The following is a 70,616-nucleotide window of genomic DNA, read 5'->3' as shown; positions in this document are numbered from 1 at the left end:
GCCTCCTCCGGGCTGCCTGCATCCATCCCCTCTTGGGAGACCTCTGGCGGCAACACCGCCTCAGTCTCCGCAGAGTGGACTTCGGCCTTGGTGGCTACATCCTCAGGTGCCTCCGCGGAGAACGGTCGCCTGCGGGGAGTTTCTACATGGACAACTTCCTCCTCTCGGGAGTACGAGGGGGAATTGTCGACAACTACCAGGGGAGACAGTGGTGGCACGCCCAGTGTCTCCCCTTCACCTAGGGTGGTTGGGGGAGAGTCCGAAGACTGCACCCTCCTCACCTTGACCGTTGTATCTTCTTCTGACGATCCGCTGGTCCTGTCCGTCTCCTCCTCCTTCCTCTCCGTTACTCGCCTCTTTCTTTGAGAAAGAGGCGCAGCCTCTGTTTCCATTGGGACTGGAGTTGACGTCCTCCCGGGTCCAAGTCCCTACAATGTAAGAGAGGAGTCCTCCTCATCCTGGTTCCCCTCCTGGGGTTCCGCCTGTTCCCTCGTTGTGGAGGCGGCTGGACTCGCCTCCTCCATTAATAAGGTACGGTCCTCAGGGTCCTCGGGAGGGGTTCGGGCCTCCCCTTCCTTAGTCCCCTCGACCACAGCTGGAAGTTTCTTCTCCGCCTCCCCTTGCTCGTTCTTCCTCACATGGCCATCCTTCTTTCTCCTAGAAGGGGGCTTGCAAGCAGGTCCTCCGATCTTATGATCCGAGGGCCTACCCGCCTCAGTGCAGACCGGACAGCGAGCCGCCCCTTGGCACTCTTCGGCGCGGTAGCTGGGGTTACCGCAGCGGTAACATAATCCGCTGCGGTCGACGGCGCTGGCACACCGCTTGCGCACATGTCCCGGTTCCAGGCACTGGAAACATAGCTTTGCGCGAGCGGGCAGCGCTGTCACCCCGGCACGGGTCCAATCTGGACCCGTTCCGCGGCGGCAACTTTCGCAGCTGCCGCCAGCGGACACCGCACTACTACCGACCTCGTCCCCCACCGGGAGGCAACCAACTCACCGGGGGAAACCTCCTTCGGTGAGTACCCCCCGGCGAGGGCCACAACGGTCGCCACCTGGTCGGCCCCGGTCGTCGCGTCCAGGCCGGAAAGTCGCAACGCGGCAAACTTTACCGGTCTTTGGACGCGAAAACCGGGGCCTTTTTCCGCTGCCAGCTTGCGGAGCGCGTCCGCAAGCCGGTCGGCGGCTGCCCCCGCTTGGCTGAGGCCAGGTACCTCAATCCGCATGGCCCCGTGCAGGGCCTGGCTGACCATCAAGGAACCATTTATTCTTAGGTCAGCCGGCTTGATCCGGCGCCTAGCCTCAGCCATAAACTCCCGGTACCTATCCGGGGGGCATGCAATGGTGACGGCCGCTGTTCTTGGCGACTTCGGCTTACACGGCCTCGCCCCCTTCATTACCCTCTTTATCCCCACCTGATTGGAAGGGGGAGGAGCAGGAGTCTTATTCTCCTCCTCCTCCACCTCCTCCTCTCCTTTCATCCTACCACTTGGTACCAAGTCTCCTGATTCTTCTCCTTGGTCTCAAGCGCCCACTCCAATGCAGCCGGTAACGATCCCAATCCCATGAGATTCTTGGCTGGGATACCCGCTGTCCTTCCTCTCTGGACCTCTTCTCCGGCCTTGTCGCCTCCTCCGTCGAGGTGAACGCTTCGCTGGTCACCTCAGCATAGGTCCTCCTCTTCCTGGGCAGCGGGAGGAAGGGGGCCGGGGTGGGAACAACCAAGGCCTTGTTGGCCTGGAACTCCTCCCGAAGCCTCCCATTTTCCACCCTCAGCCCCCTTATCTCCTCATGGAGTTCTTCCGCCTCCCTTCTTGTCTCCGGCATCTCTCCTCCTCTCTCATCCAACTCTGCCGTCCTCACGAGCAAGGTCGCCAGAGCTGCCTGAGAGGTGGCTACTGCCCGGTGCAATAAGCTTACGAACGTCCCTTTCAGGGTGTTCGACCGCTTCGCCACCTGATTAATAGCTCCTTGGGCTCGGCCCACCTCTGCCGCCAGCTCCGGCGACCTCGCTTCCCTGAGGAGGTTCAAGCAAGAGGCGTCTCGGAACACCTGCTTGGCAGGGTGCCTATCTTCCAAAATTTGGAAGAGCCCCCTGTCGAGGAGTCCCCAAGCCTCCTCCTCCAACCTCCTACTCTGCTCCTCTTTCCTCTCCAATCTCTCCCTTTCCCGCTTTTCCTTTAGGCCCACTCCCTTCTCGGTCGTGGCAGGCTTCCCCAGCTTCTTTTTTCCGGAATTAGGACCGGAACCTCTGCTGCATCCGCCGCCGACGATCCGCTGCTGGTGGGCACCCTAGCCCTCTTCGTCCCGGCGATGGTGTTATCGGCCCCCTTCCTCTCGCCACCGCTGACATTGGTGGCCTTTGCTTCCTGCATCGGCGCCGCCCCCTTGCTCCACGGACCTGTATCCTCGACCCTTGAGAGAGGAGGATGTCAGAACGGATGACCGGACCACCGGTCCTCTGCTCCGACATCCTCTCCCTCTTCCCAGTTCCCCCGTTTCCCTTCTCGGGTTGGCCCCAGGTGCCCCCGCGTTCTCATTGGGGGCAGACCCCCTCTGCTCCTTCTTAGAGCTGAGGGGACCGGGCTTGTTGGCCCCTGGTACCGGGGAAGCCCCGGACGCCAGGGACTTTTGTGTCCCGCGTTGGGTGGCCGCAGGTAGTCGCCAGTCCGACGGGCTCACCGTACCTTTAACCCCGCGGCCAGGGCGATACTCTCGGCTGCTGGCGACAGCAGCCGTTGAGGGGGATGGACTTCCCTCAAAGGATGACCCCTCGAAGGCTAGTCCTCCACCTGCACTCTCTCCCCGGGGGGTGGGGAGACGGCACTCGCCGGCTGATCTCCGTCCACCCTTACCTCTCTACTCTCTCTCTCTCTCTCTTGTAAAAAATCATCTGCCGAAGCAAGTGGTGAGTCCTTAGGCGGGTTGCTACATCCACCTGTACGGGACTCTGAGCCCGAAGACTCGGAGTTGTTTTTAAAAGAAGAAATAATAGGTGTGTGGGGGTCCCGACGGGACCCCCGCAACCCCCCTCCCCCGGTGAGGAACCGAGGGGGACCCTACAGCACCTGCCCCCCGGGGAACAGGTCTTCCCTCCCCGGAGCTCCCACCACCTCTGCATCATGATATCAGAGGTGGGGTCTCACCCCGGTTCGGGGCTATTCCCTCCTAACGCAGGTGGGGATGTTCCCTCGGAAGGGGCGGCCCACCTCTCCCGCTCCTGCCTGGCCCATGGGTCCCGGTGCGGGGGCCTCTAACACCCCGAGGCCACTACTGCACCGGCAGGTCCCATGGGCCTGGGGTGAGGGAGTGTGCAGGGAGAGCTCCTCGCTCTCTATTCCGCCCACCCCACCTTCGCTAGGAGGGAAACCGAGGCCTCGACCTCCATCGCTGCTACAGCCTCGAAGACCCCCTCCGACTTAATCGTCGGAGGAGGGTCCGGCTCTCGCGGAGCGGCCGTCGCTCCTGCTCCATCCGGCCCTTCATCTTTTTTGGGAGGGGAAGGAGGCTGGATAACCCCAGATTCCCCCCTCCCCATCCCTACCTCTTTGGTCCTTACTGGGACAGCCGCTGGGTCTGTTGTTCCTGGAATGACATTTTCGGCGACGCCGTGGGCGGGCCGAGGTTGCACGGGCACACTGCCCTGACCCGCATCCCCGGTCCCCCCACGCGCCGCCTTTTTCCTCCTCTGCCGTATCCGGCGAGGAGGAACCCCCTCTTGGTGCAGTCCGGGGGATTGCCTTACACTTCCGTCCACCCATACGGTGGGCGCAATCCCTACCCTCGTATTGGCAGAGGGTGCACCTCACTTCCGAAGTGCACCCTCTGGCCACGGGTTCGGCCCCTCCACAGCGGAAGCAGCGGCCCCCCAGTCCTATTTCGGACTGGCAGGCCGCTGCCATGTGTCCGTATCTGAGACATTTGAAGAATTGGAGGGGCCGTTCCTCCAATACCCTAATCCCCGCCATGGACCACCCCACTGGCAGTCCCCCGACCGCTACGAGCTTCTGGGCCGGTGCCAATGGGCACCGAACCCAGATCGCGCCCAGCCCTCCGGATGACCTCCTGACTTCTCCCGTCTGGAGGTCATCTGGAGGGCAACCCGTGTATTTTAAAATCGCGGCCCTCACCATAAGAAGGGTGACCGAGTCATCCAGGCCAACGAGGTGGAGCTCCGTCTGCCTCGTCGGCCTGGCGACCACGGCCATCCCACACAATGCATCTTGGAGGTCCCTCGCCAGGCGATCGGCTTTCACCTTGCCGTCCTGGCTAGGGACCTCCAAAATCACCCCTCCCATTCCTGGTTTAATTTTACTGGCCAGGCTGCAGGCTCTTGGAGGTCGACCTACTGCCTGGTCTGCGCCATAACGTCCTTCATCGAACCTCCTGGCAACGTGGTAACGGTAACCACTGGGTTGCGCGGGGTTCCGAACTTGTGGCCTTTTGAGTGGGGGGGTCCCTTCTTCGGGACCCTTCCTCCCTGGCCTTCCCACCTTTGGGGCGACCTTCTTTGCCGCACCGCCTCCCTTTTTAGGGTTAGGTTTAGGTTTCTGCCTCGCCCCTTTCCCTTTAACCTTACGGATGGACACGATTGTCCACCCGTCGCGCCCATCCCCGTCGGCCGTCGACTGCCGCGGAGGGGGACGAGGGAGGGAGGTTCCGCTGCCCGCAGCTGCGGGTACCGGAGAGGGGAGAACCCTCTCCAGTAACCGCCCTATGCGGGCGACTTCCGCCTTGGGGCCCCGGACCTGGACCTCCAGGGCCCCAAGGCGTCCGTCCGGACCTCCCTCCCTCGCCCTCACCCCGTAATTTTCGAGCGCCACTTCGATCTCCTCGAGGCAGCGCCCGGCCATGTCATTTAGACATGCGAAGGGCTTCCCCCTGTAGCCCCCCCGCAGTCTTCCTGCCTGGTGCGACCCGGAGCTCGCGGAGGTACCTCACCCCATCGATCGCTTCCGCGGCCCAGGTCTGTTCCAGCCGTGAGGGCCTTCTTACGGGCGCAAGCCCCCACTGCTGGTGTCTAGCCCTCCCCCTCGACTGCTTCCTCCTGCGCGTTATGGAGAGGAACCCCTCGGCTGTAGGGACGTCCTCGCCCTCGACCGGAGGGAACTTCTCCTCTGGGAACAGCCGATGCCACGTCTGCGTGACGGACTCAGTGTCCATATCACGCGCACAGGGAGCTGCACCCCCCCTCTCCTGAGAGACATCCCCGATAGAAGGGAAGTGCACCTCCCTGTCCCCCCATAATTAGGAAGCTGAGGCTTCCGCCATTCGCTTCCTCTTTTTGGCGCTCTTGGGACCGACGAAGGTCGAGGGTAAGTCCAACCGACCCACTCCCGGCCTCAGCCGATCCTCAAGAGCCTCCCTGCGGGCGGTAGCAGGTTCCGACGGCGCGCCCGCCTGGCACGCGCCGCCCAGCCCGTAGCTCGATGACGACGGGGGGGGGGGTGCCGGGACGATACGCCCCCACCCGCCGGTCCCCGGTTCCGAATACCGGGGCGTTATGCTCCTTATTTTCCATACTAAATAAATGCAGGGGTTTTACGTGCCCCTGCAACACGGGTGCAATTTCGGGGTTTTCCTTCCACTAGACCAGTTGCCTTCACCAGGCTAACGAGCCCGCTCTGCCCTCACTGTAAGGTCCTTTGGGCCTCACGAATGAGACCCTCCAGACCCTGGTTAAAACCTGGAGGCAGCTGCCCATCCAGGAGTATTATGGACGCTCTTAGTCTGGCCCCTCCGTACAGTCCACTCCGGCATAGTAGAACCTGCCAGGGGTCGAAACTCCCGCCGGCACAGCTCTGTACTTTATCGGTACTCGCAAGCTCCCCCACCACGGCAAGGTGGCGTCCACGAGGGAGAAAAAAGAGGACGCTTTTTTGTTCCCTTTCTCACCCGATGACCAGCAACCTGACACAATTAACGGCCATCCCTTCCGAAGGGGCCCCAGTGCTCGACGACTTTTGCCTGACGGATCAGGTCGCCCGCCACCTGCGTGTTCCCCGTTGCCGACTATCTCCAGCCGCCGAACACCAGAGTACTACCTCCCGGATGGACCGCCTCCGAGTGTGTGCTTCAGGCTTCCCGGACACCGGGTGTTGTACTGTTGATCGCATGGTGGATGGTGGTCCTCGTCCATTCCTCATGCAACCCCGGCAGCGTAAAAGCTGTGCCATTAGGTACGTACCAGCCGAACTCCTTCCGGGTGCGGTATCGTGTGTCCGAATACACCCTTTACAGGACCAGTCAAGGCGCAGGGATTTCCAGCTGTGGGAGTCTTCCAGTCCTGCAGTAGTGCATCCGTGAGGCCTCGTTACCGCCGCCGATACCAAGCTACCACACCCTTCGAGGCCGGCCAGGAAGGCGCCAGTCCGCTAAAACCGGGGAGGGTTAGCGGTCCGGCGCCCGCCCGGCAGCCCCTCAGGGCGGGCCGCCCAGCATCGATTCTCAACAGTGGCATGCCTCCACGACCAATACACCCTTAGCAGCCGGCTGGTGTCATACGTAGGGTGAAACTAGGACACCGATGAATGCAACCCCCAAGTTTCCTCAAGGAATGCCCATCCGGCACCCAGAAACTCCTCCTTTGGAGGCCACCTAAGCTGGTTCATTCGACGCACATATCCTCACCGGCCCTGGAGCGGGAACGGCTCCAGCCGCCACCGCCACAGCCCCATTCCTTCGAGGATCAGCGCCGTCGCCAGCCCCCTCCGGAACCCCTCCCCGCCACGCACACATTTATTCTGGATGGGAGTGCCATCCTACACCCTCGTGGAGCCCGTACCGTCCCCCGGCAGCACTCCTCCTCCCACCGTCGAGCGAACCCCCCGGATGTCGCAGGACCTCGGCCTGGCGAATCAGTGAGTACACTACAGCGTTCGCCCACCGTTGCCGACTATCCTCCGCCTCCCGGCATCCGAAGGTCCCCTCAGCAACCAAGAGCATTGGCCTAACGGATCAGGGGGTGCACGACAGCGCTCGCTCCCTGTTGCCGACTATCCGCCACCCCCAGAAACCAGAAGGCGTCCAACTCGACGACGGGACCAGGACCCACGGGGTCCGTGGCGCGCTCCACCGAGTGTTGCCTCTCAGCCAATCCCATGTGGAAGAATTAGACCACATGGGAACCGCTGAGAGGGCTCCATTCATCCATACCATGATCGGCTGCCTCACTATGCTAACGAGTCCGACCCCCCTGGTTTTTACTTTGGGTTTCCTCCCCTCGTTCGGGTGCCTGGCACCGCCAGACTAACAGGTCCGATCACCCGGGTTTTTCCATTGGGTTTTCCTTCCCCTCGTTCGGGTGTCTGGTACCACCAAACTAACGAGTCCGATCGCCCGGGTTTCATATTGGGGTTCTCCATCTCCTTCACTTCGGTCGCTTGCCCACAAAGTCAAGCTCTCGAGCCCTCGCCCGGGTTTGATAACAGAGTTTCCAATCTCCGGAATAGGTTGCTCAAGGCTAACGAGCCCACTAGCCCGGGTTCTTCCAGTGGGTGTCCTTCCCCTCGTCGGATTGTTTGGCAACCTCCCAATCTAACGAATCCGATAACCGGGTTTTAATGGGTTTACCGTCCTTTGGTTTTTCCATTAGGTTTTCCTTCCCCTCGTTCGGATGTCTGAGAAAAATGGACTCACATGCCCGATCGCCCGGATTTATTAGTGAGGGTTCTTCCTTCCCCCTAGTTCAGATGCCAGGACTGCCAGGCTCATGAGCCCAAACGCCCGGTTTGGTTCGGAGTTTTCTCTCCGTTTCAGATGTCTGGACCGCCAGATTCACAAGCCCGAATGCCCAGTTTGTGCGGAGTTTTCTCTCCGGTGCGGATGCTCTCAGGCTAACGGGCCGCACACCCGGGTTTGGTATTGGGGTTCTTCCTCCCCTAATAATAGGTTGCTTGCCCACGAAGTTAAGTTCCCGAGCCCTCACCCGGGTTTGATAACGGAGTTTCCAGTCTCCGGAATAGGTAACTCATGGCTAACGAGCCCACTAGCTCGGGATTTTACAGTGGATTTTCCTTCCCCACGTCGGATTGTCTGGCAACCTCCCAGACTAACGAGCCCGATTCCCGGGTTTTATATTGGGGTTCTTCCTCCCCTGTAAATAGGTTGCTGCCCCCGAAGTCAAGCTTTCGAGCCCCCGCCCGGGTTTGATAACGGAGTTGCCAATCTCCGGAATAGGTTGCTCAAGGCTGACGAGCCCACTAGCCCGGGTTTTTACAATAGGTTTTCCTTACCCTCGTCGGGTTGTCTGGCAACCTCCCAGGACTAACGAGTCCGATACCCGGGTTTTGCGTAGCGTTCTCCTTCCCCTCCCCCCCCAAAAAACCGAACCATACCAAAACCAAACCATACCAAACCAAACCTAACCTTTTTTTATCATCCAGGAGAAACCCCTAACGGGTACCCCGGCCCTGGGGGGAGCCGGGGTTATGTTGGACTTGCACCCACTAAAACTCCTGGAGGAAACACCGGCAGGACAAAAGGCGAAGGACGGGGAACCAGCTCCCCATTCCTTCCCATCCGTTGCCGTCTCACGCTATGAAAGCGTCGCTACTGTTCACCGCGCGCCGCGGACTTAGTGAAGGGGGTTGGTTAGGAGGGGGAAGGGAGAGCAGTCTCTACCTCTAGAGGCAAAAGCATATACTCAATCACCGTTCCCACACGAGCCCCGCCACCGTGTCCTTCACTCCGTACCGAAAGGGGGAGTACTACCACGCCCGTCCAAGGGAGCGAATCTCTCCCAAGGACGAGTTCCTCACCACCGTTCCGGCGTTGGAAGCGCCGTCCTTACTGCGACGCGCGGTGAGGCGGGACAGGTATTGTCCCGCCGCCGACCAGCACTGTTTGGCCGGAGAGGGAGGGAGGTCTCCAAACCTCCTCTCTCCACCCACTCCGGATGTTCGGAGTGAGGAGGGTGGAGAAATGGGCCCGGCCCCCACCGGGTTATCCCCACCTCTCCTGTTCCCCTCCGAGGCCCAAGGAGGGGGCAAACCCCCACCCCCAAGGGCGGCACGCACCAGGGGAGAGGAAAACCTCCACCTCCCAGCGCCACGGGAGAGAAGGCCGCTGCCGGGCTATGCGAATATACGCCACCTGGCCCGCAGCCAAAGACCATTACCCTACCGGGCTCGCAGTGCCCGGGGGCCGACCACCAGTCCACGCCCAGCCCAGCCTGCGCAAGCAGGGACAGGCCAAGACAATTCCCGGTCGAGTCGAATGAGAGGAGCAAGCCCCTCAAGCCCCCGGCGTTCGCCCATATCCGCGGACACTGATGCGTCCACCATTGCCGTCAACTGTGACAGCCTAATAATGATTATAGTTTCCCCCCCCTTTGATACGGACGCCAAGTGCGCCCGTCCCCACGGGTCCCACGTTGGGGGGAAGGCCGCGTGGACGCCTATTGCATCCGCCGCCCCCTTCCGTTGGGAGGCCAGCCAGCACGTAGGCCCTGCCATGCGTTGACTGGCCTCTCCTCCGGCATCACGACACACCGCACAGCACAGGGTGCCATCGCACTCTCGTGCGGTGTGTCCACCTCTACCACACCGGTAGCAAAGGCCACCGCGATCCACGGTGGCCGTACAGCCACTACGGGTGTGCCCGAGGCCCCAGCATTTAAAGCACTGGGCCGGCCTAGCCGCCAGCAATAATATGCTGACGGCCGACCAGCCCAGCGCAAAGCCACCCCCTCTTGGCGGCCGCTAAGGCCGCCGCTAGAGGGAGTCTGGCTCATGCGACCCCTTGGCCCCTGAGTCCCCACCTCAGCGGGCCGAGCTGGATGGCCTCCGGCGCGCACCCAGCGCAGCCGGCCAAGGTCATCTTAACCGCTTCTGGGGAGGCCGCCTCATTAAAGCCAATGAGGCGGACCTCCCCTCGCTGCACGGGCCGGTTTATCACCGCGTCCGGCAACACTGCCTTAAGGCGTTCTGCCAAGGGGTCGGCCTTCTTCCCCTCGGGGCCGGAGTCCCGGACGCGAACAAGGAGCACCCCGTCGGCGCTGCGACCCACGTCCACGCCCGGGATCCCCATCTCCCCAAGGGGGATCTCTTCCGCCCGTTTCAGGGCCTCGGCATATGAGGCCCCTCGAGCCAACTTGACTGTTACAGCCGCGGTTGCCGGAAGCCGCGGCCATCTCCTGCCTTGTCTGCGGGAGGTCAGCGGGGCCGGAGGCGGGGGCAGTGGGGTTAGCCGCACCCCATCCTGGCCCGCCTCTCTTTTCCCACTTCCACGTTCTCTTATTGTACGCAGGGGGGTCCTGGGGGAGGTTGTGTTCCTCGCCTCTCCACTCGCCCGCGATTGCTACTCCGAGGCTGGATGGGTCCAACCCGATCCATTCCTCTTTCCCGGTCCGTATCCTTTTTTCTCCTCTTTTTACGGTGCTCTGTGCACTCCCAACCTCCATCCCATTCCAAATCCCTGTCTGAGGGAGGAGGACGGGCGTTCCCACGGCGTCCGAGAAGCCGTGAAGCTGAATCTCCACTTCAGTAGGCGACCATTCGATCCAACGAGGAACTCGGATTGCGGAAACCTCCGCGAGCCCGGTGCTAAAGGCGTCCCACCGTCGCGATTGCGGGGAGGGGAGAGCCTCGTCCCAACCGAGCCCGGCCAACCACAAGTCCTGAAGGAGTATCTTCGCCACTACTACCATAGGCCCTAACCAGCCCAGGGGGTCGTATAACCGTGCAACGACTGACAAGATACCACGCTTCGAGATGGCCGACGGAGCCCCGGGGTTGACCGAAAAGTAGAAGGCATCCTTGACCGGAATCCAACCGACCCCCAGCACAGATGCCCCCACAGCCCCAGGGTCCGGCAGTGGTACCAAAGGCTCGCGGTCCCCCTCCGGGATACCGGACAAGAGTTCCGGATGAGAGGCCGCCCACTTCCTGAGTCGGAACCCGCCCGCCATGAGCAAGTTGCTCAGCTCATGCTGTTGACGGCGTGCCTTCTCAAGGTCATCTGCCCCCGCAAGAATATCGTCGACATAGGTTTGTTGACAGAGTAAGTCTGCTGCTCGGGGATAACGTTCCCGCTCATCCAGCGCCAGCTGGTGCAGCGTGCGGATGGCCAGATAAGGAGCGCAAGCCATGCCATAAGTGACCGTGGTCAACCGGTACACCGATATTGCCCTCGTCTAGCTGTCTCGCCAGAGAATCTGTTGGAGGTGTTGATCCTCCAGAGCCACCCGTACTTGTCGAAACATTTGCTCGATGTCCGCAGTGAAGGCCACTCGATGCATGCGCCAGGCAAGTAGGATCTCGCCCAGTTCTCGCTGCAAGCGCGGCCCCACGTGCACCAAGTCGTTCAACGACCGGCCATTGATGGACGCTTGCGAGGCGTTGAACACCACTCTTACCTTAAGCTCGAGGGCTTGTTTAATCACCGGGTGATGTGGAATAAAGTAAGAGGGCCGTGGTTGCTCGACATTGAGTGGCAGGCGGAACATATGCCCCTGTCGTTCATAGTCGTCAAGAAAGTCGCGATAGGCCTTGCCCAAAGAAGGCTGCCGAAGCAATCGCCGCTCCAAGCGATGCAACGAGGCAGTGGCAATCCGCCGGGTGTCACCGAGAGACAGCTCAGTCGGAAGACTCCTGAAAGGCAACCGCACCTGATAGCGGCCGTCAGCGTGACGCCGAAAGGACGCCGCGAAAAACCCTTCACAAGCCCGCTCCTCCTCAAAGAGCGGGGAAGCAACTGGAATCTCTTCCACTTCCCAGAAGCGCCAAGAGATCCGCCATGTTGTCCGACGCACACTGCACCACATGGCAATGAGAGCTGCCCGCTCCGGCGGCAGACGGAAGAGCCCCGAACAGCACCCACCCTAAGCGGGTACGCTGCGCGACGGGAGATCCCCGTGGCCCCCGGCGAAGCCCCGTAAACACGATCTCGGCGAATACCTCCGCTCCAAGTATCGCCTCGATGCGCTCGTCATCATCGTGATCATCCGCCAACCGGAGGTTTTTCAAATGCGACCACTTCCCCGTCAGCCGAGCCCTCTGCGGAGGGTGGTACGCCGTAAGCCGCGGTAGAATGAGGGTCTCCACCGTGGTGGAGAACGGGAGGCCAGCAGTTGCCTTGAGCCGCAATGACGTGCCGGCCCGCACCCGCTGAGGGGGTCCCTCCGAGATGCCCGACAGCCCAACATCCACTGATCGACGAGACGCGCGCAGCCGCTGCGCAAGCGCCTCGGACACCAGGCTCACCTCAGAGCCCTGGTCAATGAGCGTCCGAACCACAGAGGATCGCCCATTGGACGCCATCAGACAAACCCTGGCTGTGGCCAAGAGAACTCGCTGCGCGGGCATCCGTGTCGCAGCATGCGCCGTTACCGGCCCTTCCTCTGACGCCGGGGCCGGAGACTGCCGAGCGGAGTGCAGAAGTGAATGGTGCGGCTCTTCGCACTCCCGACATCGACCCTTAGACGGGCAAGCGGCCGCCTGGTGCGACGGACCGAGGCACAACCCGAAAGCGCGCACTCTTGCCCGTCGCGAAGAGACCGGCCGATCTTTAAAGGCCGAACTCTCTCTGAGTCCGTGCTCAGCACCGCACTCAGCGCAACGGGTCGGCTTGGGCCGATGAAGATGTAGCGATCGTCGACTAGTCCGCTCGGAAGCCGATGAGGCACGGGGGCCGTCCCCAATGGACGGAGCCGTGGCAACCGTCTCGAGCGCCACCCGACGCTCGTCCAGGAAGACCGCCAGTCTGTCCCAGCTCACTGGCTCGCGCCGGTCCGCGGTAGCCATCTCCCAGGCCCGCCGCGTTGCAGAGTCTAGCTTGGAACGGAGGATATTGACCAATATCACGTCCCAAGCATCCACTGGCTGGTCAAGAAGGCGCAAGGCGGCCCGCAGCTCACTGGCTCGATCTAACAGCCTCCGAGCCTCGGAGACGCTCTCCTAACGCATCGGGCCAACATCCCGGAAAGCGTCGAGATGCTGGTCCACAAGCAAACGACGGTTATCGTACCGTGCACATAGCGCTTCCCACGTTTGCTCAAACGAGCCAGTAGCGACGCCGTAGTGCCGGAGCAGACGTTCGGGCTCTCCCGACACGCTCTGTTTTAAATAATACATCCGGTGAACTGATGCTAACGACGGGTTATCGACTATTAAGGACTCAAAGAGATCCTTAAAATTGCGCCATTCGTCAAACTTCCCTTCGAACTTCGGAATGGGAATGCGAGGCAACGAAGCCTCGGGCATTACTGCCTGCGCGAGGACCGCGTGAGCAGCCGACTCAGCCTCCTGAACCTTCAACCCATCGAGCAGAGTTTGGATTTCTGCTCGCTGCGCAATGTAGACTTCCTGCACCGTGCCACAGGCATCCTGTCGCACGTAATCCGACTCTCGCACGGTCTTGAGGCGAGACGCTCGGATCGCGCGATGATCATCCTGGAACTGAGCCCAGTACGTGTCGAGAACCTGCAAACGAGACGTCAACCCGCCAACTGACTTCAGTTGACCGGACTTGCGTGCATTGTCCAGCAGCCGCTCCATGCGGTGCTGCCGGTCGTATTGCAGCTCGATGAGCCCAAGAATATCCTCTTCTGACGACATAACGGAACCCGAGCTAAGCAACTCGACCCAGGTCCGAGACTACCGCTCCCGATCCGGCTCGAAGGACCAAAATTATGTTCGGAACAAGACCGAACATATGATAGCTCCGGAGAGCTGGCTGGTAATAAGGGATTGCAGAGCAACGTCCGCCTGCGTCCAGGTTCGCTCGAGTCCGCTCGACGACCGACCGGTCGTCCTGATTGAAGGCCGGGGCCCCGTAAGGCGACCACGGACCCTGCCGAACACGCAACGTCGCGCGCCGACGCACCGCGCTCAGGGACGGCGGCGAAGCGATCGCGAGAGAGAGAGAAAGAGAGAGGACACGCACGCAAGGATGTAGAGACGCCGAAGTAAAACGCAACGAACGCAGTAGACGCAATAGAGTGTCGCGGAAGTAATGTAATAAAAGGCAAGTGGAACAACGCAGGAGAACGACGCAACTATGTACAAGCGAACAACGTCGCTTACGCAAGGTCCCGCAGGATACACGTCCGTGACGTCAACGGTGCGCGGCACCCGGAGCACGCCAAGGACGTGCAACGAAACGACCTCCGTCGTTTCGGATGGCCTGCCCTTCCGGACGTAACGGCCAATTGCCAGCCACGGTGCCGAGGACGCGTGGGAATGGAGCTCCGAGAGCTCCGGCTCGCAGGACGACCGAGTCGCTCCTGCGAGAAAGCTAAGTTCCCAACGGATACTTGAACGAAGGAGCGCGAACGCTCTAGGACTGCGACCGAGCCGATCCTAAATCGCCAAGGCCCCCTACGGACACTTGGGCAACAAGGGAGCTCGAAGCTCCGAGGAGACGGTCGAGTCGCTCCTAAGATCACAGCAACGCCGTGAGCCCGAGATCACAAAACGAGATTCGAACCATTAGCCTCAACCCAGCAGGATGTATCGGCGCCACCTTCAACTCAGCAGAGTATATAGAGCAGTGGTTCGAATCTGAACGGAAGACCGATCGCCCTAGGAAGCCTAGAAAACGCGTCGGTAATCCCCAGTATACGATGCACTAATGCGTAGCACTACTTGCTACCAAAACTGGCCAGGCAGAAGACAAGGCAAGGCAAAGACCAGGCACGGCGCGCCCGGTTATATATCCGGGCGGTCGAATCTTGCCTGCGGGCAGCGGAATCGCGAGCCGCGCCGTGTAGCGGCCGCGGTTGAACCTACCGGGAGTCCTACGCGCTCGCTCGCGAGAACCCGCGTCCCCCGCCGCTAGCGAGAACGCCCCGGGAACCAGGCCGCCCGCCCTGCAGCATCGATTCCGACACCGACTTTCCGTACGGCATCACGTGCCGTACGGAACACACTGGCTTCAGATATCTTGGGCCCAGCCCCCCACCACTCATCAATACGGTCGTCGTCCTTCTAGGTCGATACGTCCTTCCTTAGGTGTCTTTCGGACGCTTCGGTCGTCATCACACCTATCGACTTCCAGTCCGGTCTTCTCTTCGCATTATCCCTGGCTCTCTAGAGGTCTTCCCTACACCTGGCCAACTGGCTTTGTAATAGCCTCAACTCTTCCTTTGATGCTTTCAAGGCAGCCTCCGCCTCATCCTTCTCTTTAATAACCTTCTTGTGTTCAGAGGCCCTCACGTCCAGTTCCTCTGCCATGTCCCGTCTCATCTGTCTGCTGTAGTCAGACTCAGCTTTGGACTTGGTAAGATCCTCCTTGCACTTATTAAGATCGTGTCTAAGTGCCTTCAGTTCTACCCTGAGCTTGACTCCATCATCCTGACACATGCTACCTTTCTTTAGGAGGGCCCATACGAACTTTCTCGTGTACTTCTTGAACTCCCTCCATGTGTCATCCGCGTCAGCATACCAGCTATCGTCAAACTCCTCTCTGTCAATCATGGCAGTGACGAATTTCGACATGTTGTGCATGTCCTTGTCCCACTCTACCCCATTCTCCTCAGCGAAGTTGGAAGCTGGCATCAGCTCCATGTCATCTTCTGCAACGGCCGTAGAGGACATCGACACGTCCGTGTCCGGATTGGGCACCGACGGCGACCCCTCCACCGGTCCTTCCCCTCCCTTCCTCCTTCTCTTCCTCTCTTTTTGTTTTTTCGATGATTCTGCCATTTGGTTTTAAACCCACCACTACTGAGGGCTCGACCGGCCGGGCATGCCCGCACCACCGAAAACATGACCCGGTGGTGTCCCCGAGTTCCCCCGGGGAACCGGTCTATACCACTGGGTCGGGGAGGATCATCCGACCACTGGGTTCCAGCCCCTTACTCCCGCCCTGGCCCCATTGCTGGGACCAGGCCGGTTTCGGGGGCCCCCCGTCTTCGACCCCGGGGGTACCCTCAGTAGCGCCGCCACGCGGATGCCCCGTGGAAGGAGCTAAGTCACCGCCGTCGCACTCCGACGGGACCGCTCCCCCACGGCAGCCAGCCTGACTACGTCGCCCGGTGGATGGGTTTAGGGATGATGCGATCCCCATCCACCGGGCACACCGGGGGGCCTCGACCCCGACCTCGGAATAAGTCCGAGCGGCCCGGGGCCCTCCGCCACCCTGGATACCGTCAGGGGTCCCAAGCCCTCACGGTGTGCAACCCCAGGTGTGACTCGCTCCCTCGGGCTGCCAGAGCACCGGCGTGCAATGCCCTTAAGAGCGCACCCTACATTACACAAAAGGGGACCCCAATCTACTCCGCAGGCTGCCGGAGCACCGGCATGCAATGCCCTTGGGGTGGGAGTCCTCCCTCGCGAAAATGAGACCATGAGTCGGAGATTCCGACTCAAAGAGTCCCGAAACCATCCCTGGGATGCTCTTAGCGGGCGTACCTCCCCACCGAGCCCTCCCTTCGGTTAGACCGAAGGTACTGCTCCATGGATTACGGGAACGCCCGAGCCCCTTCACCATGACAAGGTGGCATCCCTCGGAGGGGAACCATACCATACTATACCAAACCTAACCTAACGTAACCTAGGTTACGTTTGGTTTTTGGGGAGGGGTGTGGGGGGGCGGAGCCCCTCCCCCGCGCAAATACGTGTACTATTTACTATATTTCTTTGTATATACTATGTGCAAAAATATACACATGAGTATATACACTCAAACGCAAAAAACCCGGTACACTAAAAATTTAGGAAAAAATTACAAAATTTCAAATGATCATAACTTGGTAAATAATGAAGATACAAATATGCGCAGAAATGCAAAATGAAGCTTGAAACGTCCTCTTTAAGAATATCTGAATGGCAATTATGCTCGGTCATTTTTTTCAAAATGGCGGATGATGAAGTGAGAGGATACAAAATTGATAATCAAAGGTCCGTGTTTGCGATGGTGCATGGTGTGCATCAGGTATCGCAGCGTAATGGGACCAAATGCACATGAAAGTATAGAGTGTTATCTTTAAAATGCTATTTTACCGAGCTCGATGTGATCATTTTTCACTGAGTTGTTCCAAATATTGCTAAAAATGCGGTTTTCTTGTTAAATTTGCATAATTCAGTGAATAAGTATCGCATCAAGCTCTATAACGAAGTATTTTAAAGAAAACATTCTATACTTTTAGGTACTTTTCGTCCCATTGAGCTGCGACACTTACTTTGCTCTATGCGCCGTCGCACGCTCGAACCTTTTTTTAGCAACTTTTCATGTTCTCCTTTTTATCACCCGCCATTTTGAAAAAATATCGTTGCGCACAATTTCGATAGATCTTTCGAAAAGTACGGTTTCAAAGCTTTCAAACCGTTTTTGAAATTTGCTGCTAGGATATTTAGGTGTCGAGATATTCAATTTCGAATTTGCAACAAATGTCGATTCAGCGAGGCTTAAGGGGCTAAGAGGCGGTTCGTGTGACTCTTTCATAATTTCAATAGCTGTGTTCAAGTTTCTCTATATAATAATTTACATAACCTGCACAATATATTCAATGATTTGCATTTATTATTTTGAAAGCCAGGGAAATGAAAGTAAAATTCGATTTAGGTTCTTCATTTTGCGTAATCGATATTACGTAATAAAGATGAATTGCGTTTTAAGATACCGCTGTCATTAGCTCAAATTATGGTTGTAAGTCTTCCCAATATAAACTGCATGGAGTTTTACTGGTAGGAAAAGTCCCATTGTATATAGTGTGTGTGTGTGTGTGTGTGTTTGTATACCACAAGGATAAGGACCCCGCGGTTCGTCAGCTCCACAGTATTTCAAGATTTCACACCCTCTTTGTAGTGTGTGTGTGCGTGTGTGTGTGTGTGTGTGTGTGTGTGTGTGTGTGTGTGTGTGTGTGTGGTGTTACAGCAGAGATAAGGACCCCGCAGTTCGTCACTCCTGCAGTAATTAATGACTCCAAACCCTCTCTGCTGTGTGTGTGGTGTGTGTGTACTAATAGTGGGTATGACTGCCTCATGCGCGTATTACGCATATCATTCATACGATCAGGCATATTCCTTATTAGTCTTTTAATTTCATCCTGCGTAATTGTATTCCATTCGTTTTCGAGAATTATTCGCAGTTCTCGCAGTGACTGAGGAGCAGGTACGTGATTTCGTACTTTCCTGCCGAGGTTGTCCCATAAGTGTTCGATTGGATTTAAATCTGGACTATTTGCTGGCCAATCGAGTCGATTTATGCCAACTTCATCGAAGAAATCAAACACTCTTCTCGCAGTGTGTGGTCGAGCATTGTCTTGCATAAACAAGAAGTTCTCTCCGATAAAGGGTGCGTACGGAACAACATACGGAATGAGTATGTCTTCTACGTATACATCTGCGTTCATATTCTTGTCAAAAAGTGCAAATCTGTATGAGCATTAGCTGGAATTCCTGCCCAAATCATTACAGAGCCTCCATTGTAGCTATGCTTCTCACTTACCGTACAGTCTGCAAATCGTTCAACACCGCGACGATAAACTCGTTCTCGTCCATCTGGAGAATAGACACAAAAACGAGATTCATCGTTAAAGAGTACTTTGCTCCAGTCTGCGTAAGTCCAGTCTCTATGCTCAACTGCAAAATTGAGTCGAGCTACGCGATGGTGACATTTAAGCATAGCTGCTGGCCTGCGCGAAAGCAGATTTTGTTCCTTTAATCTTCTCCGAACGGTGTTAACGGATACATTAATGTTGCGGACATCCCTTAAATTGTTTCTAATTTGAACAGATGTTCGATGTCTGTCTCTTAACGAATTTGAAACAATAAATCGGTCATCATTGTGATTGGTACATCGAGGACGTCCCGAACCAGGCATTCTATGGAAAGAATTGGTTTGTAAGTACCTGGCACGTTGCACAGTTGACACTGACAAATCAAGTGCCTGAGCAACGTACCTTCGATTTCTGCCATCTTCAATTAAAGCAATAACTTGAGCAGCCTTTTCAGGATTTATCGTCGCCATAATCGACGCAATAATTTCGATGCGAAACAATCAATTATGGTTTAAATTGATGAAGTTGCACGAAGCAACGTGCCTCGAAAGGAAAAGATCACGAAAAAAGAAAAGTCGCACGAGGCAGCGCTTATCGGAGTGAACACGTTCGGAAAAGGAAAATTGTTTGTCTTTGTTTATTGTCTTGGCACATACATTTAAGAAAAATCCAGTCAAGCCAGGCGTTAAAGCCCGGCGCACCGACAGAATCTCAGTCAAGCCAGAACGTAAACCCGGCGTACTGACAAACTCGCGAAGTCCAGCGTACAAGAGATAGTGCCACTATCGGCGGTGGACCGTACGAGGGCCAAAAGCTGTACGAAGGCAATCTCTGATCGTCTCTGCGGGCACTCTTATATGCCCTGGGCAGCTCGAACTCGCGTGCGAGCCGAGGGGCTCGCGCGTGCGACAACCCAGATCGCCGCGGCTCCGTGGACTAGGAGCGCCAGGGAATTTCGACGTTCAGGTGGCGTCCAGCGACTCGGCATCCCGCGCGCCGGGTCACCGCGAACTCAGGCGCGATCCTGAACAGCATATTCAAGCTGTGTACCATAATGGCCAATCGTACGGAGAAGGTAGAGAGCTAGGGACAGCTTCGCGAACTAAAGTGTTTACCACAGTGATCATGCGTAACTGAAGGGTAAAGAATGATAACTTTTGACAAAAATTAAATTTCCAATTCGCAAAATTGTGTAAATTATTGTATAGAGAATAATGAACGCGGCTGTTGAAATTATGAAAGAGCCAAACGAACCGCAAAGCCTCTTAGCCCCTTAAGCCTCGCTGAATCGACATTTGTTGCAAATTCGAAATTGAATATCTCGACACCTAAATATTCTAGCAGCAAATTTCAAAAACGGTTTGAAAGCTTTGAAACCGTACTTTTCGAAAGATCTATCGAAATTGTGCGCAACGACATTTTTTCAAAATGGCGGGTGATAAAAAGGAGAACATGAAAAGTTGCTAAAAAAAGGTTCGAGCGTGCGACGGCGCATGGAGCAAAGTAAGTGTCGCAGCTCAATGGGACGAAAAGTACTTAAAAGTATAGAATGTTTTCTTTAAAATACTTCGTTATAGAGCTTGATGCGATACTTATTCACTGAATTATGCAAATTTGACAAGAAAACCGCATTTTTAGCAAAATTTGGAACAACTCAGTGAAAAATGATCACATCGAGCTCGGTAAGGTAGCATTTTAAAGATAACACTCTATACTTTCATGTGCATGTGGTCCCATTAGGCTGCGATACCTGATGCACACCATGCACCATCGCAAACACGGACCTTTGATTATCAATTTTGCATCCTCTCACTTTATCATCCGCCATTTTGAAAAAAATGACCGAGCATAATTGCCATTCAGATATTCTTAAAGAGGACGTTTCAAGCTTCATTTTGCATTTCTGCGCATATTTGTATCTTCATTATTTACCAAGTTATGATCATTTGAAATTTTGTAATTTTTTCCCAAATTTTTAGTGTACCGGGTTTTTTGCGTTTGAGTGTATATATCAACATTGCATAATCACAAAAGGGCGGGAAAATCTATTCAATTTAAAATTGATTTCATAACTGCTTAAAATATTTGGATTATTCATTTGTACACCTAATACTATTCAAAAAGTTAGCACCGTGAAAATCAGAGCTATCACTGTGTCTGATATAGAAGTGAATATGTTATTAATATTAGGTGAATGTCCAAAAAATTATCGGCGTGCGGCAGTAATGTTTTTTGAACGTTATGGGATTAAAAAATCGCACATGTCATTTTTTAATGTATTAGGTGTACAAATGAATAATCCAAATTATTTTAAGCAGTTATGAAATCAATTTTAAATTGAATAGATTTTCCTGCTCTTTTGTGATCATGTAATGTTGACATATAGTTATTAAAAAGAACATGGTTTGGCGAAAGGCCCAACATAACCTTCAAAAGTATTCAGTTCAGTACAGTCGAAAATGACAACAGATAAGGTGCATATCCGACATTGCATTCTTTACGAATTCCAACAAGGAAAAAATGCTGCAAGAGGGTGCGAATCGATTTGTTCCTTTCTCGGCGAAGGTGTTGTATCGTGCGATGTGTGCGCATTTTGGTTTAAGCGGTATTAAAGCAGTAATTTCCGTCTAATCGATAAACAACGCCCTGGAGGCCCTCGGAAGTACGATAATGACGAGTTGGAACAACTCCTCGCAGAGAATTCGGCACAAACACAAAAAGAGCTTGCAGAACAGTTGGGAGTAACGCAGCAAACGATTTCCAAACGCCTAGATGAGATGGGAAAGATCCATAAAGAAGGAAAATGGGTTCCGCATGAACTCACTGAAACCAACAAAAATCAACGAGTGGCAGCGTGTCTTTCTCTTCTCAATAAGCAGCATCGAAAGTCTTTCTTGTGGAAAATCGTTACGGGCGATGAGAAACGAATATTCTATGACAATCCGAAACGCAGAAAGTCATGGGTAAATCCCACCGAATCGTCAAAATCGATTGCAAAACCCAATTGCTTCGGAAAGAAGGTTCTTCTCTGCATTTGGTGGGATATCAAGGGCGTGCTTTATTATGAGTTGTTATTATGTATTATGAGGTGGAACCGCGTGAAACAGTTGTTATTAGGTATTATGAGGTGGAACCGCGTGAAACAGCTACTGCGGACTGCTACCAACGTCAATTAATCTGCTTGAGTCAAGATTTGGAACGAAAACGCCCGTATACTGGCAAAGGAGAACGTCCAGTAAAATTGTTGCATGACAACGCCAGGCCACACATTGCTTCCAATACAAAAGACACCATAATGAGTCTTGGCAGGGACGTCTTGCAGCACCTGACGTATTCACTAGACATTGCTTCATCTGATTATCACTTGTTCCGGTCGATGCAACACGCCTTGTCCGATATGCATTTCCAATCCAGTGGATGAGATCCGAAAATGGCTTGACGACTTTATCGTGTCCAAAGACATAACATTTTTCCGAGATGGAATTCATCAGCTACCTGAAAGATGGCTTAAACTTATAGAAAGCAACGACGAATACTTTGATTGAACAATTTAATTTACTTTCTTTTAAAATAAACCTTGAATGTAGCTGAAAAAAATTGGATTATTCATTTGTGCACCTAATAACATAGAACTGACAAGATTTTCATGAATAGTTAAATTGAACTTACGAATGTATGAATGTTTGTTTACGTTTGAATCACCGACGAAAGACAAAGATAGGCGACGCTATTACGTTTCCTGTAGCTTCGAAACTTTGCATCGTTATATCTTTTAATTATTATAATTACTATAATTATTCTTTATATTTATAAATATTAATAATTATTCTTATACTGAGAGGAATATATATTTTATAATTTTAATCTTAATTATTTGATTGTTGTATAATTTTCTTAATTTCACTAATAAATTTTTTGTATTGGTAGATTCATTTCAGAAACGCAGCGAGCCATTCAATATTTACTGTTCAAAACTACTCTCACTATGGGATTTACTGTAATTAGCGGTTGTTTCCCTATGTTATATGTAAGTATTTAAGAAATTCCACATCTTAAGAATAACCTTGTTACCTTATTGATAATGCCACTTAAAATCAACTGTATATAACGTTATACATATGAAGTCTGTCCGGAAACTATCCGACCTTTTGTTCTAACATCGAACCTTAGAACGCTATTGTTAAAAACAGATATTCACCATTTAGGGAAAACCTCCATGAATACTCCCACCGAACGGCATGACGCAACAGTAGTTCAGTCGGCAAGGGTGCACTATTGTGTAAATAATGAACTTCGTGTGCGTCGGATTTCATAATGACCGAACACATTGAGCAAAGAGTCTACATAAAATTTTGCCAAAATCTTGGCCATTCTTATTCGAAAACCATCGCTATGATTCGTAAAATGTATGCTGATTTATGAATGATACTAAAAATAAAGAGTGTTGTAAGCGATTTAAAAGTAGTCACTGTTTTCTCGATTAGGAAGGTCATCATGTATACGCTTCAGAAGGCCAGACGGTGAACAGAGTATTACCTAAAAGCTCTAAAGTGATTACGTGACGCAGTGAGAAGGAAGTAGCTTGATTTATTGAAAAGTTGCGATTGGGTGCTTCATCACGACAATACACTTTTTTTTATCTCGGAAACCCTCATAGGTACTCTCACCTCCTCGGGGGGGGGGGGATATGCCGGAATCTTACCTGCTAAAACCCCACCGGGATGCCTTCCTCAAGGGTATAGTTGGGGTGGCCGGGGGAACTACGTCAATATCTAGCTGATTCTACGACCACCCCACCCCTCTGGTCCATAGGGTCTTCCGCTTGGTGCCGCGCACCACAAAACCGCAGTGCGGGACACCAGACCGGGCTTAAAGCCCAGCCTTATACTGGCCGGTATAAGGCCGGCGAGGGAGGGGGCATCCGCCCCTCTCCTTCTCCCCCACCTCGATGTCAGAGGTGTGGACTGGAGGAGCAGGACCCGGTCCCGACCGGACTACTCTGTTCTCCCAGATCCCCCGCATTTAATTGCGGGGGGGCGAATTGATCGGGCGGTCGCCTGATGCCCTCCCCCCATTCGGTCAAAGTATCCGATCACTTGTCCAAAGCCCTTTCCACGGCTATCGCCGCCAACCCCATTTGCGGGTGCGTTTCCGTGCCTGCCTTCGCCGTTTTCCCAACGGCATTCACATTCATCCTTGTGTTAGGGGGACGGTCCCTACGTCGGCGCCCTCTGCGCCGGTTACCGCCCTCAACACTGCGCGCCGCCAACCAACAGGCCGGTCCAGCCATTCTGTGGCTGGCGGCGCGCCCAGCCTCTTTGCCCACCGCGCAGCTAAGGTGTTCTCTGCACAGCTGCGCGGTGTGTCCGCCCTGGCTACACCGGAAACACAAGCTGCTCCGGTCAACTGACGCAAAGCAACTTGCCCTTGTGTGGCCAGCATATGTAACATTGGGGCAGCCGAGCCGCCAGCATTTCGACGCGGACGGCAGACCACCCCAATATAATCTCCCCCATTTTAGCCGCCGCGATCGCAGCGGCCAATGGGAGTCGTGCCCACGCGGTCCCCTTGCCCCTCGTACCCCACCTGCGTGGTCCCGTTTGAACGGCTCCAGTTGCGCAACCCGCGCACGTCGCAAGAGCCGTCCTGACCTCATCGGGGAAAATCGACTCATTAAATCCGATGAGCCGAATCTCCCCCTTCAATTCAGGGCGGTTAACTGTCGCCTCTGGCAGAGAGGCTTTAAGCCTCTCTGCCAGCCTGTCAGCCCTTTCTTTCCCGGGACCGGGATCCCTAACGCGGACGAGCAGGGCGCCGTCCGCGCTCCTCCCCACGTCCACGCCAGGAATCCCTAGCTTTCCCAGAGGAATTTCTGCCTTGGCCTTCTTCAGGGCCTCTACATATGAGGCCCTGGCTTTAAGCCTCACAGTTACCGCTGCTGTCTTTGGCAGCCGCGGCCACCTAGTACCCACTATATTCGGGAAGGGGGTAGTTCGACCCCTAGTCGTGATTTACTCTGCAACATCGGTCCTCTCCCCTCTCGTACCTCTACCTTGGGACGCACAGTATTTGCCTCCGACAACGCGCCCCTCACCGCGCCCGCGTTTCCGGACATTCCTCTTCCCTTCTTTTCTTCTTCTTTCTTTTGCTGATGATAGCCGTCCATTCCCTCCCCAATGAAGCGATGACGGCTGCATCAGCATTCACCCTCCTCCGTGGCTCCACAGTCGGAACCGGTGTTTCCGTCCTCCGTGCGGTCATCTCTACCAGCTCCAATTGCATCGGTCTAATTGGGCCTGTAAATGGAGCTTCGTCTCCTTCGTCTCCGCCAAGGAAGACCGAAGTCCCCTGCACACTTCCTCTTCTTTTCGAAAATTCCTCTCGGCAACGGAAATCCTCTCCTCTATTTGAAGGAAGGTCTCCCGGATGTACTCAGTTCCCTTTGTATGGAGGGGCCTAGCATGCTCCATCAGTTCCTCCATGTACTCCTTGCTCCTTTGGAGTAACTCTAGGAGCACCTTTATCTGGCGAGCACCGAGGCTCCTATTTCCTTCCCAGTGCTTGGATTCCTCATTCAGGTGCTTATCCAACTCCGCCAAACGGGTGGTGGATTCGGGATCCTCTTTCGTTACCTCAATCCATTGCCACACTTCCTGTGGCATCTCCTCCTCCTCCTCCACCTCCACCTCACACGAACTTACTCGTGTTGAGGTTTGCGAAGAGACTCTGGATGATCCAGAGCCTTTTTTCGCCTCCCTCCTCTTCCTATCCTGTGCTTGTATGTCCGTCATTTTTGGTTTTTAACCCGCAACCCCTCACAGCTCCGCCGACCGGGCATACCCGCACCATCCGAAACTTAACCGGGTGATGTCCCTTAGTTCCCCCGGAGAGTCGGCATATACCACAAGCCAGGTGGTGGTCATCTCCAGCACTGGATTCCGGCTCCCTACACCCGCCCCGACTCCCGTTACTGGGAGCCGGACCGGTTTCGGGGGTCTCGGGCCTCCGACCACCCGGGTTCCATGAGGGGCGCCGCCACGCGGGTGGCCCCATGGAAGGAGGCCCCGTGAGCCCTCGGTGTCGCATCTCACCGAGGACCCCACGGCAGCCAGCACAAGTCACTCCGCCTGGGGGCTTTGGGATGATGCGATCGCCGTCCCCCGGGCATTACTCCCGGGATGCTCCAGTCCCGACCTCGGAATACGTCCGAGCCACCCGGAGCACTCCCGCTACACCCGGGTACTATGAGGGTTCCAAACCCCATGGTGTGCAGACCCGGGTGTGGCTCCGTTCCCTTTAGCTGCCGGAGCACAGACGTACAATGCCATCAAGGACGGAATCCGCCCATAAACGAGAAGGTCCACCCCCTTTGGTTGCCGGAACACCGACGTGCAATGCCATCAGGGGTGGGATCTTCCTCCTCGACGTCAAAAAATGGCCGTTCCGGCCAAAATGACCGGATCGGTCTTTCCTACACGTCGGGATGCTCTTAGCAAGCGACCTACACGGCCCTCCCTCCGGTGGAACCGGAGGTATTGCCCAAGTGGATCATTAACCTAATTCGTAAAAGGTTATTAACCTAGATCGCCTGTGCCCCCTCACCACGGCAAGGTGGCATCCCATCGGGGAGAGGCGACAATGCACCTATCCATTCCTCGTCTTATCCAGCAATTTCTAGTGAAACACGGAATTGTTCAATTTCGTCAGCCTCTCTACAGTCTTGATCTGGCTCTCTGCGGCTTTTGACTGTTCTTCAAATTGAAAAATTCCCTAAAAACAAAAGTATTTGATAACGTAAAGGAAATAAAAAGAAATGTGACGAAGCAGCTGTTAGTTATTCCGAAAGCTGAATATAGAGAATGTTTTCGACAGTGAAAAGATCCCTGGAAGAAGGATATGGTTTTTAAATGGGAGTACTTTAGAGGGAACATCGTTACCATTGACCAAAGTTAACTCTTTCTCTTGCTACAGCACAAGATCCGATACTTTCCGGACAGACTTCGTACATAACGAATAATTCATAAGATTGTTTCATATACAATGTGTCCCGTAAGTCGAGATAAATTATTCAAGAGATGAACGGGGATTCAAAAACAAGAAAGAAAGTTGATATGAACATAAGTCCGGAATGCGTTTTTCTCGAGTTCTCGTCATTTTTACATTGAAAGGATCCCGCACAAATTTAATGGAAAGTGAATCCCAGTCAATTTTACTAAAAATGTAGTATGTCATTTTTTATAACTTCCTGATCAAAAGATTCTATGGGCACAAGATTAAAAAATAGCCAGATTTTGAGATATCGAGAACCAAAAACTGACCACATGCCTGTGTGCTGAAGGGCATTGAAGCTGTTGTGGTGCATTCGCTGGTTTGGTAATATTTCTTGATAGTGTTACAGTATCTACACATATAAATACTATAACATAAATGTATACAGTGTGTCCCATTTTAAAAATGATCCAGCCTAATATCTCGAAAACTAAAGCTAGTAAACAAAAATATTTCAGACGAAAGTTGTTTAGCTCGAAGGGGGTGCCTTAAGATAAGATGGTGCCATTGATTTGACTTCAGATAGTTCTCTGAAGGTCACGTGAAAGTCACCTTCAATTTTTTTAATGGAACCTTCTACTTTTCATTACATATTCTTATAGCTCATCTCGAGAGCTTTCTAAAACACTATAACTAAATTACTTTTCGTTAAATTTACTTTTTGTTAAGTTATAAGGCTGGAAAGTTGCAAAACAGTGGATTGTCATTTAAATAACCATTTCTACATACATAATCTAAAAATTATAACCTAAAAATTTGTAGATATAAAATTTAAAAATTAAGAAAGTGGAATTGAATTGTAGTTGTTAACTCGAATGGGTTTTTATTATACAGGGTGTCCCATTTTAAAAAACCCATTCAAATATCTCAAAAACACTGCGTTAAATTGAAAAATGTTTCAGACAAAAGTTGTTTGGCTTGAAAGGAGACATAAGACAGCGATAGCATTTTGTTTATAGATGGTGCCACTTTCGAGATATTCACTGATCATCAATTTTCTTAAATAGAAATCCCAAACTTTTATTATATCATTTTTTTTACCAACTAAGTTGAACAACTTTTGTCTGAAACATATTTTTATTTGCTTAACATTTTTTGAGATATTTAAGGAAAATTTGGTAACTTTTTCAACATTTAACTTGTGATACCTCGCTAACTATTCGTCGAAAGAAAAAATTGCACTAAACTTTTTACTTTATTTACTATCAAGAATATATTACTATAATAGTACCCTAACTTTTGTTAATTTAATAATTTTGAAATTTCCAAAGGTCGTTAAGTTAACAAAAGTTAGTGCACTATTATAGTAATATGTTCTTAATAGTAAATAAAGTAAGAAAGTCTAATACTATTTTTTCTTTCGACGAATAATTAGCAAGATATCGTAAGTTAAATGTTGAAAAAGTTACCAAGTTTTCTTTAAATATCTCAAAAAATAATAGGCAATTAAAAAAATGTCTCAGACAAAAGTTGTTCAAATTAGTTGGTAGAAAAAGATAATATGATAAAAGATTGAGATTTCTACTTAAGAAAATTGATAATCAGTGAATATCTTGAAAGTGGCGCCATATATAAACAAAATGCTTTCGTTGTCTTATGTCCCCCTTCACGCCAAACAACTTTTGTCTAAAACATTTTTTTATTTAACGCAGTGTTTTTGAGATATTTGAGTGGGTCCTTTAAAATGGGACACCCTGTACGTCGTTCGATTTTCGCATTGGATTTTCGCAATAGATTTTTTTGCTTGTCTACGTCACTCGTCTCAACCTTTCTGAAAATCTTCTATCCACTCTTTTTCTAATAATTCGCGTATTGGTGGATCATCTCACATACATGCATGAGTTCCAAATAATAAATGAAATGGTGTTGTACCAATGCTCCTATGTAAAGTGCAATTTAAATATAACTGAGCTAGATCGATAAACTTAAACCATTCTTCACGTTTAGGATCAGAAAGTTTGGTTAATAATGGCATTAAAACTCTATTTATGTGTTCAATTTGTCCGTTTGCTTGCGAGATATCGATGGTAGGCAATATATGTTTTATATTTCCTTCCAAACAATAATCTGAAAACTTTTTGAATGTAAAAGCCGCACTGCGATCGAAAATCCTTCTCCGTGGGTTTCCGAATATAGTTGATTGTTTTTTAAGTTTAGTTATAACTTCGGAAGCATTAACTGTCTTAGTGGCATATGACCATACAAATCTCGTGAACGCGTTAACGATTGCAAAAATATGCTTACAATTTTTCCTTGTTGATACTAACGGTTCCATGTGGTCAATATGATAGATGTCTAAAGGCAGTCGCCCTTTTCTATCGCGTTTAAGACTAAGTTTCTATCCTTCTTGCTGGCCTTGCTTTTTTTCGGCTAGGATGCAAGTTACAGTTTTTTATTACTTTTTCAATCTTTGACTTCGCACTCAGCATCCAATAGTCCTTTAATAACAACACTTCAGTTTTCGCAACAGAGAAATGACCCTTATTATGTGCTTGTTTAATAATTTGTATACACGTTGACGTTGGAACGACTAACAAAATATCTCCATTATGCTTTCTGAATAACAAGTCATTTCTTATCACGTAATCATTAATTTTTCCCGCTCTTACCGTGTTTGATATTTACTAGATATTTTTTATGTTTTCATTCATATATTTTCAAATCAAACTACGTGCACTCCGTTCAGTATTGTAATCGAGACTCAGCAGCCAGGGAGAGAGGGAGGAGCGAGGACAGCGTGACAGCGACACAATAAACGAAGGTTATATAGTACAAATTCGCAGTGACTCATTATCCACTAACACACAACTATATACAGTCCACTACTTTAAAGCAAATACAACATATTAACTGGTCAAAATGAGCCGGATATCGAGTCAGAGAAGTCAGCAGCGTTAGACAAACGCAACCTAACCTGTACACGCGTCCTCGAAGGCATATCGAACAGCAACATTCGTTGCGCAAGCAAACGCAAGAGCATTCTTGTGCACTCATATTCATCGATACGAGCAAACATGCATTTTGGCTGTCTCATCGCAAAGAGACAAGGAAGGAGACATTCACATCAGTGAGACAAGCCATCAACCAGTGCGAGGGACAATCCCCGAACGGTGGTGCACGTAGCAGCTCTACGTACAAAGAACGGAACGAAAACATCGGCGTATCATCGGCGTGGCGTGAGTTCTTTCTGATTCATACCTCTATCCAAATCCATTACCCTCAATATTTGTGTCATTAATCACCTCGTATCATTTTACATAACCTATACATTTGTATCATCGCATTAATATCATTTTCTTCGCAGCAAAATAGCTGAGCCGAAAGGCGAAAAATCTCTCATTCGAACTCGCGGTTCAATTAAAGCACGCTTAACGAACTTCAAAAAATATATCGATAAATTGACTGAATTAGACGATGCAAGTGTAACGATCAACGAGACGACAATTATAGAAGCAGAGCAACGCCTTCAAAAAATCGAAGAACTCTTTTATGAATTCGGAAAATGTCAGTCCGAGATAGAGCGTACAGTAGAGAATGACGAAGACTTTGAAGAGCAAATTAAACAAAAAACGGTTTTTGAGGAAAATTACTCTAGTGTCATTTCAAGCGCAAAACGGTTCCTAGCAGATGTGCAGATCACCTAGCAGATCACCGAAAGTGGAAGCGTTCGAACACATTAATTCAGGATCAAGTCATTCCGGGCATACGCAATTTGCGAATAGAAATTTACATCGTGATTTAGGCGTTAAGTTACCAAAAATAGAATTACCATGTTTCGGTTCATATGATAATTGATCGATTTTCCATGACACATTTCAATCATTAATACATAAGAGAGACGATACCTTAGACATAGAAAAGTTTCATTATTTGCGTGGATCGCTTAAGGACAATGCTGCGAAAGTTATTCAACATTTGGAAATTTCAGCCGTAAATTATCAATCCGCATGATCCTTGCTTGAGAAACGATACGAGAATAAATCTCTTATGATATATAATCATATCAAGGGAATTGTAGGATATCCAAAAATCGTTAAAGAATCTGCAACAGCAATTAGGCAACTTGCAGACACCATTCAAGGTCATTACACGTGCATTACACTCTCTAAAGCAACATGTCGATCATTGGGATAGTTTGCTCATTTTTTTGATATCGGAAAAGTTCAATGCGAATACGGAAAAGGAATGGGAGTCGGAGTTACTGAAATCCACATACTTGCTTACTCGAATCATATTGCTAGATTTTCTTTAGAGAAAAGGTGCCATTTTCTAGAAAAAATTGAGAAGACGACATCGCCAATCATTAATAAGTCACAAATTGCGAAATTCAAGCAAAGAGGTAAACCGCAATCACAATTATCACACGCTGTCACACAAAGATTCGCTTGTCCATTGTGCAAGGAACAACATCCTTTATTTTCATGCAAATCATTTCTTGATCTTTCCGTTCACGAACGCATGGCTCGAGTAAAGCAATTAAAATTGTGTTTTAATTGTTTGAGAGGAGGTCACATGAGCACTGGATGTAAAAGCAGTCACTGCCGCAAATGCGACAAATTTCATAACACTTTACTTCATATCGACACATTAAACATACAGGGCGAAGAAAGGGTAACTTCGCAAGGGACGGATACACGAACACCGCCTACATTATCAAACTCAGTAGTAAATCATGCGACACCAAATAATAACACTCACAAGATACTAGCAACAGCAATAGTTTACATAACGGATAGCAATGGGAAAAAACACAATTGTGTCGCATTACTTGATGGAGGCTCGCAATCTAACTTTATGATAACAAGTTTGTGTTATCGCCTAAATCTAACCATAGCCAAGGTAAACATTCCTATAATAGGTATTAATCAAAGCAAAACAAAGGCAGTCGAGTCAGTGGTTGCAACGATTAAATCTAGACCTTATGAGGCTACTATTTCGTTCTTATTGCTTCCCAAAATTACGGATAATCTGCCTTCCAAATCAATAAACACTGATTTACTCAATTTGCCAAAAGGGATAGCTCTCGCTGATCCCAAGTTTCATGAGTCGAAAAAAATCGATATTTTGTTGGGTACTGATATATTCTGGGATTTATTGCAATAATTAGCAATGATCGCATACAGCATCCTCATTTATACAAAACGCAATTAGGACACGTAATTGCTGGTCAGATTCCTCGACATCATAGAGTGAAGGCACGCACTTCATGTAATCTTAGCATGTCAGCTATATCCAATCAGTTAGCTCGGTTTTGGGAAGTAGATAATTATTCGCAAACCAAAGAACTCTCAATCGAAGAACAATCTTGTGAGTCTCACTTCGCACACACAGTCAAAAGAGATGACAATGGTCGATTCATAGTATCAATGCCTCTCAAGGGTACTTTTAATTCATTAGGAAATTCTAAAGAACAAGCAATCCGACGTTTTTTATCGTTGGAAAAAAGACTACAATAATAAGCCGTTAGCGGAAAAATACATCGAATTCATGCGACAGTATGAAAGTCTGGGTCATATAGTCAGGGTCGATGATTCCGTTATGAATATATACGCGTATTACATGCCTCATCACGGAGTACTCAAAGAAAGCAGTTCAACCACTAAATTACGTGTCGTATTTGAAACATCCGCTCCGTCCAGTATGAATGTTTCTCTTAACGATTTACAGATAATTGGTCCTACCATCCAATCAGATTTATTATCAATCGTTTTACGATTTCCTACGTATCCATACGTAATGAGCGCGGATATAACCATGATGTATCGACAGATACTTATGACAACCGACCATCGCCCCCTACAAAGAATTGTGTGGAGATCGAACCCGACCGATCCTATTCAAACATTCGAGTTACAAACTGTCACATATGGGGTAGCTTCTAGCTCTTTTCTCGCAATTAGATGCCTGTTTGAGTTGGCGAAGGAGTTCGAGGCGTCACATCCCAAGATTGTACAAATTATTAGAGAATCGATGTATGTCGATGACATAATTTGTGGAGCTCACTCAATTCAAGAAACATCACAGATTTCCGGCGAGCTAAAGCGCATTCTCAGATCAGGCGGATTCGAGCTTAAAAAATGGGTAGCAAATCATCCAGACATTCTCAGTGATATAGGTAGTTCAGACGATCCTAATGATGTTCTAGAAATAGGTGCGAATCAAAGTATAAAGACTCTAGGGCTCTCATGGTCCTGTCATTCAGATCATCTTATTTATCAGATCAACATTGACAACTTAGAAAAACAGCCGTCCAAGTGGACCATGCTCTCAGCGATTTCGAAAATATTTGATCCGCTAAGATTACTCAGCCCATGTGTCATTATCGCAAAGATAATGCTGCAGGAATTATGGCTAAACAAATATGGTTGGGACGAATCGGTAGCAAGCAAGATCGCAGAGAAGTGGGAAAGGTTCAAATCAGAACTTTCTCTCTTGAAGGATTTGCGCATCATCCGTTACGCATCTTGCCCTTCACCAGAGCGCGTAGAAATCCACGGATTTTCTAACGCAAGTGAGGCGGCCTATGGTGCATGTATATACATGCGTTCAATAAATGCGCATGGCAGGGTATTCGTGCATCTATTGTGCGCTAAAACTAAGGTCGATCCTTTGAAATCCTTAACCATTCCAAAATTGGAGCTTAATGCTGCCGTCATCCTAGCTAAACTCATAAAGAAGGTTATAGACTCGTTAGATATCCCTATTCATCGCGTTTGCCACTGGTGCGATTCTACTATCGTGCTAGCCTGAATAGACACAGAACCGCACCTATTGAAGACATTTGTGAGCAACTGCGTAAACGAAATTCAGTCTCTGTCTAATTCACTAGAATGGAGACACGTGTCCACAAAGGAAAATCCAGCAGATTTATTATCACGAGGTTTAGTGCCAAAACTTCTAATGACATCTTCCCTATGGTGGGAAAGGCCTTTTCCAAGTAAAACTTATAACTATAATAAAACTCTACAACACTATTCTACTGTACAAAAGAAGTGATATATTAGACAGTAGCGCCAACTGAGAAACCTAATATATATTGGCATAAATTTTTACAAGTAATTACATGTAAAATTACATGTAAAATTTACTGTCCCAACAACTAAAGTATCAGTAGCAGGACAGTTATATGGTATGTAGATATATAATATATATTATATTATACAAAAGAAGTGATATATTAAAACAGTACCGCCAACTGAGAAATCGTATACTTAATATTTTTAGAAATCTCAAATTCAAATTATTTCCTTTTTGTAAGATATATATTATATACATAACATAAGTTTTTACAAGTAAAAATGATATCGTGTTATAAAAATTTAACACGTTTATTAATAGTGTCCAATATTTAAAAAAAGATATCTTTTTTAAGGTTATTATTATTTGTACATAACATAAGTTTTTACAAGTAAAAATGATATCGTGTTATAAAAATTTAACACATTTATTAATAGTGTCCAATATTTAAAAAAGATATCTTTTTAAAGGTTATTATTATTCAAGAAAATTCAAGAAAAACTAACTACAATAGATGACAATAACATAAATTTTTATAAAATTCATCATTATTTATCAGAACACTGAGTTATATGATACTATTTACTGGGTTGTCACGGTTATTATTATTTTTTACAATAACAGCAATGCAAGTAACGCGCGTTAACTTATTAACTTTGTAACGGCCGAACTCCGCGGTTCGGTCGCTGCTACGCGTTTCGCGCGGATATTGCTCGTCGGAGTCCGGGCTCGAGGAGGAGTAAAGTAGCGAGACACTTGACAATGGCAATCGAAATAACTTAGCTTTATTGTATGCTTACTGAGATACAAGAGTTCGGCCCCGAAGGCGGTGTCGCGGGTTGCGTCTATAAGGCGCGTCGGTAAGGTACGGTGCGGTGCGGTGAGCGGTACAAGCGCTCGTACGGACGGATAGGCCGTGCGGAAGGCGGGGCCTATTGCGCGATGCGTGTAGACGGTAACGACGGTAATGGCGCGGTGATCGGTCTCGCTTCGCGACGCTGGACGTCTCGGACAATTATCGCCCAATACTCGTCTCGCAATCGTTCGCGTATAGATGGTCGCCGGACCGGAGATTTTGATTCTCGGTCGAACGCACGCACGCGAGTCGCGGGATACGCGAAATGATTTCGTCCGTCGGGGCCGAGGACTCTCGACAGAGAAGGCGCACGCACCTTCCCTTTTCCCTACGTTCGCGGAGGAAAGCGACCAAGTGCTGCGGACACTCAGCGGAGACGGCGGACACACCGTCCCGGGTTCTTGGTCGCTAGACGGATCGCCTAAAGGCTGAGTACGCTCAGCGGAGTTCGCCGACGGACGAACTCCTGATTCAAGGCGGCGGGTAAAGGCGAGACTATCGAGTACGCTCGACTGAGCACGCGCACGCACGAGCCCAGGAAGACGGGGACGGCCAAGTATCGAGGACGCTCGATCGAGAACTGCGGACGCACAATCCCGTGTTCTTAGTCGCCGGTCGGGTAGTCGGAAAGCGGAAGGCAGAGCGAAACGGTCCGGATCTTCTAGCTGTCGGCATAGAGCGTCTAACTAGAACGGCGGTACGGATCGGTCTGGTGTCTAGAAGCTCGATTGCCGCCGTTTTATAGTTGATCGCGCTACGATTGAGACGGCGGTGATCGAGCGGTGCGCCTATCGGCGCGAGGCACGGTGACGGCGCGTGATCGCGGCCGTGCGCGCTAGCGGCATCGCGTGATCGCTGCGGCGCGCGATAACGGCGGCGCGTGATAGCGGCGGCGCGATCGTTTCGGTAACTTAGGGTGGCACAAAGTCGGGTTCTTCGGCCCGACAGGTGGTCGGTCGGGCCGGTAGTAACGAGGTGCATCTGCGCCTCGTTACAACTTTATATTAAATTAAAAAAAAAACAAAAAATTTAATCCTAACATACAAGGAATTGAAAAAAATTATGAAGATTCACCAAAAATAAAAAAACCTTTGGCGCGTCCGGGTCATATTAACAATTTTAATGTCGGCTACAGAAGTATGAGTTTTAATGCAGCTTAATAACCCGGGCGCGCCAAGGGTTTTTTTTATTTTTGGTGAATCTTCATAATTTTTTTTCAATTCCTTGTATGTTTGGATTAAATTATTTGTTTTTTTTTTAATTTAATATAAAGTTAATAAGTTAACGCGCGTTACTTGCATTGCTGTCATTGTTAAAAATAATAATAACCGTGACAACCCAGTAAATAATATCATATAACTCAGTGTTCTAATAAATAATGATAAATTTTTACAAAATTTATGTTATTATCATCTTTTGTAGTTAGTTTTTCTTGAAATTTCTTGGATAATAATAACCTTTAAAAAGATACCTTTTTTAAATATTGGACACTATTAATAAACGTGTTAAATTTTTATAACACGATATCATTTTTATTTGTAAAAACTTATGTTATGTACAAATAATAATAACCTTAAAAAAGATATCTTTTTTTAAATATTGGACACTATTAATAAACGTGTTAAATTTTTATAACACGATGTCATTTTTACTTGTAAAAACTTATGTTATGTATATAATATATATCTTAAAAAAAGGAAATAATTTGAATTTGAATTTTCTAAAAATATTAAGTATACGATTTCTCAATTGGCGGTACTGTTTTAATATATCACTTCTTTTGTATAATATAATATATATTATATATTATATTTCTCTTTCTAATAAAAATCACTCTCACTCTCTATCTTCCTCTCTCTCTCTCTCTCTCTCTAGCTCTTTCTCACTCTCTCTCATTCTCTCACCCTTTCAACCCCTCACTCTCACACTTTCCCTTACTCCTAAATTCTTTCACGCTCTCTCTCTCTCTCTCTCTCTCTCTCTCTCTCTCTCTCTCTCTCTCTCTCTCTCACCCTCTCTCATTCTCTCCCATACTCTCATTTTCTTTCATTCCCTCCCATACTCTCATTTTCTTTCATTCTCTCTCATTCTCTCCTATGCTCGCCTATTCTGTCATTCTCTCTCATTTTCTTTCTCACTTTCACACTTTCTTTCACTCCCAAACTCTCTCAAGATCTTTCACTCTTCCACTCTCTCTCACTCTCATTATCTCTCATTCTCTTCCATTCTCTCCCTTTCTCTGCCATTCTCACTCATTTTCTCTCTCATTCTCATACTTTCTCTCACTCCCAAACCCTCTCACGCTTTCTCACTCTCCCTCTCTCATTCTCTCATTTTCTCATTCTCTCTTTTTCTAATAAAAATCATTATTTTATTATTTATTATTATATTATATATATTTATTATAAATACATTATGTATAAATACATATCGCATTCGCTGCTATGTGCTTCTTCAGCGCTCTCATAGCGATGCACGCATAGCCCCACTCCTTTGCGTCCGATATTTCTTTTTTATCTTATTACTGAGTCGAAATTTTCTTTTGTTAATATATCGGGTCATGATTAGGGGTAGGAGTTGAATATGTACTCTCGAATCTTAATAAACTTAGTAGTTAAATAACATCACACTAAAATTAAATAATATCTTATCGATCATTATAAGTTCGCGTTTTACATAATTGTAAAAAATTCATTACGATCAAATGTACAACAAAGTAAATATCAAGTGGTATCAAGGTGAAATATAGTTGGAACTTTTCGAGATATATTCAAATCGATGTTATTTGAAATCATTTTATTGATTCACAACATGTATACGTATATGTTTACTTTAATATTTTTATGTTTCGAGATGTCCATAAAAACTTGAACATATTTCAAAAAGTTCCTTTATCTACATGTGCAAAAAATCTCTATTACTACAATTTTGCAAAATTGGGCCGACAAATGAAAATGTAAAATTTAATTAAAAATAGAGAGACATACAAATCAGGCAGTGCTTATTTCTTTTCTAATATTCCAGCTGTATGTATTCGCTTGATGCACCATTTATACGTGTAAAAGTCCATATAATATATATACATATATTAAGGAAACTCCATTCCTCGCTCCATACCGACGAATTTTAATTGTTCCGTTGGTCCATATCTGAAAATTATCGCATAATTTTAATTGTTTGCAATTAATAAATTAAACAAAATATTACAGCAACATACCTATAGTCAAAAAATAATTCTTCACCAGGTTGAATCGCTCTCTTAGCAAAAATACCTATTCCATGATCACCGTTCACCATCATCACTTTTGCATAACAATTTGGATTTATCGAGTAATTAGCGAACTTTATTTTATTCCTTTTCCGTGTCGCGTCTATAACAAAATCTGAAACCGACCAAAAACTTTTAAGTTTTGTCATTTTTCAACATTTAATTAACCACTATATCTATCTCTACTTACCATTGTTAAGATTAAAAAGGAAACTACACATATATTTATCATATACTTTTCCCCGCCTGTCAGCTTCGTCTTGACTGACAATTTCGCTGCAATATTCCTAGATGAATTCATTCTTCGCTGCTGATATTTCAAATTGTATAAAATATATTTCAAAACAAAAATTCTACTCATTGAGATTATATTGATTTTCACTCTAATAAATTAAATTTTTCGAAACTTATAAAGACCACCTTACACGCTAACATTTTTGCAAGAATTTTAGAATTGATTTGGAAATGATCTGCATCATATGTTTGGCAAAGATCCGGATCACATTCCCTGACAGCCAGATAACAAGGACACTGATTTGTATTGCATTGCGCTTTACACCTACACTCAGGAAATCTGTTCTGGCATTCGCTGCTGCACTGATAAAACTTCTCGCAGAAGTTTTGTGCTTGTATACATGGGCATGAATTATCACATTGATAGCCGGGTTGACCACAAGGTGCAAAATTGTGCACGTGATTAGCACCTATTCATTCAAATGAAACGTATGAATTAGAGGCAAATAAGATGAGGGGATAGTATAAAATTTAACATACCCGAGTCCTTCTTAAGTTGTATTTTCCGGCAATGCATAGACCACAACCGATGCTTTTTTCTTTTTTCGCGGCGGTGTGAAGTCCTTGAGATTTTCTATAGCAGGAATGTCCGAAGCTTCTTTCTGCGCAAATTCGTAAACTTCCTTGCATGTTTTTGTTAATAATCATTTTTGTTAATAATCATACTTCCTTCTTAATCAATCATTGATGTTTAATAAAAAAATATCCTAATCAATCACTAATGTATCCCACTGACGATGCACTGATGTTGCGTGCTTAATGTATGTATATAGGGTATCCCATTTTAAGTGTCCACCCCAAATATCTCTCTTATTTTTTATTTTAAAGAAGAATAGTTCAGACAGGTTTTGTATGGTTTCGAAGGGGCCATAAGATGGTACCATTGATTTGACCTTGAAGAGTCATTTGAAGGTCACGTGAAGGTTACCTCAACTTTTCTAGATAGCACTCCCTATTTTTTATTACACACTCTTGTAGCTGATCTCGAGAGCTTCCCAAAATACTATAATCAAATGCTTTTTGGTGAAGTACTTTTCGAGTTATAAAGCTCCAAGTTTACAAAATTTTGATAAAAATACAAAATATTTCATTAAACATTTACTTTCCGATAGTCTTATCTTATATGATCTAACCAGTCAAGGCAAGATCCGAGCATGATCCAACCAGTCAAGGCAAGAACCGAACATGATCCTTTTTTCTTTGTTAACGCAGAGGAAACCCATCATGGGTACCCTCCGTCCCCTGGGAGGGGCGGACGGTTATGTGAGACTCCTACTCACTAAAACCTCTGCGGGATGTCTACCAGTCGGACCGAGATAGGGGGAGTCAGGGGAACTGCGCCAGCATTCCCTCCCCGACACCCCGGCCCCAGGGCTCATTTGTTGAGTCCCACGCCCACGTGCCGCGCCCCCTTCTTCCTAAAGACAAGGTCTGGGCGCGGCGCCCCGATCGGCTATGCCGATCGAGTTGGTCTTACGGTTTCATTTACGGGAGAGAGAGGACATGCCTACCCTCCCTCCCCGTCCCCTCCCGTTCGGAGTATCCTACTCCGGGGGGGGCGGGGGAGCGTGTCTCTTTCCCAGAAGGCCTCGCTTCCCCCTTTCCTTCCTCTACCGACGCGCGAGAGAGCGTGGGCGGGGGTTCTCACCCCCCTCTCGACATCCCTCCACCGCGCGTCCGAAGTCGGCTCCGAGGCGGCCGAGGGGGCGGTCTCCGGCGGACCGGTCGCCGTTCCCTCTCGGCCGGCGCCACCTCGGGGCCGCTATCATCTCCCGGGGAGCGCCGCCTTCTACCCCGCCGCACCCTGAGATCGGGATTAGGCCGACGCTCCCACTCGGCGGCCTCCTTCTGGGACATGATATCCCTGCAGAAGGAGGCCGCCGCCCCCCATGCCTCCTCGCTCCCGCACATGGCAAGGACCATGCGCGGGAGCGAGAGATCCTCCACACGGCACCCGACCGCCCGGGCCAGGACTCGGCGCTCTTGGCTCCACGCCTCGCATTCTGCGAGGGTGTGCCGCGCCGAGTCCTCCGGCTCCGGGCAGTGGTGGCACTCGATGGTGAGTTCTTTCCCCATTCGGTGCAGGTACCCATGCTCCGAAGCATCCATGCCCCGTTAGTACCTGCACCAAGTGGAAAGAGAGTCCGCGCCCTCTCCTGCCCACCATTTCCGGTAGGGGCGGATAGCCTCGGCCGTCTGGCGACCGAATCCTCGCGGATCGGCTAATTTGGCCGACCACTTGTCGAGGATTCGGTCACCGACCTGGGTCTTCAGGGCCCTCATATCCCTGGCCGATAGCCCCTCCTCCCTTTCGCGGAGCTCCCTTATGCGCCAGTAGAGGAGATACCTCTCTTCGGCGAGGAGCTCCACTGGGGGGGAGCCGGCCAGGGCGGCCGCCGCCGTGTACGAGACTGTGGCGTACCCCCAGATCGCCCTCACCAGCACCGGCCGCGTGGCCTGCCACAGCAGGTCCCTGTTGCGGCTGGTGGCTAGGAGTCGGGGCGCCCATATAGGAGCCCCGTACAGGGCGACCGAGAGCACAGTGCTCACGTACAGGTGGCGTGCCCGCCATCCAGGGCCCCCCTGGGTCCGCATCAGGCCGGCCAAGGCCGTGCCTACCTTGCGGACCCGGGGGGCCAGGCACCTGAAATGTGGCCCGAATTCCCACCGGCTGTTCAGCGTCAAGCCTAGATATTTTATCGTGGACTTGACGCGGACGCGGACACCGTCCACCAGGACCCGGGCCCTTCGCGGCCTCCCCTGACCACGTCCATGAAATAACATGGCCTGGGTCTTCTGGGGGGGCCACCGAGCATGATCCAGCCAGTCAAGACGAGATCCTGTATTGCCTGATAATCAATGAACTGTAACAATTGTGAAAGTGCAATTGTCAATTCTTTTAATTAAACAAATATCAAGAGGCTTGTTTCAAATTTCTTACTTGGGCAACTGTCGGTATTTTGGCGAAGTCTCAGACAGACGCATATTATTATCCATTGACTTTTTTTTGATAAGACAGGAATTTTTGGTTTTCTAGCGCTTTTTTCTTTGTAATTATGGCTGCTTATCCACCAAATGAAATTGTGGACATGATTCGCATTTTGGGTGAGGCCAGGAATAATTACTCGGCAGCAGAAAGGCTTTATGCTGAAAGATTTCCAGACAGACGCCATCCTGATAGGAAAGTAATAAAAAGACTCTGCGACAAAGCTGAACAGGGTTTTCTTAGAAGAAACCGGCGAAAATCGGGCCCTGATGAAGTCATATCATTGACTGTTATAGGTGCCGTTGCTTTGAATCCTCAAATCTCTACGAGACAAATTGAGAGGCAATACGGTATATCTAAATCAACAGCCAATCGTGTGCTCAAGCTCAACAAGTTTCACCCATATCACATTCATCTAACTCAGCAATTAGAAGAGAGGGACTATCAACGCCGTGTACGTTTTTGTAACTGGGCTCGAGATCAAATCCAACAAAATCCCCGGTTCATTGCTGATACGCTTTTTTCTGATGAAGCCACGTTTTGTAATAGAGGAGGCGTTAATAGATATAACTGCCATTATTATTCAGATGCTAATCCACATTGGCAGAGATGCCAAGAGTTCAAACGGCAGTGGTCCATTAACGTTTGGGCAGGCATCATGGGAGATGTTATTGTTGATCCATATTTTTTTAGAAGAAAATCTCAATGTGGCAATCTATTTAAGATTTCTTCAAGATGACCTGCCCAACCTCTTGAGACATGTCGACAATGATTTACTCAGACTAATGTGGTTCCAACAAGATGGAGCACCGGCTCATAGATCTCGAGCTGTTATACAATATTTAAACAACAAATTCCCGAATAGGTGGATTGGTATGGGCAGCCGAGTTCAAGAATGGCCCCCAAGATCACCCGACTTGACACCCCTAGAATTTTATTTCTAAGGCTACATTAGAGATATAATTTATTCACAAAAGCCTACAACCGTTGAAAATATGAAAAACCGGATCAGACAGGCTTGCAGAAATATTAATGTAGGTGTTCTTGAAAAAGTTAGGGACGACTTTCACCATAGACTAGAGCTACGCATACAAGTAAATGGCCAAGTTTTTGAACACTTTAAGTGATTGTACACAAAAGAAGATTTTGCCTTGACTGGTTGGATCATGCTCGGATCTTGCCTTGACTGGCTGGATCATGCTCGGATCTTGCCTTGACTGGCTGAATCATGCTCGGATCTTGCCTTGACTGGCTGGATCGTGTTAGGATCTTGCCTTGACTGGCTGGGTCATGCTCGGATCTTGCCTTGACTGGTTGGATCATGTAAGATAAGACTACCGGAATGTGAATGTTTTACGTGAAATATTTAAAATTAAATTAAATTAAGTGAAATATTTTGTATTTTTATCAAAATTTTATAAATTTGGAGCTTTATAACTCGAAAAGTACTTCACCAAAAAACATTTGGTTATAGTGTTTTGGGAAGCTCTCGAGGTCAGCTACAAGAATATGTAATAAAAAGTAGAGGGTGCCATCTAAAAAAATTGAGGTAACTTTTACGTGACCTTCAAATGGCTCTTCAATGTCAAACCAATGGTATCATCTTATGGCCCCCTCGAAACCATACAGAACGTGTTTGAACCATTTTTCTAGAAAATAAAAAATAAGAGAGATATTTGGGGTGCACTCTTAAAATGGGACACTGTAGATATACAGGGTGCACGATTTATCTGAAGACATTGAAATATCTCGAGAACTATGCATTGGATAAAAAAAAGTGGTTAATGAAAGTTGTTAGTCTCGAAGGGGGCTATCCAATGATACCAAACTCGACCTTCCACCCCACCCCTTGGGGGTGGGGGTTGGGGTAACTTTGAAATTTTAAACGGAAACCCCCATTTTTTATTGCAGATACGGATTCTACGCCACAAAATACGTAAATTTTGTTCGAAACTTTTTTTTTATTCGTAATAGATGACGCTGTCATCGCAAAAAATTATATTTTCCGCAATTTTCCAAAAATGATCATTGGATTGAGAAATAAAAACTACTTGCTCAATATTTTTAAAGAATATAATAAAAGTTATTCCCCCCTATCCTCTCGGGGTAGGGTGGGTGGTAACGTTCAAATCTCAAATGCGAACCCGAATCGAAGAGGGAACTGCTCGACGCGCCACTGTGGGTGTATGGCGAACTACGGCTTATTATAAAAGGCAGTGCAATGCGGTCAGAGCTCACTTTTCTTTCATAATTAGAGCTGAAAGCATCTCTAACAATTTCATTTTACTTGACTAGTTTTTATTACCTGCATATCTACCCTTCATTCTTTGAACAGAATTGCAAGTGGAAAATGAATTCTGTAACCGTAGAAGAAAAAATTGAAATGATTCTGATTTATGGTGAATGTAAGAGGAATGTTGACGATGCTGTTGCCTTGTATGCTGAGCGTTTTCCAGACAATATTCGCTCACGTTCTTTTTTTTACAAAGTTGTGACTGCCTTTATTTCGGATGGCAGCGTACAAACTAAAAAAAAGAAAACGAAGAACAACTGTTACAGGAGAAGTTAATGAAATAGCTGTGCTAGCAGCTGTTCACCACAACCCACAGGTAAGCACTCGGCAATTACATCGCGATTTCGGAATTTCCGGAGATAGTATTCGCGGAATATTGCATCGTCATAAATATCACCCATATCACATTTCACTGCATCAAGAACTTCATGGCGATGATTTTCATAATCGAGTGGTGTTTTGTGAATGGGCACTTCAACAAATGCAAACGAACCCCAATTTCATTGCTAATGTACTATTTTCAGATGAGTCTACATTCACAAACCATGGTGGCGTTAATCGACATAACATGCATTACTGGAGTGTAGAAAATCCCCACTGGTTACGACAAGTTGAACATCAACGTCCTTGATCGGTTAACGTTTGGTGTGGAATCATAGGGAACAGACTCATTGGTCCTTATTTTATTGAAGGTAATTTGAATGGAATCAAATATCGAAATTTCCTGGAACAGGAACTACCACCACTACTTGATGATGTTGCCTTGGACGTTCGACAAAGTATGTGGTTTCAGCATGACGGTTACCCAGCGCATAACTCAATAGCAGCACGGGAAGTATTAGACCGTGATTACAATGGTCGGTGGATTGGCAGAGGTGGCCCGATTAATTGGCCTGCTAGGTCGCCTGATTTGACATCGCCGGATTTCTTTCTGTGGGGTTACCTAAAAGATAAGGTTTATCACCAAGTGCCAACAATTCGTGAAAACATAATAGAACGCATAAGAAACGCTTGCGCTGAAACTCCCGCAGATATGCTTCTATCCTGTGTACAGTCATTTAAAAAAAGGATCAATAAGTGTATTGAAGTTGAAGGTAAAAATTTCGAACACTTACTCTAATTAATTGAACAGTAAGAGGCAAGAGGACTCACATTAAAAAAGCACCCCGATCTGTGAGAGGCAAGGGGACTCACATTAAAAAAGCACCCGAAGGGAACATAAAACTACTACGTCCTCGTCGTTGTTCCTGTGTAACGCTAAAAGTAGTTTCTCGGAAAAATGCAACGCTATCTATCACGAATGAAAAAAATTGTTTCCATAAAAACTTCACGTACAATCTAATTCTGCAATGAAAAATGTGGGTCCCCATTTGAGATTTGAACGTTATCACCCACCCTACCCCGAGAGGATGGGGGGAGGGGAATAACTTTTATTATGTTCTTTAAAAATATTGAACAGGTATTTTTTATTTCTCAATCCAATGATCATTTCTGGAGAATTGCGGAAAATATAATTTTTTGCGATTACAGCGTCATCTATCACGAATAAAAAAAAAAGTTTCGGACAAAATTTACGTATTTTGTGGCGTAGAATCCGTATCTGCAATAAAAAATGGGGGTTTCCATTTAAGATTTTAAAGTTGCCCCCAACCCCCACCCCCAGGGGGTGGGAGGTCGAGATTGGTATCATTGGATGTCCCCCTTCGAGACTAACAACTTTCATTAACCACTTTTTTTTATCCAATGCATAGTTTTCGAGATATTTCAATGTCTTCAGATAAATCGTGCACCCTGTATGCTAAAACAAATTGAATCTTTATAATATAATTAATGAATTGTATTTATTTTTAGATAATAATACAACAAATGTAATGTTTACTACTGCAATTGATTATACAGAAGCAGATGCAGATTCAAAGGTTACGGATTATAATATTCACTTATATATTATATATTATTATTATATAGTATTTACTGTTTTTTGGAGACTTCGAAACTTGTCGATGACTATATATTATAATAAAATTGGATATCTGAGGTATATACCTCAGATATCCAATTTTATTACAGGCGAGGTATTAAGTTCCTGTATAAGATAATGCCTCTTGATAAATATTGGAAACGTGTTAATATATTATACGCGTATAAATTATTATATATACAGAGTGATTCAGACCACTCGTACAGCCCTTTTATTTCGGAAATATTGGGTGAGTGCAAAAGTTCGTGCGGAGTTTGTGAGTAAAAGTCACACAGTGATTAGGCAAACAAAAATCTTTATTCAATCAATGATATATTCTCCATCGTTTTCTATAATCTTTTCCCAACGTTCTGGCAGCATACGGATGCCTCGATCATAAAAACTGCGCGGTTTAGATTCGAAGAACGAAAAGACGCCGTTTTTTAAGGCCTCCAAAGAGTCAAAGTTTTTTCCATTTAAATAATTTTGCAATGACCGGAACAAGTGATAGTCAGATGGTGCGATATCAGGAGAATACGGTGGATGCGTTAAGACATCCCATTTCAGGCTCTTCAGTTTGCGCAGCGTCTTTTTCGAAACGTGTGGTCTGGCGTTGTCGTGATGAAAGACGACTCCCTTGCGATTTGACAAAATCGGACGTTTCTCTTTTATTTCTCGATTCAGATTGGTTAATTGGCGACAGTACTTGTCCGAATCAATCGTTTCGCCAGCGGGGAGAAGCTCAAAATAGATTATGTCCTTGCAATCCCACCAAACAGAGAGCATCACCTTCATCGGGTGCAAACTGGCCTTTGGCATTGCGTCACCATGCTCACCTGATTGTTTCCATGTCCGTTTGCGCTGAACATTGTTGTAGAGGACCCATTTCTCATCGCCTGTCACTAGTCGATCCAAAAACGACTCGTTATTGAGCCGCCCGAGTAAAGAAACGGCTGCAGAAATTCGTTTGATTTTGTTCTTCTCGGTCAGCAAATGGGGCACCCATATATCGAGCTTCAAATCGAATCCCATCTTTTTTAAACACCGAAAAGCGGTTGATCGGTCAACGTTTAGTGCTGTAGCAACTTCTTCTGTTGAAATTCGCGGATTATTGAGCACTAAAGTACGCAAAACATCGTCATCAATGTCAGAAGGTCGACCAGAGCGTGGCTCGTCTTCAAGGTTAAATTCTCCGCGCCGAAATTTAGCAAACCATTTTTCCACAGTTCGTTTAGCTGGTGCTTCATCCTGATAAACATCCTGAATGTTTTTTACGGCTGCGGCAACGTTTATTCCCTTCCGAAACTCGTAAAGCATAACATGCCGTAAATGCACCTTATCGATACTCATTTTTAAAGTGATATTTCTCGAAGCAGTTTGTATGAAAACAAATGATTTTTTTTTTAATAACAGCTGAAGACGTCACCTTTCCAACGTTATATAATATGTAGATGGAAGTATTAATGACAACACTTTACGACGCTTATAACTCCATCTATTGAAACTCCGCACGAACTTTTGCACTCACCCAATAGAACATTTTAGAGATAAATATTTCAGACAAAAGTTGTAGGGCTTCAAAGGATCTATTTACTATTGTCTAATATATCACTTCTTTTGTACAGTAGAATAGTGTTGTAGAGTTTTATTATAGTTATAAGTTTTACTTGGAAAAACTTATGTTATGTACACATAGCGCTTGTACTTGGCGCCTTTTTTTACCTTTTTTTTTAAAAAGGTAAGTTTTATAATATTGTATATACAGGGTGATTCAGACCACTCGTACAGCCCTTTTTCGAAAATAGAACATTTTAGAGAAAAATATTTCAGACAAAAGTTGTAAGGCTTCAAAGGATCTATTTACTGATGCTATGAATTTAACTTTGGGATAACCAAAAGCCCAGTCAAGATCAACATAAAAATCTTATAAATGGATACCCGAATTTTTTATTACATCGTCTTTTCCTACCAATTAATTTAAACAACTTTTGTCTGAAACATTATTTTATTTAACTAATATTTTGTGACATATTTAAGAAAACTGAATAACTTTTTCAATATTTAACTCACGATATTTCGCTAATTATTTGTCAGAAGAAAAAATGGTACTAGAATATATTCCAATAGCGCCATGAATTTGGTTAATTTGGTGATTTTGAAATTTCAAAAAATCAACAAACGACAGTCAAGCGCTATTGTAAAAATATATTCTTGAGACTAAGTAGAGCAAAAAACTCTAGTACCACTTTTTCTTCTGACAAATAGTTAGCGAGATATCGTGAGTTAAATATTGAAAAAGTTATTAAATCTTCCTTAAATAAAATTAAAAAATGTTTCAGACTAAAGTTGTTCAAATTAATTGCTAGAAAAAGACGATATAATAAAAAATTGGGATATCCATTTAAGACCAAGGTTAAATTCATAACGTCAGTAAATAGATCCTTTGAAGCCCTACAACTTTTGTCTGAAATATTTATCTCTAAAATGTTCTATTATCAATATCTATTATCAATATTTCCGAAATAAAAGGGCTGTACGAGTGGTCTGAATCACTCTGTATATATAATAATTTATACGCGTATAATATATTAACACGTTTCCAATATTTATCAAGAGGCATTATCTTATACAGGAACTTAATACCTCGCCTGTAATAAAATTGGATATCTGAGGTATGTACCTCAGATATCCACTTTTATTATAATATATAGTCATCAACAAGTTTCGAAGTCTGCAAAAAACAGTAAATACTATATAATAATAATATATAATATATAAGTGAATATTATAATCCGTAACCTTTGAATCTGCATCTGCTTCTGTATAATCAATTGCAGTAGTAAACATTACATTTGTTGTATTATTATCTAAAAATAAATACAATTCATTAATTATATTATAAAGATTCAATTTGTTTTAGCGTAATATAAATAAAATATACTAACATCAAAGCTGAATCTGTATCATTCAAAGGATCAGATATATCCAATCCATTACTTGCATTTATTCCTATTTTCTCAGTCATAACATCTGTTGTTTCGACAACTTTATCGTGTGAAATATTGTAACATGCTTTAGCCTTAGAGAAATTTTTGTAATTATTAGTCTGATATACAGTATAGATTAATCTGATATACAGTAACTAATGCATTTAAAACTTCGTTCTGTGTGCCAGATCCAGGAATTACTCTATAAGAATAAGATTATAAGTTAATGACATACAAATAATATTAATGAATAAACGCATAAAACCTATTTGAACTAAAAATATATCAAAAGTTTAGTTTAAAGCTTTATATTAAAAAAAATTATACTTACTTGATCATCTCGTTTTTGATGAGAATGTGAATATCCTCCATCGGTGGCAGATATCGCAGACAAACTATATTATCTGTTCTACAAGTAATTGGAAAATTGTCCAAATATAGCGCATGAAGAGAAAGAAGGGGCCGACGACCTTATTGAAATATATATTTTTTTATCTTTTATTTATTTTTAATATTCTTTCATATAATTTGTTTTTTGTAATTTGAATGTATTACAACTTTAATTTATATTACTGTAATCTGTAACCTGTGAAGAGATGAATCTGCATCTGCTTCTGTATAATCAATTGTAGTAGTAAACATTACATTTCTTGTATTATAAAATATATTAACATATCAAAGCTGAATCTATATCATTCAAAGGATCGTCAGATATATCCAATCCATTATTTGCATTTATTCTTATTTTCTCAGTCATAACATTTGTTGTTTCGACAACCTTATCGTGTGAAATATTGTGACATGCTTTAACCTTAGAGAAATTTTTGTAATTATCTGATATATAGTAACTAATGCATTTAAAACTTCGTTCTATATGCCAGATCCAGGGATCTGATATACAGTAACTAATGCATTTAAAACTTCGTTCTATATGCCAGATCCAGGGATTACCCTATTTATTAATGACATAAAAATAATATTAATGAATAAACACATAAAACCTATTTGAACTAAAAATATATGAAAAGTTAAGTTTAAAACTTTATATTAAAAGAATTATACTTACTTGATCGTCTCGTTTTCGATGAGAATGCGAATATCCTCCATCGGTGGCAGATATTCGGCATCGTTCAACAACAAATGAAATGGTTCTCTTATGCCAAATATCTTAGTGATCAATCAATAAAAATTTAACAGATCCGACGCACATCGTGAAAAAACTTGGACAAGTCAACTTTCAGTCGAAAATATGAGCACAGCGTTGTGATATCTTTGAGGTTAGGAAGCTTCAAAACCGAAATGCGCGATTGTCAAACCTTTGCTGTCGCTCATTGCTCGACGTAAACTACCAACGTTGCGATCACGTTGCTCGTGTTCGACTCGAATTCACGTGCTATATAATATAATATATATAAAATAAATAAACTAGCAATATTTTATTTTTATTTCACCTCCTGTTCTACCAACCCGATATTCTTCTCTCTCTTATTCCCTACCGCTTGCTCACTCGCACTCGCTGCTCTTTACTTCTTCAGCGCGCTCGTAACGCCTCTGGTGTCGGAAAAACGAGAAGTACAAATCCCCTCTCCTCGGCGGTCTATTCTTCTCTCTCTTATTCTCTATCGCTTGCTTACTCGCACTCGCTGTTCTTTGCATCTTCAGCGCGCTCGTAACGCCTCTGGTGTCGGAAAAACGAGAAGCACAAATCCCCTTTCCTCGGCGGTTTAGCATTTCTTTCTTACTTTCTTACTGAATCGTAATTTCTGTGATTCAGACTTTAATCTTAAAATATCTTCACTTAGAGACAACGTACACAAAAAGCACAAGAACACTTTTCTTCCTATTTTTTAAGGCTGAATCGATTGGGACTAAAAAACGTCGATCGGTTGAGCCATTCCTGAGATATGAATATCTCACCTCGTTTCAACTCGCAGTTTCGCGTAATAATAGGCACTACCGTGCCTCTTGATATATTGTTACGTCCCATATGGAATTTTTTGGATTTCTGGGGGGCGTGACTAGGCAGAATGTAATATGCCGAGCGTATCACTTGGGAAAAAGAAAAAAAAATAAATTTGTTATGATTGCGAGTGGCTCATCCGCGCCGTAAGGGAGCCGCTGACGGTAAGGTTCGCACGCGATTTTAACTTCGAAGGAACGTTAAATAAACAGAAGTATAAGATATTAAATTCAAAAGAATTTATTTATTATATATTATTGATAAAGTGGATATGACTATGAGAAAAGCGCTTCTGAGCGGAGATTAATACACAATTTGCGAAACACATCGAACAACATAGAAGGCAAATATTGATTATACACTTGGATTATACACTATCGAAAGGCTTACTTTGATCGGATAGCTGGAACGTTACTGTTTAGGTGTCCGATGGAAAGGGAGGAGGAGCCCTCGTACGTGCCCGCGTTCCTCCCAGCTGAGATAGCGGAACGTCGAACGCTCGCGATAATCGCACTCCCAGCTTCCGAAAGTCGCGATTCTCTTTTCTTTTACGAGTTAATTAAGAAAATCGAGAAATTGGTTAAAATCACGAATAATCTACACTGCAAAACTACGAGCTAGACATTTGATTGCAACAATTGTAATGAGAAAGAAAACAAAAAAGGGAGATATGAGAGAATATAAGGGACCGTCACGAGATTATGGAACTTGAAAATTTTCTAAGTACAATAGTTAAGGAGAGACTTGTGAGCGCGCGTCCGAAACGTGTGACGGCTTCAACGAGAGTGAAGAAGCGGGCGGCTCAGCGACGGCCCAAAGGAGTCCTTCTTCTTTGTGTCGGGGCAAGACGCAAGTTACTCGATACCCGGATGCAACAACGATACGAGCTGCGCCAAAGTGTCGCCTAAACAGTTCGGTTATATTAGAATGAAAATGTTTACAATTTTATAATCAACCGCGGGTAGACAATGCGGCAACCGCGAATTTAGGTACGACGCGACACAATGATAGGCCAAGGAAGCGTTCCTGGCGAATTCGGCACAATAAGTTTAATAATTCTAACGAAGAGCGGCAACCAGGATAGTACAATTTTATAGTGATAGGTTTTTACTTTCGTTACACTACATTTCTAACGCTTTGATTTAATAACCGGATAATACGCAAAGTTTAGCGCGATGTCGGATGAAAGAAGCAAGGTGGAGAATTACGACGCGATATGCCTTATCTTCCATGCGAGATCCCTGAGAGTGAAGCTGGACCGTGCTGCTGACGCAAAACAGTTACGAGATTCATAGAATGACAATGCTCATACTACGGAGTTATAAAGATAGCGATTAGAATAGTCGTTAACTATTATAACTCAACTTTCCCACACTTCGTCCTTATTATTAATCAGGGAGCGTTTTAATTAACAATGTTGCGGAAGAAGAATGCTGTTAAGAATAAGAGGTGGAGAAACTTCATTGTCCGTCTATTATATCATATATAATATAATAAAAATAATTTGGAATAATAGTGAGAAATAATAACCAAGCCTTACGTCACGCAACCGGCTGTTATCCTTGAGACAACGTAAGTAATGATAAAGCATACGCGCACTATAGAAAACGATATCAAAGCACGTCTGTGTCAGAAATTTAACAAGGTTTTCCATACAAAAAGAATAGTAAAAAGTACAGTAAAAGTAAGAATAGTAAAAGTATTAAAGCTAACGCATTAACTTAAGACGAAACGTTAGTCACAATTACAGGTCGCCGTTACGAATGTTAACATAATATGACTCTAGTCCATGTCGAGCGAGGGAGGGGAGAAACGGAAGTTTAGATTGCAAGGTGTACCGCTCGATAAGGATAAAAATAAGAAAAAAGAAAAAAGGAGCTGAGATGTAATAATATATATAAAGGGTTTTTCAATAAGGGCGGGTCGAAGTTGCAATGGAATAAAACAAGCTGTGTGTGAGGTATTAACGAAATTCTTTTTTTATTTGAAAGGCCCGTGTATGCTATTATGTGTGGAATATAACATCGTTCAAATGTCCGCCGCGGCTTCTTACGGTGGCACGGATCCGAGTGGTCCAATTTTCAATGATTCTGCCGCATAGGTCCGGCTGAATTTGAGCGATGGCCTGGGTTATGTTGACTTTAAGGGCATCGGTCGATTGCGGCTTATTGGCATAGACCTGTGACTTCAGAAAACCCCACAAGAAAAAGTCTAGCGGGGACAAATCGCACGATCTTGGTGGCCAATTTACGTTACCTCTGCGAGAGATAACCATACCCTGAAATCGTTCATGCAGAATGTCCATAGTGGCGTCCGCTGTGTGGCATGTAGCGCCGTCCTGCTGGAACCACATGTCATCCACGTCCATGTCGTTCAATTTGGGCCAAAAGAAATTGGTTATCATCGTTCTGTAGCGCTCGCCATTGACGGTGATGGCCTCACCAACGTCGTTTTCGAAAAAGTACGGACCAATGACGCCGCCGGCCCAAAATCCGCACCAAACAGTAACTTTTTGTGGATGCATTGCTACCTGTTGAACCTCGTGTAGGTTGGCGTCGTGCCATATACAGCAATTATGCTTGTTAATATAGCCATTCATCCAAAAATGCGCCTCGTCGCTAAAGATGATTTTTCGGCCAAAATTGGGGTCCTCTTCCAAATGCTCCGAAGCCCAGTCAGCGAACAAACGGCATTGTCTATGGTCGTTAACTTTGAGCTCTTGGGCCAGTTGGATCTTGTACGGGTACAGGCCCAAGTCCCGACACAAAATTCGCCAAGTTGAAGTCTGCGAAGGGCCGAGTTCTTGTGCACGGTGAGGAATTGGCTGCCTCGGGTTCTCCTGCACACTTTCACTTACAGCAGCGATGTTCTCGGCCGATCTGGCGTTCCTTTGACGTACGGGTATTGGCTGATCGTTTACCGAACCGGTCGTCTCGAATTTGGCCACCAAAGGAGAAAGTTGGAGAGTCGACTTTGAAGGGCCACCGCGTCTGCCGTAAAATGGGCGCAACCCGCGCAACGTTTGCACTAACGAACACTCATTTTGATAATAAAGTTTTATCATTTGGATGTGCTGCTCAATCGTGTAACTTGTCATGGTGATTTGGCATCAGTGACTGAATAATAAACAACAGGTTAGACAGACGCCGCCAAAACAACATGGCCGCCACAGGCTGCCAACTTCGACCCGCACCAATTGAAAAACCCTTTATATATATATATGTATATGCATATATACGAGGGCGGTCCGATAAGTACTTAGCCTCATCGCCCGATGGCGCCACTATCGCAGAAAGAGAGAAATTTACTATTGTGTAATACATTCTAGACGGCTACTGTCGAAATTTCAGCCGAACCGGGCTCGTAGTTTTGTTTTGACCGCGTGTGGAAGCGAGCGTGTCCGCCGATTTTAGAAAAATGGAAAAAGAGCAATATCGGTCGGTGATTCGATTCTTGTTTTTGGAAGGGAAATCGCGCAGCGAAATCAAAGAGCGCTTGGATGCTGTATACGGTGACTCTCCTCCGTCGATGGCGACCGTCAAAAATTGGTTTAACGAGTTTCAACGTCCCAGCTTAAGGCCACCGACCGCAGCAAACGCCTGATGCGTCAGGCACTGCGGCCAGTGGTTGTGAGGACTATTCGGGTGAACCGCACCGTATCGTATAGGCAGCGACGACCCTGGCCGGCTCCTCCCCTCGTGGATATCCTCGCAGAAAAGCGAAGCACCCTCTATTGGATAGGTGCGGGAGCTCTGCAAAGAGGAGGAGGAGGTAACGGCTAGCTGCCTGGCGGCTCTGAAGTCCCAGGCCAGAGCCCGGGTCATGGAGCGGTGAGACGCCCTGGTGGCGGACCCCCGCGAACCCAGGCTCCAAACGGTCCCTTCTGCCGATGATGGCAGAGAGGAGGGGACGCGGACTCTCGTCCCATCTGGTGCAGGTACTTACAGGCCATGGTTGTTTCGGCCAGTACCTGTACTGGATTCAGAAAAAGCCCACCACCCGATGCCATCACTGCCCGGTGCTCGAGGACACGGCGCATCATAAGCTGGCTGCATGCGAGGCATGGGGCCAGCAGCGCCGTGTCCTGGCCCGTGCGGTGGAATGCGCGGAGGAGGCCCTCTCGCTCTTGCGCATGGTCCAGGCCATGTGTGGAAGCGAGGAGGCATGGGAGACGGCGGCCTTCTCGAGAGACGTAATGTCCCGGAAGGAGGCCGCCGAATGGGAGCCCCGTTCCGATACCCGTCGCAACGACGACAGGGAAAGCGGCGACGCTTCCCGGGTCTAGGGAGCGGGCCCGAGGTGACGCCGACCGAGGAGCCGCCCCCGATTCGTCGGAGGCCTCCTCGGCCGCCTCAGGCCCGCCTCCGTCCGTGCAGGGGGGGACGACGGATGTAATGCCCGACGCAGTTCCCCCGACTCCCCACACTCTGGCCCGACTGGTAGATACCCCGGTAGGGTTTTAGCCGGTAAGAATCCGGCATAACCCTCGCCCTTTGGAGGGGCGGAAGTACCTATGAAAATTTCCCCAACGTGATAAAAAGAAAAGTCTTTTGTGCTCTTAATGCGATTCGTTGGAATGAACAGAATATTTCTGAACTTTATGAAAAGATTTCGAAAGGAGCCGTTGTTTCCCCAGCATTTTATTCTCTGGGAAGAAGGAAGTTAGGAGTTGATGGTCTCTACTGGTTGGTTTTGTACATTCAATGCCAATCGTTGGAGAGAACAAAATATTATCGGAGCTTGATCGGGGGATTTTCCTTGAAGCTGAGGTTCTTTCAAATTGTATCTCTCTAAAAAATGTGAAATCAGAGATTAGAACAGTTTGTTTTAGTTTTCGTGAATCGTAGACCCTATCTGAAGAGACATTCTGCTTGAAATAATAAAATTTGAGACTTGGAGCGTAAGAGAATAGATCTATTGAAAACCCATTTTCAATATAAAAAATGAGATTTTCGCTTTCTTTCTCTTCAAGAATTACTTTAGTTGAGAGAGATCATAGAAAATCCTTCGTTCATTTCGAATTTTCCGAAGAAATTTGTGTACCGTGATTAGCATTAGAAAATCGTTTGATTAATAATAATATTTTGTTCTCTCCAACGATTGGCATCGAGTGCATAAAACCAACCAGTAGTCACCCCCAACCCCTAACTTCCTCCTTCGCAGAGGGTAAAATACAGGAGAAACATCGGCTCCTTACAAAATTTTTTCATAAAGCCCAGAAATATTCTGTTCATTCCAACGAATTGCGTTAAGAGCACAAAAATCTTTTTCTTTTTTTTATAATGGTGGGAAAATCTTTATGGATACCCCCGCCCCTTTGGCAGGACGGGGGTTATGTCAGACTCTTACCGGCTAAAACTTCACCGGGGTATCTACTGATCAGGCCATGATGAGGGGAGACAGGGGAACTACTCCTACATTCCTTCCCCAACACCCTGGCCCCAGGGCTCTGACCGAGAGCCCCACGCCCGACTACCGCGCCCCTCCGACACAGGGAGTCGAGGCGCGGTACCCCGGCCAGTTGCCCGGCCGGGTTGGCCTTCCTGTTACAGTTAAGGAGAGGGGGATACCCAAAGGCCGAAAGCGATCACCATCGGCCTAGGTCCGTTGGTCGGGCTGCCGGGTTCGGGATCGGTTCTTCCGGGAGAGGTGTTGCGATCCTAGTGGTCGGCTTTAGGTTTTGTGTGCCCTGCTCTCGTTGTCCACGGTGGTCCGGGTGCTCGTTATGAGGCTCGTCTCCCGTGCTGGTCTCTCGAGGATCTGCAGGCTGAGAGTGGTGGGTAATCCGCGCGTAGTCGCAGGGATGGTCATCGCCGACCCGTAGGTAAGGAGCGGTGGGTGACCACGATTTCCGTAGCGGGGACGGTCTTCGCTGACCCGTAGGTAAAGAGCAGTAAGGATCGGTACGGGTATTGCGAACGGTGTTTCTTCGGTATCTTCGTTCGGTATCTCGGTCCTGGTCTTCCTCTTCGGTCTTCTCTCGAGGCGGTCCGGTGGTTGAGTGATGGCTCTGCCCGCTCGATCGCCGGTATTTATACTCCCGGCCGGATGGCTTCGGGCGCCTTCGGGGGGCTCGCTCGGCTATCTTCGGCCGGAAGCTCGCGTGCCTGAGCGATGCTTCCGGCGCTGTTCGGTTATCTTCGTCGGTCGGCTCGGTTACCATCGGCCGGAAGCTCGCGTGCCCGCGCGAGGCTTCCGGTGCTTGCGTTGCTTGAGGGTCTTCGGCGGTGTTCGGCCGTTTTCGGCCGCGCCGAGCGTGTTCGCCGGGTTGTCGGTGCTCAGGGGCCGCGTGCCTTGTATGGCGGTCTGCCGAATCCTCGGCGGTTGTGCGCTCTCGAGTGCGTAACGAGGGAGCCGTAGGCTTACTCGTTACAAGTTTTCGTGTGCTCAATGCCATTCGTTGGTGAAAATAAAATATTTCAGAGCTATCTGAGTATATTCTTTCACAAACCGATCATGCATCAGCATTTCGTCCCCTAGAAGGGTTAAAAATAAGGATTGAGATGAATTTTCAAGGATTTCATACACGTAATGCCATCCGTTGGTAGGGAGAAAATATTTCAAAGCTGTTAAAATGTATTTTTCGAGAAACCGATGTTCCTTCAGCAAGTTATTTTCTAAGAGGGTGGAAAATAAGGGTTGGCAAAAATTTGTACAGATTTTTGTGCACTTGCCTACTTCGGGGGCAGGGACCTCGCCTAATCGGAGAGAGGTGGGGTCCAGGACCGGCGCACTATGGAGCGCGGTGTCCCGCAGGGGTCGGATCTTGGCCCCCTGCTATGGAACATCGCGTTCGACAAGGTGCTTCGCTCTCCCCTCCCACTGCCACGTCATCTGCTATGCAGATGACACTTTAGTGATGGCCGGGGGGATGGTTGGGGAGAAGCCCGCCTCCGAGCGGAGGCGGCACTGGTGTCCGTGGGGGGTCCATCAAGGACCTGGAACTAAAGGTGGCGCCCCGTAAGACCGAGGCTATGTTCTTTCATGACGGCGGTTGTGGGGAGCCGCCGGAGACCCGGGTCCTGGTGGACGGAGTCCACGTCCAGATCGGGTCCACAATAAAGTATCTGGACCTGACCTTGGACAGCCGCTGGGATTTTACGGCGCATTTCAGGCGCCTAGTCCGCCGGGTACGCGGCGCGGGTTCGTCAGACTCATGCAGACCCAAGGGGAACCTGGATGGCGGGCTCGCCGCCTATATGTTAGTGTGGTTCTCTCGATCGCCCTCTATGGGGCGCCCATATGCGCGCCCCAGCTCTTGGCTTCCGGCCGCAACATCAGCATTATGCGCCAGGCGATGCGGCCGGTGGTAGTGAGGACGATTCGAGGGTTCCGCACTGTCTCGTACATGGCAGCGACCAACCCTAGCGGGCTCTCCCTCCCCCCCGTGAGCTCTTCACATAGGAGCGGTGCACCCTCTATTGGAGGGTGCGCGAGCTCCTCGAGGAGGGGGATGGATTAACGGTCAAGGGCCTGGCGGCCTTGAAGTCCCAGGCCAGAGCCCGGACCATGGAGTAATGGTCGGTCATCTTGGCTGACCTCTCCGGGTTCGGGCTTCGAACGGCCGAGGCTGTCCGTCCCTGTCTGCCCAAGGTAGCGGATAGGAGGGGGCGTGGACTCACCTTTCATTTCCTGCAGTTGTTGACCGGGCACGGGTGCTTCGGTCAGTACCTGCACCGGATCGAAAAGGAACCCACCACCAGATGCCGCTACTGCCGGGCAAAGGAGGATACGGCGGAACGTACGTTGGGTTCATGCGGGGCATGGACTCGACAACGCCGTGTCCTCGCCCGGGCAGTGAGATGCCGGGTGGAGACCCTCTTGCTTCCGCGCATAGTCCAGGCCATGTGAGGGAGCGAAGAGGCGGGGGGGGCGGCGATCTCCTTCTGCAAAGACATTATGTCCCGGAAGGAGACCGCCGAATGGGAGCGCCGACCAAGCCGCCGCCGCAGGGAGCCGCGGGGCTGGCGACGCTCATCGGGGATGGGTAGTGGGCCCGAGGTGGCGCCGGCCGAGGAGCCGCCCCGATTCGTCGGGGACCTTCTAGGTCGCTTCGGGCCCGCCTCCGTACGCGCGGGGGAGGGCGACGGGTATAAACCTGCTCTGCGCGTCGGAAAGGGTTGGTAAAAGGGGAGTGGAGGCCCGTTTTGGGACGGGCCCCACTCCCCTCCCTCGTCAGGTAATGAGGGGGGTCAGGAGAAAGGCTGGGTATCCCCCTCTCCTTAACTGTAACAGGAAGGCCAACCCGGCCGGGCAACTGGCCGGGGTACCCGCGCCTCGACTCCCTGTGTCGGAGGGGCGCGGTAGTCGGGCGTGGGGCTCTCGGTCAGAGCCCTGGGGCCAGGGTGTTGGGGAAGGAATGTAGGAGTAGTTCCCCTGTCTCCCCTCATCATGGCCTGATCAGTAGATACCCCGGTGAAGTTTTAGCCGGTAAGAGTCTGACATAACCCCCGTCCTGCCAAAGGGGCGGGGGTATCCATAAAGATTTTCCCACCATTATAAAAAAAAGAAAAAGATTTTTGTGCTCTTAACGCAATTCGTTGGAATGAACAGAATATTTCTGGGCTTTATGAAAAAATTTTGTAAGGAGCCGATGTTTCTCCTGTATTTTACCCTCTGCGAAGGAGGAAGTTAGGGGTTGGGGGTGACTACTGGTTGGTTTTATGCACTCGATGCCAATCGTTGGAGAGAACAAAATATTATTATTAATCAAACGATTTTCTAATGCTAATCACGGTACACAAATTTCTTCGGAAAATTCGAAATGAACGAAGGATTTTCTATGATCTCTCTCAACTAAAGTAATTCTTGAAGAGAAAGAAAGCGAAAATCTCATTTTTTATATTGAAAATGGGTTTTCAATAGATCTATTCTCTTACGCTCCAAGTCTCAAATTTTATTATTTCAAGCAGAATGTCTCTTCAGATAGGGTCTACGATTCACGAAAACTAAAACAAACTGTTCTAATCTCTGATTTCACATTTTTTAGAGAGATACAATTTGAAAGAACCTCAGCTTCAAGGAAAATCCCCCGATCAAGCTCCGATAATATTTTGTTCTCTCCAACGATTGGCATTGAATGTACAAAACCAACCAGTAGAGACCATCAACTCCTAACTTCCTTCTTCCCAGAGAATAAAATGCTGGGGAAACAACGGCTCCTTTCGAAATCTTTTCATAAAGTTCAGAAATATTCTGTTCATTCCAACGAATCGCATTAAGAGCACAAAAGACTTTTCTTTTTATCACGTTGGGGAAATTTTCATAGGTACTTCCGCCCCTCCAAAGGGCGAGGGTTATGCCGGATTCTTACCGGCTAAAACCCTACCGGGGTATCTACCAGTCGGGCCAGAGTGTGGGGAGTCGGGGGAACTGCGTCGGGCATTACATCCGTCGTCCCCCCCTGCACGGACGGAGGCGGGCCTGAGGCGGCCGAGGAGGCCTCCGACGAATCGGGGGCGGCTCCTCGGTCGGCGTCACCTCGGGCCCGCTCCCTAGACCCGGGAAGCGTCGCCGCTTTCCCTGTCGTCGTTGCGACGGGTATCGGAACGGGGCTCCCATTCGGCGGCCTCCTTCCGGGACATTACGTCTCTCGAGAAGGCCGCCGTCTCCCATGCCTCCTCGCTTCCACACATGGCCTGGACCATGCGCAAGAGCGAGAGGGCCTCCTCCGCGCATTCCACCGCACGGGCCAGGACACGGCGCTGCTGGCCCCATGCCTCGCATGCAGCCAGCTTATGATGCGCCGTGTCCTCGAGCACCGGGCAGTGATGGCATCGGGTGGTGGGCTTTTTCTGAATCCAGTACAGGTACTGGCCGAAACAACCATGGCCTGTAAGTACCTGCACCAGATGGGACGAGAGTCCGCGTCCCCTCCTCTCTGCCATCATCGGCAGAAGGGACCGTTTGGAGCCTGGGTTCGCGGGGGTCCGCCACCAGGGCGTCTCACCGCTCCATGACCCGGGCTCTGGCCTGGGACTTCAGAGCCGCCAGGCAGCTAGCCGTTACCTCCTCCTCCTCTTTGCAGAGCTCCCGCACCTATCCAATAGAGGGTGCTTCGCTTTTCTGCGAGGATATCCACGAGGGGAGGAGCCGGCCAGGGTCGTCGCTGCCTATACGATACGGTGCGGTTCACCCGAATAGTCCTCACAACCACTGGCCGCAGTGCCTGACGCATCAGGCGTTTGCTGCGGTCGGTGGCCTTAAGCTGGGACGCCCATATGGGCGTCCCATAGAGGGTGATCGAGAGCACCACATCCATGTATAGGCGGCGGGCGTACCATCCGGCACCCCTTTGGGTCCGCATGAGCCCGGCCAGAGCCAGGCCGGCTTTGCGAACCCGAGAGGCCAGCCACCTGAAATGCGGCCCGAAGTCCCACCGACCGTCCAGCATCAGACCCAGACTCTTGATCTTGGGCTCGATGCGGACGCAGACTCCGTCCACGAAGACCCAGGACTCCAGCGGCGCCCCACGGCTGCTGACATGAAAATATACGGCTTCCGTTTTATGGGGCGCCACTTTCAGCCCTACGTCCTTGATAGTGCCCACCACCGATGCCAACGCTGCCTCCACACGGAGACGGGCATCACACAGTCCTCTCCTCCGGCCACCACTAATGTGTCATCTGCGTAGCAGATCACATGGCCACCGGGGGGAAGGACCGAGCGGAGCCCCCGGTTGAACGTGATATCCTATAACAGGGGGCCGAGAATCGACTTCTGCGGGACACCACATTCTACTGTCTGCCGACCTTGGACCCCGCCTTTCTCCGAGTAGGCGAGGTCCCTGCCCTCGAAGTAAGCCGATAGGATGCTCCGGAGATAGACGTGCACCCCGTGTTCGAGGTATTCGAGGGCCCGTCCCACTTCCGGCCAGGGCAGGGTGTTAAAGGCGTTAGGGATGTCTAACGACACTGAGCACAACACCCCGTCCCCCTCCTCCACGACCGTACGGGTCAGGTCCCGGACATACTGGATCGTATCCAGTGTGGATCGCCCAGGCCTGAACCCATACTGTCGGTCGTGGAGGTTCGGTCCCTCCGAGAACAGATGCTGGACGAGGCGGTCGACAATAATGCATTCGAGCATCTTGCCCGCCTCGTCCAGCAGACAGATCGGCCTATAGGCCGACAGACTGCCGGGTGTTTTGCCTTCCTTCGGGAGAAGGGCCAAAATCGCCATCGCGGCGTCGCACGCCGACGTCACGATGCTCACCAACTCCTTGGCCCCTTCACGGGAACTGGGGTCCCACTCACCTAGCCCCTCGAGGTGCCAGGTAGCCACAAGGACGGCTGCCTGAAATTTGTACGCATCAAGTTGACTGAGAGCCCATCTTTTAGGCAGGGGTAAGTTCCTCTCCCTTGGCGGTCCAGCATCCACTGAGGGGAGGGAAGACGGAGGGACCACACTATATATTTGTGATCAGATAGTGTTTCGCCCTCCATCCCCACCACCCACTCCCGGAAAATCCGGGCGGCCGAAGGGGAAACCCACGTCAAATCTATGACGGACTTCCCTCTTAACCGCACGCAGGTGCTGGTCGAACCCCTGTTCATGAGCAGGAGGTCGAGCCCTTCCGCCCAGTCGACCACGACGCCGCCCCAGGGATCCTCCTGCCGGGGACTGCAACCCCACTCCGTAAAATGGGCGTTGAAGTCCCCGGCTACAACGACGGACCGAGGGTGGCACTGATGTACCAAGTCCCCGACCCTGACGAGGTGCCCCTAAATGCGGGCAGGGTCGCCGAGGCCGACCTTATTTCTGCGGTGGGGGAAATATACCCCGCCCACAGTGATGGGCCCCCAGTCAACGGCCACGTACGAGGTCCCGCTGGCCCTGAGTTTGCAGAAAAGGACCCCGTCGCGGGACGAGCCACCACGGCCACCGTCGTGGCTGCCGGACCAATTTGGGTTACCGATCGCCGCCCACGATGGCTCGGTGACCACCCCCAGCTCGGGGCCCAGCTCCGCAAGCCCCTGATCCCAGAGTCTTGGGCTCGGGCGCCGCGGCCCAGGTTGGCCTGTAGCACGCGGAGGGGCGTGAAGGCTAAGCCTCTAACGCCTCCTCCGGGCGGCCTACCTCCACCCCCTCGGGGTAGACATCAGGCGGCGATGCCGCCGCTTCAGTCCTCACTGAGGGGACTTTAGCCGTGGTGGCCTCATTCTTGGATGCCTCTGCAGAGGTGTCGGAAGTCCCTACCTCGGTGACCCCCTCCTCTGGGGAATATGAAGGGGGAGTCACTCGTTGGGGGTGTCGGGGTTGGCGCGCCGTCCGACTCCACTTTTCAGTTTAGGGTAGTTGGGGGTGGAGTGCAGTGCTCCACCCTCCTTACCTTCTTCACCGCTGCCGCCGTTGGGGAGGAGGCTTCTCCCGTCTCCCGTTCCCCCGTTAGAAGGGAGAACCTTACATCGCCTCCCTCTTCCTCCTTTCCCTCCTTGGCAGCGACTCCGTCGGTGCCTTGCTGGTATGGATTCAGGCCTCCTCCATCCTCATCGACTCCGGCAACTTCGTTGGGGAAGACCGGTCTGATCCCCCCCCACAGTCTGCGCGTCGCTGGTGTGGGTTCGGGCCTCCTCCACCAGCACCAGTTCCGGCTCCCTCATTGGAGGGGTGGCCGGCCTGCCCCTCCCTCGTCCTGCGCGGAGTCCCTCGGAGAGGTAAACATTTCCTGCCTCCCCCCGGTTCCTGGGCCTCTGTCCGGTTTCTTTATCCCCCCTCTTCTCCCGGCACGGGGAGAGATTATGGCCGGTCGGCCTGCCCGCGTTGGCGCACATGATACAATGCGCCGTCACCGCCTCGTACTGCTTCGCGCGGTGGTCGGGATTACCGCAACGGTAGCATTAACCGCTGCGGTCGACTGCACTTGTGCATCGCTCGCGCATGTGGCTACGCTCCAGACATCTGAAACAGACCTCGGCGCGAGCAGGCAGCTCCGTCACTCCGGCGCGGGTCCAGCCCACCTGGACCCGCTCCGCGGCAGCGACCTTAGCGGCTGCCGTCAGCAGACACCGCACTACCACAGCTGCGATTCCTCACTGGGAGACGTTGAGTTCACTCACGGGTATTTCCGCAAGTGAACATCCCCCAGCGAGGGACACGGCGGCCGTTACTTCATCGGCTCCGGTCGTGAAGTCTAGGCCGGTGAGTCGCAATATTTCGACCTTCACCGGCTTTTGGACCCGGTACTCGGGGCCCTTTTCCGCCGCCAGCCAGCGGAGTTCCTCCGCTATCCGGTCGGCGGCTGCCCTCACGTTGAGGCCAAGCACCTCTACAAGCAAGGCCCCCGTGAGGGCCGCGGACCTTGAGGGATCCTGGGATCCCCAGATCAGCCGGCTTGATTCGGTGCTTGGCCTCTATTATGAATTCACGGTATGAGTAGCGGGGGCAGGTGATCGTAACAGCCGCTGATCTCGGTGGCTTCGACTTCGCTGCCCACGCCGCCGGTCCTCCCTTTCTGGACCCTGCGAGAAATGGAAAGGTGAGGACTACTGCCCTTCTTCTCCTCCTCCTTCTTCTTCTTCCTCTCCCGCCCTCCCATCACCCTCGACCAGAGCTCCGTCCAGGAGCGGCCAAGAGTTGGGAAACGCCGGAGAGAGCTACCATGCTGCGAGGAGGGGATCCAGCCTGGGTCCTCTTTAGTCAGGTGTTGGGGCCGGTTTTCGCGTCCTGGTAGTCTCGGGGAAAGGACCCAGCCTGAGTCCCCCTCGGCCCAAGGTCGAGGCCGGTCCGACCGTCGCTCCGACAGGGGAGGAGGTTGCCTTGGCTGCAGCAGAAGGGGGTCCTGCCCATGTCCTCCTTGACCTGATGTAAGTGCCTTAGATGCCGCTCCCGCAACTGCTTGCTGCTGTTGCTGCTGCTACTGCTCCACCCTCTTTCTCTCCCTCCTGTCCTTCCGCTTTCCGTTCCTGGCCGTTGATGATGACGCCCGCGGTTTCCCCCCTCCCACACTCTCACCCCCGGTCGGTTCGGCTATTGCCTTCCTGGCCGAAGGAGTCGGAGCGGAGGGAGGAATATCCCGCGGCGCCGGGACCGGAACGGAAGGCCCGAGCAGCACAAAAACTCCTTCTTTTGGTAACGCAGGGGAAATCCATCATGGATAACCCCGACCCTTTGGGGAGGGGAGGGTCGGGGGTTATGTCAGACTCTTAATGACTAAAATCCCTGTGGGATGTCTACCAACCGGATCGTGGTGGGGACGTCAGGGGAACTACTCCCGTATTCCCTCCCCGACACCCCGGCCCAAGGGCTCTCCGGGAGCTCCACAGCTTCGAGTTCTGCGCCCTGTCCCACAGAGGGAGTCCAGGGCGCGGTCCCCCGACTGGTTTCCCAGCCGGGTTGGCCTTCTGGTATTCACTTGGAGGGAGTGGACACCTCCTTTATTCCCCCTTTCTAAAGGGGGGCCGAGGGAGTGGAGCCTAGCCCCAACCGGGCTTTCACTCCCCCTTCACCTGCCCTTACCAACGCCTAGGGGGAGGCGGGAGGGCAACCCTCGCCCTCCCCCTCCCCCCGCGCGTCCGAAGTCGGGCCCGAGGCGGCTGAGGAGGCGGTCTCCGACGTGCCGGTGACCTATCCTCCTCCTCGGCCGGCACCCCCTCGGGCCCGCTGCCTATACCGGGGGAGTGCCGCCCCCACCGCTCTCTGCAGCGGTCTCCGGGGCGACGCTCCCATTCGGCGGCCACCTTCCGCGACATAACATCGCGGTAGAAGGAGGTGCGAGCCATGCGCGGGAGCGAGAGGTCTTGCTCCTCGCATCCCACTGCTTGGGCGAGAACACCGCACTTCCTGTCCCATACCAAGCATTCGTCCAGAGTATGTTGTACGGTGTCATCTCGTCGCGGGCAGTGGTGGCACTCGGTAGTGAGCTCCTTCCTGGTCCGGTGCAGGCAATGACCGAAACATCCGTGTCCGATCATCACCTGCACCAGATGGTAAGTTAGTCCGCGCTCCCTCCTGCCTACAAACTCCGCCAGGCAGGGGCGGACAGCCTCCGTCGTCAGTCGCCCGAACTCCCGCGGGGCGACCGTTGCATTCACCCAGCGCTCGAGAGTTCGGGCGACCGCCTGGGACTTCAGGGCCGCCAGTGCCCTGGCCGATACCTCGCCCCCCTCTCGTGAAGCTCCTCTATCCTCCAATAGAGAATACTGTGCTCCTCGGCTAGGAGCTCCACGGGGGGGGGGAGCCGGCCAGGGTCGTCGCCGCCATGTACGATACAGAGCGGAATCCCCGAATCGCCCTCACGACCACCGCCCTCAGCACCTGGCGCATAAGGTTTTTGCCTTGGGCGGTGGCCATCAGCTGGGGCGCCCATATCGGCACATATATGTATATATATATATACGAGGGTGGTCCGATAAGTACTTAGCCTACAAAAGAAAAACGAAAATTTTGGAAAAGTGGCGATTTATTTCTCAACATAGTCTCCTTTTAGCTCGATACACTTGACCCAGCGATGCTCCAACTTCTTTAACCCGTCTGAAAAATACGTTTTCTCGAGGTCTGCAAAGTAGGCCTCCATGGCGGCGATGACCTCCTCATTCGACTCAAATTTCTGCCCGGCGAGTGACTTTTTCAAGTTTGGAAACAAAGAGAAGTCGCACGGGGCCAAATCTGAAGAATACGGTGGATGGGGCAGCAGTTCGTAGCCCAATTCGACCAATTTGACCGTGGCGAGGGCGAAGGTGTGAGCCGGTGAGTTGTCATGGTGGAAGAACACTTTTTTCTTCGCCAAATGGAGCCGTTTTTTCTGCAATTCGGCGTCAAATCGGCCCAATAATTCGGCATAGTACAGCCCTGTAACCATTTTGCCCTTCTCCAGGTAGTCGATGTAGATCACACCTTGTGAATCCCAGAAAACGGTGGCCATCACCTTTCCGGCCGATAGGACAGTCTTCGCCTTCTTCGGAGCACGTTCGCCGGGTGAAGTCCACTGTTTCGACTGTTCCTTGGTCTCTGGTGTGTACCAGTGGATCCATGTTTCGTCGACGGTCACGAAACGACGCAGAAATTCCTTCGGATTGCGCTTAAACAGCGTCAAACACTGCTCTGAAGTGGTCTCACGGTTGCGCTTGTTGTCCGGAGTGAACAAACGCGGCACCCATCGCGCCGACAGCTTTCTGATGTCCAAAATTTCATGCAGGATATGACCTACGCGGTCTTTTGAGATGCCTACTGTCTCAGCTATCTCGCGCACCTTCAATTGGCGGTCTGCCAATACGAGATCGTGGATTTTTGTCATGTTATCCTCCGTGGTAGCCGTTTTCGGGGCACCTGGGCGTGGCTCATCAAAAACTGACGTGCGACCACGTTGAAACTCGTTAAACCAATTTTTGACGGTCGCCATCGAAGGAGAAGAGTCACCGTACACAGCATCCAAGCGCTCTTTGATTTCGCTGCGCGATTTCCCTTCCAAACACAGGAATCGAATCACCGACCGATATTGCTCTTTTTCCATTTTTCTAAAATCCGCGGACATGTCCCGATTCCACACGCGGTCTAAACAAAACTACGAGTCCGATTCTGCTGAAATTTCGACAGTAGCCGTCTATGAGAATGTACTTGTCACGACGTGAAACGTGAATGTATGTAAGTTAGTCCTTTTTGAGGTTAATAGATTTAACTAATTTATCCCGGGACGGACTGGTTTGTGTGAATTATGTTTTAACTCGGAACGAAGAAGGATCTTTAGGATTTAATCTGAGGAGACAAATATTTAAGTATCAAATCTTTAATTGTTACCTTTTACAATTGAGAGTTAATAGATCAGCGTTTTAAGAATGTTTTTTATGTGTGTTATAGTCATGAAATGTGTAAGTGAATGAATGGTATGGAATGTGTAAGTGAATGAATGGTATGGAACGAATTTTTCTGAATGAATGAACGACAACCGAATCAATGAATCAATCCATGCCCACTGGTCTGCGCGTCGCTTTTTATAGGCAGGTGGTGAGATACCCCCGCGCGAGTTCTTACCACCTTTTTAGTAGTAGGGGAAGGATGTTTTCCATGATATAAAAGTGATAATCAATAATCATGGTTATGATATTTGTTATCTACCCATTGTTCTTTATATCTTCTCCGATGAAGAAGCATTCGGTGTTGTATTTATTACGTCTAGACTGAGGATCAATTGGCCAAAATATCCGGTCTAAACGTTATTGTCGAATTGATTTTATGATTGAATTTATATTGTTTAAAGTTAAATATTGTTTAAAGTTACGTGGACGTAACACCTTCCCCCTTAAGTCATGCGTGGTGAGTTAACAATGAAACCACGTATGAGCGCAATGAATGAAAATGATCGATAACAATGAAACCTCGTATGAGCGCAATGAATGAAAATGATTGAAAATTAAAATTATTTGGTGAAAATTAAAATTATTTGATGCATTTGAAAATTAAATTTATTTGATCTATTCACTTATTTGTTTTTTTTTAAATATCTTTTATATACTTGTATCTCGCCTTCTAATGCTAATATGTCGGGATCTAATACAAATTCTTCAATACATTCGCGACATTGTCTGGCGGCACTGTTTCTCTCATAATTATTTTTTTGCACTTATGGCATTTATAAGCTATTGTTCTGTCTAATAATGCCACAACGTGTAGGGTATGTTTCGTTTCTAGTAATTTGTAATGTTCTGGTTGTCCTAGTTGATTATAGCATTCCTCACACAGTTTTATTTTCGGGTGTTCCTTGTATATGTATACTTTTTCTTCATTATTGAGTTGTTTAATACATATGCTAGCTATTAATAGAGCATATGTGTCAATATGTTCGATTGGTAGGATCCTATCAATAGGCCCATAATATTCATTGAAATCCTTATTTTCTTGTCCAGATGGGATCTTCATAATCTAATGTTTGTGAAATTGTAAATTTAATTTAACTAATTTTGGAAGAAAAAAAAGGAACGCGTGCATACTATAATGTGAGTATGTTTAAAATGTTTTACTTATTTGGATTAAAGTTTCTGTTTCCTTTACACGAAATAGTTTTAACTGTTTTAACTTTTTTAACTGTTTTAACTGTTTTAACTGTTTTAACTGTTTTAACTGTTAGTGCTGTCTTTTTACTGCTAGCGACTGCTTGGGCTGTCGAGCGTTGACTGAGACTGTGACTGGAGGGTTTATGTTTTGGCTATGTGATACCAGGATGAAAGAGTACCCTTGCACGTGATAACATGCTTTCGTTTTATCCTTTGAATTCTAAACTTTATTTAAGTTAATTTAAGATTTCTCTCTCTCTCTTTTTTTTTTTTTTTTTATAGCCTAGGATATATATTAGAGCAAAAGGGTTCGTTGCGGATTGTTTCTTGCATGCTAACATTTTGTAAATTATCATTTGTATTTTCTGTGTTTATAGGTTGTATATTGATGCTAGTATTTATATTAGATGTTTGTGTTAGTGCCACTGTTAAATGTCTCTTGTTTGATTGTTCTGAAGGAATTTCATTTGATCCAGAATTTTCCTCATTTTGTTTTTCTAATGATGGTCTATTTTCTTTTCGTGGTACAATTCGCTTACCAAGATGCAGTAGTAGATTTGTTACTGAGTCCCAAATTGCTCCAATTAAATATATTGACCATCCATAGATTGAGTGAATAGCATATGCATGAATAACTGTGTCAATTATTAATTTGATTGCTCGTAGGCAGAAGTAGAGTCCGATTATTCCTGCGCTGGCGTTTCCAAAAATGATGAATGCTCCCCAGATTTTTTCCCAAGTACTGCTAACAATTTTTCTTATTGTTGCTTCGTCCAACAGGTGTGATAGAGAGATGCCTTGTTGTTCGGTTTGTTTGCCTTGAACTCCTCGTGCCATTGTGTTTAAAATTCCTCCTTTTTCAGCTGGGAACATGATATAATCCCTTAAGTTTTCTAAATCTTTACTACTATAAATTCCGCTTATCGCCAAAGATCCAGGATTTTTATATTGCCACGTTGGTTGTGTCATAGGTTTAATTTTGGTTGGTGGTACTGCCAGTTCTGGAGTTGGTGAAATTCGGTACCATGCGTCAGTTAAAAAGTATAATGGTGGTATTATTTTATTGCACGTGATTTGTGTTCCTGTTTGTAGTAGGATATGTGTTCTTGGAGCCATAAAATATGTTTCGTTTCCTTTAAATACTGGTAATTGATGATAATATTTATCGGTATGGATGTCGGATGGTTACTTCCACTGGGGTGCATTTAATTATATATACTGCTTCTCCTGATATTGTTGCCATATAACCAGGCCCTTTCATGAATTGGTAAGCGAATTCGTCAGGTGAATATATCGCTATGCTGAGTGCGTTCTTGATTATTTGTTGTTCCAGATTGCAACGTTGTTGGAGTATGTCTCTGTATAAGTATTTAATTTGTGTGCGTATATGTTTTTCCACATAAACAAATTTTGAATTTATATAAGCAAACATGTCAACGTTTTCGATGATTTTTCGTCTTTTTTGAGCAAATGAATCTCCCTTTTTAGTTTCAAGAATTAATAATTTTGGATGTTCTGTTTTAATTAAGTTATATCCGCAAAGAACCTCTTCACCCGTTTTTGTCAAGGCAAATGTCATATCTTCTGTAAATAACGAATATACAATTGTTAANTTAATTATATTTCGCCTGAAATGGTAAGTTAATAATTGCGGCTGTTTTCACATCGGCTGATCAAAGTAGCAAAGAATCAAAAACCAAAAGGGAAGAGACCCCTGAGAGACCACAAAAGAGATGGAGGAAATCCCTCGTCGTCAATAAAGCATCGTCAATAGAGAGTCCAAATGCGTAAAGAAAAACAGGCAATGCCTATATAAAAGAAGAAGAAGATTAATGTTCTTTGTACCAAATTTGAGCTCTAAATTTTGGCAAGTCCATATTATTATCATTAATTCACTTCCTGATAATGTACGAAACTACGTTGGCGAATTGTGTATCGTGTCACATGACACTGATAGTTAGGCTAATAAAATCCACTGTTATCTGCTAGATGGATGACCACTATACACGAACAAGTGTTTAAGGTTGCCATAGGAATTCTTCCAACCTTTCTGTCCTATTGACGTGTAAAAAGAAATAAGTTTAGTCTTTGATCTTTGCGCCCAAGTGGTTGAGGTAGATTTACTTTTGACCTTTGACCACCCTTTTCTCTCCCTTTCTTCTCTTTCTCTATCTCCTTCTTTACTTCTTCTTCCTCCTCCTTCTACTCTTTCTCTTCTTCCTCTTATATCTTGCTAGTGTTGTTCGTTCAAGTTTTTAGCTGCTCGAAAGAGAAGCGCGAATCGTGGCTATGTTGTTCGCGCGATCTATCGACCGACCGATCGATTGATTAATCGCGTGTATACTTTCGCCAGACCGTGGATCGCGAGATCTCTGGGCCAATAAAGGTCACGGTCCACCGTTTCTATCGTGTTAGCTGTAGCTCGATGTACAATTATACAAGCTGTCATCATTTTCGTTCTGTAAGATCCGCGCGACGGCATAACAGATATCCCATCTATCTGAAAAAAATTGAAAAT

The 70,616-nt window shown here is 48.3% G+C and overlaps 5 protein-coding genes across 7 annotated transcripts; 2 read left to right on the top strand and 3 right to left on the bottom strand.

Annotated features, from left to right (window-relative positions):
- The first annotated feature begins 31,709 nt into the window (after window positions 1–31,709).
- LOC105182072 (uncharacterized) lies at window positions 31,710–34,074 on the top strand. The gene is made up of 5 exons (XM_025300325.1): window positions 31,710–31,797; window positions 31,937–32,103; window positions 32,260–33,168; window positions 33,268–33,427; window positions 34,067–34,074. Exons 1-5 carry the CDS (start codon window positions 31,710–31,712, stop codon window positions 34,072–34,074), a joined length of 1,332 nt encoding a protein of 443 aa, XP_025156110.1.
- A 3,377-nt stretch (window positions 34,075–37,451) lies between these two features.
- On the bottom strand, window positions 37,452–37,869 carry LOC112588945 (histone-lysine N-methyltransferase E(z)-like). Its single transcript, XM_025300322.1, has 3 exons — window positions 37,822–37,869; window positions 37,581–37,752; window positions 37,452–37,512 (listed from the first exon to the last, which is right to left on the bottom strand). Exons 1-3 carry the CDS (start codon window positions 37,850–37,852, stop codon window positions 37,452–37,454), a joined length of 264 nt encoding a protein of 87 aa, XP_025156107.1. The 5' UTR covers window positions 37,853–37,869.
- A 29-nt stretch (window positions 37,870–37,898) lies between these two features.
- LOC109503741 (histone-lysine N-methyltransferase EZH2-like) lies at window positions 37,899–38,582 on the bottom strand. Of its 3 annotated transcripts, none has more exons than XM_025300526.1 (3): window positions 38,406–38,582; window positions 38,195–38,335; window positions 37,899–37,938 (listed from the first exon to the last, which is right to left on the bottom strand). In XM_025300526.1, the coding sequence occupies exons 1-3, from the start codon at window positions 38,440–38,442 to the stop codon at window positions 37,919–37,921; spliced, it is 198 nt and encodes a 65-aa protein (XP_025156311.1). In that variant the 5' UTR covers window positions 38,443–38,582; the 3' UTR covers window positions 37,899–37,918. The 3 variants fall into 3 exon arrangements, with proteins under 3 accessions (XP_025156311.1, XP_025156318.1, XP_025156306.1); XM_025300533.1 differs by having other exon boundaries at window positions 37,901–37,918; XM_025300521.1 differs by having other exon boundaries at window positions 37,904–37,941.
- A 15,421-nt stretch (window positions 38,583–54,003) lies between these two features.
- Window positions 54,004–54,396, top strand: LOC112588942 (uncharacterized). Its single transcript, XM_025300318.1, has one exon. It carries the CDS (start codon window positions 54,004–54,006, stop codon window positions 54,394–54,396), a length of 393 nt encoding a protein of 130 aa, XP_025156103.1.
- A 5,209-nt stretch (window positions 54,397–59,605) lies between these two features.
- Window positions 59,606–59,998, bottom strand: LOC105191041 (uncharacterized). Its single transcript, XM_011154139.2, has one exon. The coding sequence runs from the start codon at window positions 59,996–59,998 to the stop codon at window positions 59,606–59,608; it is 393 nt and encodes a 130-aa protein (XP_011152441.2).
- Window positions 59,999–70,616: the final 10,618 nt, after the last annotated feature.

Source organism: Harpegnathos saltator, unplaced genomic scaffold (genome assembly GCF_003227715.2).
Source record: "Harpegnathos saltator strain DR-91 unplaced genomic scaffold, Hsal_v8.6 scaffold109, whole genome shotgun sequence".
Classification (NCBI taxonomy): Eukaryota; Metazoa; Arthropoda; class Insecta; order Hymenoptera; family Formicidae; genus Harpegnathos; species Harpegnathos saltator.
Note: the sequence above shows the minus strand (reverse complement) of the source record. Positions and strands in the feature narration are given on the sequence as shown.

Excerpts from the sequence above, each read along its gene's own strand:
- LOC109503741 (XM_025300521.1), bottom strand. The coding sequence starts at position 38,442 with ATGCATTGCCGGAAAATACAACTTAAGAAGGACTCGG. Across the intron at positions 38,336-38,405 it reads ACAACTTAAGAAGGACTCGG|GTGCTAATCACGTGCACAAT; the intron begins GTATGTTAAATT and ends TTGAATGAATAG. Across the intron at positions 37,942-38,194 it reads CCAGAACAGATTTCCTGAGT|CAGCGAAGAATGAATTCATC; the intron begins GTAGGTGTAAAG and ends TTGAAATATCAG.
- LOC105182072 (XM_025300325.1), top strand. The coding sequence starts at position 31,710 with ATGTCAGCTATATCCAATCAGTTAGCTCGGTTTTGGGAAGTAGATAAT. Across the intron at positions 31,798-31,936 it reads CTCAATCGAAGAACAATCTT|ACTACAATAATAAGCCGTTA; the intron begins GTGAGTCTCACT and ends GTTGGAAAAAAG. Across the intron at positions 33,169-33,267 it reads TAGCTAAACTCATAAAGAAG|ACATTTGTGAGCAACTGCGT; the intron begins GTTATAGACTCG and ends CACCTATTGAAG.
- LOC112588945 (XM_025300322.1), bottom strand. The coding sequence starts at position 37,852 with ATGTGTAGTTTCCTTTTTAATCTTAACAATG. Across the intron at positions 37,753-37,821 it reads CCTTTTTAATCTTAACAATG|TTTCAGATTTTGTTATAGAC; the intron begins GTAAGTAGAGAT and ends GTTTTTGGTCGG. Across the intron at positions 37,513-37,580 it reads GAATTATTTTTTGACTATAG|ATATGGACCAACGGAACAAT; the intron begins GTATGTTGCTGT and ends GATAATTTTCAG.
- LOC105191041 (XM_011154139.2), bottom strand. The coding sequence starts at position 59,998 with ATGGCAGAGAGGAGGGGACGCGGACTCTCGTCCCATCTGGTGCAGGTA.
- LOC112588942 (XM_025300318.1), top strand. The coding sequence starts at position 54,004 with ATGGCAGAGAGGAGGGGACGCGGACTCTCGTCCCATCTGGTGCAGGTA.